The 72,089-nt window shown below is 40.2% G+C and overlaps 2 protein-coding genes and 1 non-coding gene across 3 annotated transcripts; 2 read left to right on the forward strand and 1 right to left on the reverse strand.

Annotated features, from left to right (window-relative positions):
• The first annotated feature begins 2,040 nt into the window (after positions 1 to 2,040).
• LOC134658355 (transcriptional activator protein Pur-alpha) lies at positions 2,041 to 23,231 on the forward strand. Its single transcript, XM_063513983.1, has 9 exons — positions 2,041 to 2,181; positions 10,018 to 10,065; positions 15,248 to 15,360; positions 16,571 to 16,735; positions 17,701 to 17,879; positions 20,010 to 20,115; positions 20,533 to 20,649; positions 23,005 to 23,055; positions 23,199 to 23,231. The coding sequence occupies exons 1-9, from the start codon at positions 2,139 to 2,141 to the stop codon at positions 23,220 to 23,222; spliced, it is 846 nt and encodes a 281-aa protein (XP_063370053.1). The 5' UTR covers positions 2,041 to 2,138; the 3' UTR covers positions 23,223 to 23,231.
• On the reverse strand, positions 12,680 to 12,751 carry Trnat-ggu (transfer RNA threonine (anticodon GGU)). The gene has a single exon. It is a non-coding gene; the product is annotated as a tRNA-Thr (tRNA).
• Positions 23,232 to 43,842: 20,611 nt separating the features above from the next.
• Positions 43,843 to 61,524, forward strand: LOC134658425 (fez family zinc finger protein erm-like). The gene is made up of 2 exons (XM_063514106.1): positions 43,843 to 43,891; positions 60,261 to 61,524. The coding sequence occupies exon 2, from the start codon at positions 60,277 to 60,279 to the stop codon at positions 61,378 to 61,380; it is 1,104 nt and encodes a 367-aa protein (XP_063370176.1). The 5' UTR covers positions 43,843 to 43,891; positions 60,261 to 60,276; the 3' UTR covers positions 61,381 to 61,524.
• Positions 61,525 to 72,089: the final 10,565 nt, after the last annotated feature.

The following is a 72,089-nucleotide window of genomic DNA, read 5'->3' on the forward strand; positions in this document are numbered from 1 at the left end:
AGCGAGCTAGACGGTCGACTGAGGCCTTTTTACACTCGAGTTTCTCACCACCGATACTTCGGGATTTTCTAGAAGAATCGCTGATAACCAAAGTGTAAAAGTACCTTTAGTCGGCGCCTCGTATCCGCATTTTCCTAAGTTGCGATACTTTGTCAATTATCAGGACAATCTCGGTGTCGTAGTAGCAGTATGTAATATGTAGCAGATAGACATGTCGCGGCGCGCGGTCTCGTCCGTCGCAACGTTTCGCTAGGTAACATAAAATACGTTTGTACAGTTTTAACTATACTTCTCGTAGTGAACTAAGCCAGAAATATTTTTAGTATAATAAGATCTAATCGAATTACATTTTAGTGTATCATATGAAGTACTCGAGGTTTTTCAAAATTACTTTTAACTTTGTATGGTCCTTCGTGAGTTTACTTTAAATAAATATTAATGTCTCATCTGAAACTGACTCCGTGGAATTTAAAATTAGAAATTAAACTGAAAGAATTTTAAATAATGTAATACAATATTAATAATGGTTAAGTAATGTATTATAAATAGTGATAAGGTAAAAAGTTATTAACATTGTATGGAAAAATTGTGACAAAATTATAGTCATTTGTAATATTCATTGTTGTTTCATTCCTAACAGTAATGTAAGTGATTTGCTAGCTCTCCTTTCCATTCCTGTAAACTAAAATCATCCTAAAAGGCTTAAAAATTAAGATTCTGGCGAATAATATACCTTCAAGCTTTTATCGCCCATTATAGGTACTTTTTGATAGCGTTATACATCTAATCAAGACGATTCCAACGAGCCCAGGTTGCGTTCTTTTATTACAGAGAAAACATATGTAGCAACCTCCGTCCTGTCTCAAATCAATCATCAAAGGCTCGATAATACATGCATTAAACCTAAACCTATTAAAACGTGTTTGAGGGTCAACTCTCTCTGTAACTAACTGTACATAATTATTAGTTTAGGTATGTAGTTGTGCTCATTCAATCGGAAACAGGGATTTAGGTCAAACAACACAATCATAAAACCAGGTTAAAGATGGGTCATAAATAGCTAGTAATATATAGATTGTCAAGCAGATCTTGTCACTCTTGTCAGTAGAAAAATGTAGGCGCGAAGGGATGTCGTCGCATAGAAAATTTGAATTTCGCGCCTTTTTCTACTGACAAGATTTGCTTGACCATCTAAAGTCTATTTTTTTATTCGATAGACGTAAATGACATTTCATAGTATGAACATCATGTGTCATTTCCTCATTTCATACTATGAAATGTCATTTTAGTCTGCCGAATAAAAAAATAGACTTTATAGTTGATGGATCTGATGCGCAAAATTTTAAACAGAGCGCCTACCGCGAACCACGTTCGACGTGTTGCCTCTCTGTCGCACTTGTAAATTCGTACGTAAGTGTGACAGGGAGGTAACACGTCGAGCGTGGTTCGCGGTAGGCCCTCAGAAGTGACTTTATAGCGTCTACAGACGACCGCACCGGACCGCGAGCTTGGTGCGGTCAAAATAACTCTTTCTCGCTCTCACCTATAGCTGCGTCCTTAACGCACGTGCGGCGGCCACTAAGGTCGCGGTGCGATGCGGTAGTCTGTTACGGCTTAGAAAAAGAAATTGTCTATGGTTTCTTTGTTTCAAAACAAAATTGTATTTAGTTTTTTTTTTTGCTCCGAAATATGTAATTTTGTTCATAAAATGCACAAAAACTACTTTTGGTAGAAATTTATATTTAAAAAATAAACTTTTTAACAAGTAACAACAAAGGATGTCACGACCGCAAAATGTAAATTCAGCTTTTGAATGCATCGTCTAGGTTCTTTATAGAGTCGCAGACACAATATACGAACAAAATCATTTATTCTTCTTTCAAAATTAAACTAAAACTTAAAACAAGTAAATCTGTAGCAATATAAAATTTAATGTAGTATATTTCGGGCATATTTCAAATTATTATTATGAAAGTTTTGATTTCTTTTGTTAAAATATAAAGAGCATCACTTCTTGACGTTAAGTTGCCACTATAAAGAACCTAAGTTTGATGGCTTCGAAAGCATAGACAATTCCAGTTGACCGAGAGCGATCCGAAAAGATCGCGGATTGCCTGTAGAATTCGGTGTGGATTGAGATGTCGGATATCGGCAGCGGCGACGAGGGGCTTTCTAGTCAGAGTACGTATATATTTACAGCGGCGCAGCGTTCGGGACGCGCCCGGTTTCGCGCCGTTTCCGTAATTCGTCCGGGAAGATATTGTTCCCCGTCCCGTCGTTCAAAAGTAAATATTTCATTGTTCCCGTTTCAAAATGGCGAATTCGGGTCTGCAAGTCGTCTGGTACTAAGGGTCTCGGGGGCCGAGCGGGCTGCGGGGCCGCAGAGCCCGCGGGAGGCGCGGGCTCGGCCGGGGACCGGCTGGGCTACCGCCGTCAGAGGTTGACGACCTATCGATTTTTTTGTCTGCGACCTCTCGCCGCCGGGCGGCAGCGGCTGACGGCTGGCGGCCGGGGGGCTCGGTGGCGGCCGCTCGGCTGGCGGGGCGCCCGAGCCGGCCCGGGGGCCCGCGGCGCCGAGCGCTGCCGCGGCCCTTTGTCTGCGCAGCCGAGCGGTCAGCTGACGGCGCGCGCCACGCTAGGTCAGTGCCCGCCGAGCCCCCGTCTCCCGTCTGGAGCCCCATCTGACCATCGTCAACATAGCGCCAGACCCGATCCCACTTTTTTCCAATTAGAATCTGATTAGAACTAAGGTGTATTTTTAAGTGTTGTGAAGTGACATCGTGTGAGTTGCAGCAAGTGTCAAGTGAAGTGAAGTGATAGTGAGATGTGATGCCATCAGTTCTTTGTTCAAAGCATGTTCAAAGTGAGGTAACCTGCCCTACCTGCTGTGACACTGAGGTATTGAGGACACGGTCCATTGTGCAATAGTGAAAGTGTGTTGCTAGGCAGAGCCTCCACGGTCCATCAACTGGAGCAGAGGGAGTGGCCTCTTGGCAACAAGCTGTCCATCCTGTGCGCACCACTAGTTCCACACAGGGAACACCGGGTCCTAGGTGTACTTACATTAACCTAGATGCGTCTGCTTGCTGACTATAACCTAAATTTTAAAGTGATTCTCTAACCTTGATTGACCTACTTTTTTTATTGCAAACTCTGTGGTCAACTAGTGCTCAATGACAGTTCCAATCATTATTAAAGGCAAGTTAACAATGGAGTGCTTTACAAATTATTGCACAACACACGGAAACTAGTATTTGGGGCACAATTCATTTATTACTTATTAGTGGCAGATATCAGAAATCAGAAATTCCAAATCTAACTTAACTAATACAGAGAATTTTAGACAAAAGCAAGTTTCATTAATACAGAAGTGAGAAGATTAATGTTAACAGTCATGGGAAATCTATTTTTTCCTAGTTGTTATATTAGCAATTCAAACTTATCATCATCATCATTTTAGCCTTCAGTCACCCACTGCTGAGCATAAGCCCTCTTCGTGTACACCGCTTGTCCCGGGTCCCAGTTTTGGCGGCTCGGATTGACAAACATTCTATACAAAGTAAGGTGCATTGGAGTAATACAGGCATTTTTTGATAAAATCCCAATATCAACGGAGCTTGGTTTATGCTCAGATATCTAAATGACAAAGTTAATCTATTACCCAATGCACAGAATAAATAATAGTACTAAGTACAGAAGACTCACTCTCTAACAAAACGCGTCTGTTACGATCAGCACAGATATGGCCGCTAGGTGGCGACAGCGCCACGCGCGGCTTATGGCTTTCCCCAAAATTGGGGCCGAACGGATGTACTTTTAGCTACCTGTAGCATGCCTGCCCAATGCAAGTAATCCAACTGCCATTACTTTTTAGCATAAAAGAAGGTAGCTTGGTTACTATATGTAGATTCTGTAATTTTGGATTTGTGGTTGACTGGTAGAGAATGCCTTTTGGCATTAAGTCCTCCATTTGTACATTTTCTTTATTTGTGCAATAAGTAAATAATAATAGAGTTAAAACTGGTTTAAATTAGAAACACTTTGCCAACACAATCAAATGTGCATTATCAGAGTAGAAAGTGCCTCTAACTAAGCATTTGCAATTTTTGAGATTATTCAAGTTATAAAGGTTTCTGAAGATAGTTATCCCATCAAAAACATTACATGTAAAAAGGTGCAAGTCTCGCAACGCTTTTACTACAAAAAAGTTTTGAGATGTAATGTGAAACCAAGTCGGTTATTTTAATCAGTGCCAGGGGGAGTTAAAACCGTATCAATAAGATATCTTTAATTTGTAATACGTATAATGACTTTGGCCATCGCACGGCTGCATAATCACAAAAGGATCATCGTCACCTATTAAAAATAATTCTAATTGAACATAACACTAGCGCTAATTGCAGTTTGAGCATTACACATATTTACGAGTACGGTACGAGTAAAGCATTATGTGCGATTGCCAAGTCATTATATGTATTACAAATTAAAGATATCTTATTGATACGGTTTTAATACCTCCTGGCACTGATTAAAATAACCGACTTGGTTTCACATTACATCTCAAAACTTTTTTGTAGTAAAAGCGTTGCGAGACTTGCACCTTTTTACATGTAATGTTTTTGATGGGATCTCATCTCTTTTTGTAGGCAGTCCTTCTTTTCGGGTACTCATACCCATACTATGTATACACATATCATAACTAAACATATCTTCATTCATACTCACATTGTACACCGTAGTGTACCTTTACTTTACCTACTATTTGTAGGAACTGCAACAGTAACTTTGTAATATCATATATTTATATGGGATTACAAACTTACTTATGCAGTTCTTAGATCTTTAAAACGTGACTGATATTGCAATATTTTTAGGTTTTCCCTTTATGTGGCCATTAAACCCTAACTCTGTACCAAATTTCAGCTCTCTGAGTTTATGGGAAGTACTAGTTCTATTCTGATGATCATGAGTGAGTGAGTGTCATAAATGCGAAACTTTGCTTTCGCTTAACTTTGGAACTAAATGACCTACAGACTTGAAATTTTGGATTTTAAGTGTGTGATTATAGCTTACTGGATGACGAAAATTTCTGCGTTCTGGTCTTATCCAGAGGTTCTCAAATAGGGGCCTGAAAATGCGGCGAAATGGTTCCAGTAAAGGATGGTACGGCAGTGTTTGCTTCGCGCTCGACTTGGCGGGGGCACTGCCGTGCCCCCAGATGTATAGGTGTTACACATACAAATATGTACATACATGAAATGTTAATTCAATGTTTCTATGTATTATTAATTATTATGCAAATGTGAGTAACCAGGTTTCATCAGATCTGTGTCATCACTATAGCACCAACATTCTATCAACACCAATATTTTAACTTATAAATTTTAGGTCTTATTAAAAAAACATTCCATAAGTACTCATGCGTTTTTTTATAAAACTTAAGAAAAGGATAAATAGTCAATTAATTGAAGCTCAATGATTCTAAATTGGCTAGAAACAGTTGGCCAACATGTGTTTCAGTCTACGGTTGAAACTAAAGTCTGCAAAAAACAGGTTTGAGGTTTTTTTGGTGTCTGGCGGCGGTCTGTAATGGGATTGTCTGCTGTCAACGACCCACCTTGAACTACTTACATAACCACATTACTGGCCAGCAAGGCTCTTTTCAGAAACCATTTTCAAATTTTACCTTTTCTACTTTAGTATATTAGGTACTTGGTTAATTTTAGAAAATTTTATTAACAAAGAAATTTTAATTGTTTTTTTTAGGTTGTGTTACAAAACAGGTTATGTTGGTTTTGCATGAGACAACTATTAGAAAATAGTTGTCTCTTTTTATTCTTTTTTTTTATCAATATTTGTTTTTGTTTTCCACACATGTTTTCTCAATCACTCCCTGACTGACTTTTAGAGTAGGTGACTTAACTATCACAAATGTTTATATTATAAAAGGATCTAAACCTGTTCTGTTTGGTTATGATGAGATATTGATTTCTTTTTCATTATTTTGGGGATAGTAAAAGTTGTTCAGTATGACATTGAATTTAATTTAATTTATTTATTTGAAGCTTATAATATAGTAAAAATTGTACAAAAGGTGAACTAAATGCTGGAAGGCATTTATGTATATCTACCTTCTAGTCCCCAGGGAATAGTATATTATGTTTAAAAACACCTTTTATACCTGCCTATAGGTACATGTCTATAGACAACATCAGTGATGGACATATGATCAGAATGAGATTTAGTTCATTAACATATATAAATGTAAATGGTAGCTACAAATAAAATATTGAATCTGTAAAAAGCAGAGAGAGGCAGTATGGCAACAGTTTTTGCTCATATCAGACATAAACTCTAGTTGGCTGCTGTTTTTGGGGTCACCTACTTACATCATTATCTCGATTATAAATTCCTGAAGTCTAAAGTTAGCATTTTTCTAGGTCAGTACATTTTACATTGATGAGACCAATGTCACATCCTACTTGTAGCACATCCCCCATCCTCCTCTTGGATACATAGCAGAATGTGCAAGTCGCAAAATGAGCACTAGTGCAAATCGCAGAAGGTGCAGGTAGTAAAACGTGCAGATCGTAAAACGAGCAGGTCGCAAAATGTGCAAATCGTACAAAGTGCAGGTCGCGAAATGTGCAAATCGTAAAAAGTGCAGGCCGCATAATGTGCAAATCATAAAAAGCGCAGGTCGCCAAATGTGCAAATCGTAAAAAGTGCAGGTCGCGAAAGGTGCATATAGTAATGTCGTTTGCTTTGTGTGTCGTCCCTAGTTAAACTGCATGGTACAAAGTCCAACGGGCATATTTCAAAGCACTGCCTCATAAATTATTTGCTCATAAAACAAGGTCACGATAAGGTATCAAAATAATAAAAAAGATAGCAGGTTTGTTTCAAAATATTTTAACATTCGGTAATCAACAGAAGCCTTATTGGCAACGATTACGCTTTTTGGACCTGTAGAATCTGAGCTCTATTTCAAAATCTACACATTTTGCGACTTGCTCATTATGCGATCTGCTTGCACATTTTGCGATCTGCTCATTATGAGATCTGCACATTTTGCGATCTGCTCATTATGAGATCTGCACATTTTGCGATCTGCTCATTATGAGATCTGTACATTTTGCGATCTTCTCATTATGAGATTTGCACATTTTGCGATTTGCTCATTTTACGTAGCCTGCACATTTTGCGACTTGGACATTCTGCTATGTATCCCACTTGTTTTAATTCTCTATAAATGGGTTGGACTCAATTTTGTTTCTAAGCTTAATAGCATTGTTCGCAGACGTTTCTGCTCAATTTAAACCTTTAAACGAGCAATTCTTGTTTATTAATTATTTATATATATATTTCGGGGATCTGGGAAATAGCTGTAACGATTTCGATGAAATTTTGGGGGTGAAAAATCGATCTAGCTAGGTCTTATCTCTGGGAAAACGCTCATTATTGAGTTATTATGTTTTCCGAGCAAAGCTCGGTCTCCCAGATATTACAACATTAAAAGGAGATATGTCTATGTACTAGACTGTTACAAATACTTTTGAACTAACTAAAAGCACAGAATAAATAATAGTACTAGCTAAAAGCAAACTATAGAGACAGGTATATTTTTATTTAGAAATGTAGTCGAGGGTGGCACGTACTTTTTATGCGTTGTCTATTGATGCTGATTGTACCTGGTTTCATAGTTATTTAATGAACAAATGATTACGTTTGGGCAATGATGCGAGGACGCTCGGTTATTAGTGTTATTACGAGGCGCCTAGCAATTAGTGCGGTGCATTGCGTGCACGAGCACCTGCATAACTTGCTGCATTTTTAGGCTCGGACTTAAATGTGGAGTACGATAGTACCACCAGGCCCCTATTTCACCACGGCGACAGGTGCGACAATTCGACAAATGTTACTGTTGCTGACGTCACAGGCATCCATGGGCTACGGTTACCGCTTACCATCGGGCGGGCCGTATTCCTGTTTGCCACCATCATTGTATTATTTAAAAAAACATCATTATATCGGCAAAAAACAGGTATATCTCTTTCAAGTTTATGATGATGATGATGACAATTGTCACACGATTTAATAGAACTTTCGGTAATTCTTGACACGAAATGAGTTCTGTGTCGGAATTTCGTGACAATTGTCGTGTTTCTTGTGACAATTGTCATTAGCTTCGCAAAATAAGTACTTATTTATTGGCGATATATTGGAGTTTTTTTTTATTAATATGTTGGTGGCAAACAAGCACACCGCCCGTGCGATGGTCACCGTGGTGAAATAGGGGCCAGGGGCGGTTGTCAAACATACTCTTAGAGCTTCAAAAACACAGTCGCAGTGTGTCTAAAGGCCCTAAGGCGAAAGATGTGTAGTTATTTTTGACGTGAACTGTTGGAACATCACAGTATCGCAGCTATATGTGGCACGTGTCATTGAACTTGTTAGATTTGCCTCTCTAGGCCGTTCCGACTTAGTTTACTCAAATCTAGTCCAGTGTGAACTAGTCAAACTAGTGGAAGCAATTCTTGCGTTGATTAGGAAGAACAGTTCAAATACTATACTGGCGATATCATAATCAAATATAATAAATGTTGCTAAATGTTTAGTGCCGTAAAAATACAGAAAAGTTATTAAATATCGACATGGACAAACTGCTAAAAATATGGCTATGTCACCAGACAGACGCTACTAGGTTATTAGTAATAAATAATAGTGTCGCTAAACAAAGCGATTCAGTTTGGAAATGTTACAAAATGTATTGTTATTGACAGTTTATTAAACATGTGCCCTTTACATTTAAGCGTTTTATTTTTTCCCCTTTTGTTTTATTTTTGTCCCTCTGACCCCACATATCAACCATGTGATCTTAGGATTTCCTATTTACTGCCCTAGGTTTGCATAGTATTTTTCTGTTCGACGAAGCCGGAAAACGGCAATTTCGTTTAAAATAGCGGGCCGAAAGTTGACGCTTTCCGGCTCGAGGGCAGAAAAAGTTACTACATGCTTATTCAACGATAAAAGTTTGTTCAATTCATTTTGAGCACCTTGCCCGCTTAGCAACTGTTACCTGACGGTACCTGGGTTACGTTACAAGCCGTAAAGCAATTGCGTGAACATCAAAGTAAAACATCAGCTTATATTTATTACTCGATACGAACACGCTTAACGCTTGTATAACGCTAAAATGACTTCTTTTCTTCAGATAAAGTTCGTTGACCTCGCCAATTGATTACCAATTGGGCCGGCTATTCAGATGTGACCTCAATGGACAACAATGTATGACATGGGCCCCTGCACACGGGTCTTAAATTAAGGATCTGGAATTGTATATGGCCAGTGTCTTTGATACTTTTCATGTTGTGACCCCTTGGCAATTTGAAATATCGCGATTCCTTCCATGTCCTCAAATGTGACACCATTTTTATTTTTTTCTAGCTTCTATTGAAGTGAAAACTTCTTTAGCGGCGCTGGGCACTTTTTGTGGTGGGGAAAAAATGATAAACTCGAGACAGCGTAAGGCGATCACGTGACCATAAGGCGATCACGTGACCGTAAGGTTTAGATGGCCACTCATTTAGATGGTATTTAAATCAATAAAGAAAAACTCAATGACACAATTCAATAAAGCTACATCTTGATGAAATTGCTAATAAAAGTGAACTCTAGTAGGTACTGGTGAATAAAACTCAAAATATCATGACCAAATATATTTAGATGCGAGGTCTGCAAGGTAACTTTACAATTTCTATTCGAATTTTAAACAAGCTCACCAGCAACCTGCGACCAGCAATTTCGGAACTAAAGTTTTTCAATAGAAAGGAGGATGGATCAATTATACATAGTGCTGCAGACATTTTGGACTAGCCATTGAGTTTTCACTTCTGTCGGCACTCCCGGAGTGCAACCAGTTGTTTTTTTTTACCTTGTAATGTTTGTACTTTGTATGTAGGTATGTAAGTTCGGGTAAAACCTTGCAAGCTAAATAAGTATATTATTTCATTTCAGAATATCATGGTCAAGGCATGGACGCGGGAGGGAACAATTTTGACTCCGGTGAGTGTTTTATTTATTCTATTAACACGCCTGATACATGTCACATTAAAACGCGTTAACGCACTGAGCGATATACCTCCGCTCATCGCATCAGATACAGATGTATGTGTGTCACTGTGCAGTGTGCTGCTGTGGTAACCAATTTAAAATACTCCTAGTACGAAATTAGCTGTCATACCTATTTAACCTTTTCGACACCGTGTCAAACACAAAAGCTGTCTCTCAGACGGCACGTCACCGAAGTGTCAAAACTGAAATTGAACTTTATGCATATGCACCTAGGTCTATGTTGCCCTGTGGTCTATGACCGATTAATACGTCTATGGCGTTGGACCTGCGGTGCGTATATATCGGTCATTGGCGTCCAAAAGGTTAAGTTTGCAAGGATTGTGAAGCTTATCAACATTAGTTTTAAATAAATAAGAATGTACTTTTCCCCTTACTCGTGGAAGGCAAAGTAATCAATAACATCTGGTCGCTCCCTTTGGTGGGACAGAGACTACCACTCGCAGACTACACTATATTTTTATTTTATTTATTTAGAATACTTACTCCGTCTAGTAAGGGAGGGATCTGTGTGGATGGGAAAACTCAAGCCGAAGACTTTACCCCTCTATTCTCTATTCTCTCTCATCAATCAATTCTCTTTGATCATAAATAAAACACATTTTTGGCGCTTTGTATGTATAAACATTTTAGACCTTGAGTTAGACCTACGAATTCACATTCCACGTAAAACTAGCACCGAATGCGATGAGCAGTGATGCAAGCTGTAGGCATGTAATCGATCGCGATTTCTAATCGGCCGTTATGCTCATTCCTTGTTACGACCATAGCCCGGTTTTTGGGGGCAAAAACGTACCAGTTCTGGTGATTAATTAAATATTGAGCCATGTGTTATCGATAGCTCGCTCTAGCGGGCCAGCCGCGTAGCCAACGTGCCTATCGCTAAGCGCTAACGCTCCGTAGCGATCGAAATCACTGTCGCACTAATATGGAAGAGTGATATAGAGACAAAGCGATTCGATGGCGAAGCGCAAGCGATTGTCGTGTGGAGGACCATTGGACTGTAATTGATACTTTTGAACGCGAACTGTGGATATTTATCCCTGTTTGGAAAAGTTTTCTAGAGCACCCGATTTTGGCGGATTAATTGGTTCATCCGACCCGAGGTGAACCCGAGTTCACTGACCTTGTCCCATGACCAGCGCTCCCATTGGTCGCTCCGCAATAAGCTGCAGACGGTGCTAACGTTTATTGCTCTCCGCCGTCGGCGTCGTCCAAGCATTGACAATTATTAAACCTTATTGCCAAAATATAAGGTCCACCGATGTTCACTGAATGTTGACTTACCTCCTAAGTCCCGATGTTCTTTATAAAGGGCAAAATCTAATCAAATTTTTAACTATAATGGATGAAAGAAGTTTTCAAATTCCAAACTGCAAATATGACTCTAGCCCCAGGGAGGCTAAGATGTGTAAAGTCTAAAAAGAGAACTGCCCCCGAGTTTAACAGCTGTAGATGGCGCTGTATTGTACCATATACGTCAACTTTTGACAACCAAACATACATATACTACGTGTCCCATTTTTAGGCCCCTCCTACCCCTCGTTGACCGCCGCTATTATGCCCGTGTCTGTAAACCTCGCAAAATCCTGTAATATAAATTGTGCCCCTTATCACATAATAAACGCAAATATAGCAGGCCTCAGTGACGAAATTTGACATATTGAATAATCTCACAGCGGCCGTTGATCCCGTCTAATATTAGCCTGAGTAAGTACGCGTCAGCCGTATGTCATTGCCACAAGGTTTGATTTTGCCTGTAGAACGGTATAAGGTTTCACCGGTACACGCGTACTAAAAGCGCTTAAGGCAGTTCTCACATTCGATGCGGATCCGTGATGCGGAATTTAACTCGTTGTAATAAGGGTTAGAAATGGTTAGTTACAGATTTGACGATGGTTCCTAAGCACAGACCACCTCAACTACCTACTAGACGAAGCACATGCGACAATCGAGGTCCACCATACAATATAAGCGTTCCCGTACTAATTTAGTATGGGAGTGCGACCACTTATTTTAGTAGCGTCCACAATTACGACTAGTTCTCGTGTAAATCAAAAATATTAACAAAAATTTAGCTTTCGGGTTGTAACTGTTCTGTGTATAAGTCACCGTAAAATTGTAAACACTCGTCATATTATAATCTCGCTAGTTACATTATAAACTGACGGTAGGGAGATTATAATCTAACCTAACCTAACCTACGTTAGATTACAAACTAACGGGTTCACAATCTTACGGTGTCATATACAATGGTCTAAAATATACTTAACTTGGTTCTGGAGCTCAAATCGTAGCCTTTTAGAAGTAATATTACTTACACCTATGTGTCGTGACCTCGTTACGGTGTCTCAGGTGTCTGTGTAGCTGTAGTCTGTGTTCCTAACTCCCATGTTTGTTCGGTTTGTAGACGCAGGTGCTATAATTTGGACGGAGTCTGGGTGCGGTGCGGTCGTGTGCTTATTGTCTGGCCGGCCTACAGTCATCATCAATAGCGGATGAGACTGCATCTACCAGTTTTTAGAAATAAAGAAATAGAAAAACTCACTGTCTCGGGCGAGACTCGAACTCGCGACTCCGGGATACCTGCCCGCCGCTCTGCCAATTGAACTACCGAGACTTACCCGTTGACAGCGAATATATCATATCCTTAATATGCGCCTTAGGCGCCTAACTTCATCTACCGTAAGAGTATTACACAATTACACATCTTAAACGGCTACCGGAGTTCCAAGTCGTATTGGGAATTAAACCATTCAGGGTTTACTTTTTACATTGGATATTAATAGTAGTTAGTATTGACAGCCAAATTAACTCGAACCCAGGTAGGTTACTAGCTAACCATAAGTTTCAATACTTTCAATATAACATTATTTCAAGTTTCAGCGACGATAAATTACTTAGTATCAGACTTGAACGTCGCGCCTAGGGCTCATCATAATCAATCATGTCAGCAACGGTTAGGTTGAGGAGATAACAGTTTTAGGGAATTGTATCTACGCCCTGGATGCCTAATCAATAATGCCTGGGCGGTGGGGTTATCTACACTTAAATGACAGTTTTGTAAACCGAATTACAAAGATATACAGGGTGGATTTTCTTTTTGGGTCAGTGAGGGCAGCTACCAGATCCCGTGCTGCTACGAGAAAACGGTCTTAGAAGACCTTCCCTCGATTTCAAATTAATGAAGATTGGCTTTTACAGATTTTGGAAAAAACATACAGGGTGCGAGAAAAAGGTAATTTTTGACAAACTTTTTTTTTTGATGCCAATCGATCCCATTCCTATTGAGGATCAAAAGCTTGTATGGAAGCAAAAAAAATTTTCCGGCTAGAAAAGCCACAAATCGAGGAAAACTTTTCCCATACAATTTGTATGAAAATGAAAACTTTTATTTTTCACATGCTATTTTTGTATGCCAATCGATTCCATTCCTATCCAGTATCAATTGTTTCCTAGGGGTCAACTTACGGTAATGTACTAAAAAGCCACAAATTAATAAAAACTTACTCCATACATTTACTATGGAGAAAATGTGAAATTTTATTCACAATTTCCTACCTCGCCCATCAGTCCTACAGCAATGTCTTCATACAGTATTATGGTTCTTAAATGTAACAGGACCAACTTAGGGATCAACTTACGGTAATGTACTAAAAAGCCACAAATTAATAAAAACTTACTCCATACATTTACTATGGAGAAAATGTGAAATTTTATTCACAATTTTCTACCTCGCCCATCAGTCCTACAGCAGTTGTAGTTGTATTTAATAATTGTTGATGTATAATTATTATTATTTTGCTTGTATGTAAATTCAATGTTGACGTGTAAAAGTGCCCTTGTGGCCTATTTGCTGAATAAATGTTGAAGTTGAAGTTGAAGAAGAAGCAATGTCTTCATACAGTATTATGGTTCTTAAATGTAACAGGACTGATTGGCCAGATAGAAAACTGTGAATTAAATTTCACATTTTCTCCATAGTAAATGTATGGAAAAAGTTTTCTTTAATTTGTGGCTTTTTAGTACATTACCGTAAGTTGACCCCAAAGGAACTATTGATACTGGATAGGAATGGAATCGATTGGCATACAAAAATAGCATGTGAAAAATAAGAGTTTTCATTTTCATACAAATTGTATGGGAAAAGTTTTCCTCGATTTGTGGCTTTTCTAGCCGGAAATTTTATTTTGGTTCCATACAAGCTTTTGATCCTCAATAGGAATGGGATCGATTGGCATAAAAAAAAAAGTTTGTCAAAAATGACCTTTTTCTCGCACCCTGTATGTTTTTTCCAAAATCTGTAAAAGCCAATCTTCATTAATTTGAAATCGAGGGAAGGTCTTCTAAGACCGTTTTCTCGTAGCAGCACGGGATCTCATAGCTGCCCTCACTGACCCAAAAAGAAAATCCACCCTGTATAAGTATAAATGCGAGACCTGATGCCTGCATCAGTCTCCGACCCGGGTGAAATTGTTAAGCGTTTTTAACCGTGACTTCAGGTCCTTCTACGAGATTGCTACTCATATTTTTGGCAACCGTATTATGATCTAAAAAAGCGCTACGATTTTTCAAATCTGCTCTATCTCGAGATAAACATTTGCTCTTTGCTTGTATTGTACAGTCGCCATCAGATATATCGGAGCGGCCAAGGTGCTCTTAAATATCTGAGCACGCCTCTATTGTCAAGGCGTTAGAGTGCTTGTTCAGATATTGTGAACGCCTTGGCCGCTCCGATATGTTTGATGGCGACTGTACCAGAGAGACGGAAAATGCGATCTAGCGCTACTTGCAAGGTGACAACTAGCTTTAGCACATATTTATACACGAGTCTATCGCGATTTTGTTTTGTTACCTTTATTTCAGACGTTTCGACACAGGTTTCATTAGTTTAAGTCGCGGATAACTAATGGATGTCCCAGCAAAATGTCAAAACAGAGATTTGTGTATAAAAATGTTTTCATATGTGTTCAAAACGCGAAAGTTTTAAATGTTATAACTATTAACTTTGGGCTGCGGACTGGACTCACGCGACCGTCGTCCAGTCCGCGGCTTGACTACTCGTAGCCGTAATGTGACGTTGGATAACTGATGAAGTGGTGTCCGTGTGTTGCAGGCCAGCAGCCGCAGGAGCAGGAGTTGGCCACGAAGATGCTCCAGATCCAGTCCAAGCGGTTCTACCTCGACGTGAAGCAGAACCGCCGCGGCCGGTTCATCAAGGTCGCGGAGGTGAGTACATGCCTGGCTCCATCCCTCCTGTCATTCTTCTACTAGGTATACAAATGAAAGTGCCTCACGAGTGAACATTTCAATACAGTCTGGTGACAATGCAATAATATGATACCATCGAGCTGATCTGATGATGGAGGAACTCTGTGATGAAACAACGCGATAAAATCTTGTGCCAAAAATTTCTTTTTTGGTAAAAACTTATTACACAGGCACAGGCACCTGCCGCGATAGCAGAGGACGCTGGGTCGATTCCAGCTTGGCACAGGCACCTGCCGCGATAGCAGAGGACGCTGGTTCGATTCCAGCCTGGGGCACTGGAGGCCTTGGTCACTTTTTCTTAGTATATGACATTTATTTAAAGTTTATAAAACTTATTACAGTGCATCTCTACATTTTAAACTTAATGTTAAAAATTTCTAAGTTCTACCTATAGCGGATTAATTAGGTATCTCAGTAATGGAACTGGTATAGGTGTATATAGCTACCTATTACTATTATTGCTATCAATATAGGTATTCCAGCAACATAATGATTTAGTTCGCCGATATTATGTAAGCTGTGATAGCAGCGGTATCCATAAGAATGATCAGACGTAATATCAGCTTGATAATGAATAAAATAACGTGTTATTACATTACTTAAGTTATATGATTAAGGCGCGTTCAGGGATGTTCGCAAGATAGTGTCAATATCCAGAGAGGAAAATGGGGACTACGTTTGCATGGAGAACCGGTCGTCCCCTTTCCTCTTAAATGCACCAAGCTCGGCCTGCATATAGGTACGCACCCAAAGAGACTCGCACATTGACATTTCTGTTCCACTCCGATCGCCACGATATTTGATACCGAGTCATCGATACTCGACGGAATCGTTTTATAAATACGCGAGAAACGTAGAAATATATACATTTGCGAGTGATTTCCAAGTAAAACGGAGATGTTTTCGAGAAAAGTTAGACAATTGTATAGCTTTAGCTTTTTCTTAGGAATTACGTAGCGTTTTCCAAGAATGATGTGACGTATCAAGGACACGTAGGTGACCAGTCTCCGAAGATATAGTTATGTATGTTATATTGACAGTCACTTTACAAAAAAATAAAATTATTTTAGATGCGTGAAACACATGTCTTTGCAATAGGATTAACGAATCACAACTATAAGAATATGTTTGTTATCGTTCGATGTTATTAATGAATTGTGTTTTCCAGATCGGCGCAGACGGTCGGCGGAGTCAGATCTTCCTGGCGATGTCGACAGCGGCGGAGTTCCGCGACCACCTGTCCGGGTTCAGCGACTTCTACTCGTCGCTCGGACCCCCCAACCCGGACAACGTGCCCGACGACGGCAAGCTCAAGTCCGAGATGATGCTCAAGGTTAGTTTCGCGACCACCTGTCCGGGTTCAGCGACTTCTACTCGTCGCTCGGACCCCCCAACCCGGACAACGTGCTGACGACGGCAAGCTCAAGTCCGAGATGATGCTCAAGGTTAGTTCCGCGACCACCTGTCCGGGTTCAGCGACTTCTACTCGTCGCTCGGACCCCCCAACCCGGACAACGTGCCCGACGACGGCAAGCTCAAGTCCGAGATGATGCTCAAGGTTAGTTTCGCGACCACCTGTCCGGGTTCAGCGACTTCTACTCGTCGCTCGGACCCCCCAACCCGGACAACGTGCCCGACGACGGCAAGCTCAAGTCCGAGATGATGCTCAAGGTTAGTTTCGCGACCACCTGTCCGGGTTCAGCGACTTCTACTCGTCGCTCGGACCCCCCAACCCGGACAACGTGCTGACGACGGCAAGCTCAAGTCCGAGATGATGCTCAAGGTTAGTTCCGCGACCACCTGTCCGGGTTCAGCGACTTCTACTCGTCGCTCGGACCCCCCAACCCGGACAACGTGCTGACGACGGCAAGCTCAAGTCCGAGATGATGCTCAAGGTTAGTTCCGCGACCACCTGTCCGGGTTCAGCGACTTCTACTCGTCGCTCGGACCCCCCAACCCGGACAACGTGCTGACGACGGCAAGCTCAAGTCCGAGATGATGCTCAAGGTTAGTTCCGCGACCACCTGTCCGGGTTCAGCGACTTCTACTCGTCGCTCGGACCCCCCAACCCGGACAACGTGCCCGACGACGGCAAGCTCAAGTCCGAGATGATGCTCAAGGTTAGTTCCGCGACCACCTGTCCGGGTTCAGCGACTTCTACTTGTCGCTCGGACCCCCCAACCCGGACAACGTGCCCGAAGACGGCAAGCTCAAGTACAAATTGTTGCTTAAGGTATCTTATCTTGTCTTGAAGTTGTCTTTTTTCTGGTTATTCATACCAATTGTGATTTGTGGCAGGACAACAGGCGCTACTACCTCGACCTGAAGGAGAACTCGCGCGGGCGCTTCCTGCGCGTGTCGCAGACCATCACCCGCGGCGGGCCGCGCTCGCAGGTGGCGCTCCCCGCGCAGGGCATGATCGAGTTCAGAGACGCGCTCACCGACCTGCTCGACGACTTCGGCACCGACGACGGAGGGTGCGTCACACACACACGCGCGCACACACACGCAACACACACGCAACACACACGCAACACACACGCAACACACACGCAACACACACACACACACACACACACACACACACACACACACACACACACCCCGCCAGACATAATCACCGACACATCACCATTTCAGATACCTACACAAAACACACTATCACTCTAGGCGATACTTTACATTTAAAAAAATTATTTGTCAAAGGTACTGATAGATGGCGCCAGCATAGATTTTACATGTCTCTAGTTTTGTTCTATGAGATTTGACATAAAATTCTAAAAAAATACACTATTCATAGGACTGTCAGGTACACCTATGCTTGCGCCATCTGTAAAATACTTCCACCGGCCAACCCCATTGGTTTCCTACACTAAAGATATGCGTTTTTCATAATTTCTCCATTGGGGCATAGATTTATTTATATACTGATGTGTCAATATTTTATCACCATTTTTGTCGACCGGATTTTGAAAGAAATGAATGCTTATTTTTTTATGATTTTTTTTAAACATTGTCTAAAAAACACTTTTTTCGTATCTAGTTTGCTGTGAAGGATCTTAGATATACAAAATCTACATATTTGGGTTCGTCTTTGACGTCTCGAAAAACGTGTCGGGGATTTTAATTTTAAACTAATTAACATAAAAGTTATGGCCTGATAACCAGTTTTTAGGGTTCCGTAGCCAAATGGCAAAAAACGGAACCCTTATAGATTCGTCATGTCTGTCTGTCTGTCCGTCTGTCTGTCCGTCCGTATGTCACAGCCACTTTTCTCCGAAACTATAAGAACTATACTGTTGAAACTTGGTAAGTAGATGTATTCTGTGAACCGCATTAAGATTTTCACACAAAAATAGAAAAAAAAACAATAAATTTTTGGGGTTCCCCATACTTCGAATTGAAACTCAAAAATTTTTTTTTCATCAAACCCATACGTGTGGGGTATCTATGGATAGGTCTTCAAAAATGATATTGAGGTTTCTAATATCATTTTTTTCTAAACTGAATAGTTTGCGCGAGAGACACTTCCAAAGTGGTAAAATGTGTGTCCCCCCCCCCCCCGTAACTTCTAAAATAAGAGAATGATAAAACTGAAAAAAATATATGATGTACATTACCATGTAAACTTCCACCGAAAATTGGTTTGAACGAGATCTAGTAAGTAGTTTTTAGGGTTCCGTAGCCAAATGGCAAAAAACGGAACCCTTATAGATTCGTCATGTCTGTCTGTCTGTCCGTCTGTCCGTCTGTCCGTCTGTCCGTCTGTCCGTCCGTATGTCACAGCCACTTTTCTCCGAAACTATAAGAACTATACTGTTGAAACTTGGTAAGTAGATGTATTCTGTGAACCGCATTAAGATTTTCACACAAAAATAGAAAAAAAACAATAAATTTTTGGGGTTCCCCATACTTCGAACTGAAACTCAAAAATTTTTTTTTCATCAAACCCATACGTGTGGGGTATCTATGGATAGGTCTTCAAAAATGATATTGAGGTTTCTAATATCATTTTTTTCTAAACTGAATAGTTTGCGCGAGAGACACTTCCAAAGTGGTAAAATGTGTGTCCCCCCCCCCTGTAACTTCTAAAATAAGAGAATGATAAAACTAAAAAAAATATATGATGTACATTACCATGTAAACTTCCACCGAAAATTGGTTTGAACGAGATCTAGTAAGTAGTTTTTTTTTTATACGTCATAAATCGCCTAAATACGGAACCCTTCATGGGCGAGTCCGACTCGCACTTGGCCGCTTTTTTATACGTCTTAAATCGCCTAAATACGGAACCCTTCATGGGCGAGTCCGACTCGCACTTGGCCGCTTTTTGGCCTAAAATTGTTCAACTTTGATGCCAAATATCTCGAAGACTACTTGAAGAGTTTGAAGTAAATATGGGATACTATATTGCTTAAAGCCGTCAGCTACAAAAAACATTAGAAAACTAAGAGATTCAGATCTTGTATCTTGAAGGTCATTGGCGTTCCCCTTAAAGCCAAAAATGTATGACAATAACCAAGGGATATGTTCATGTACCTATGTGCGACCCCCTTGTGCGAAATTAACACAACGTAACGTTGACGTAGATCCGTGTCGGGTTCCAGCTTCAAGGGCGAGCTGCCCGAGGGGCGCCACCTGCGCGTCGACAACAAGAACTTCTACTTCGACATCGGCCAGAACAACCGCGGGGTCTACATGAAAGTCAGCGAGGTAACGCACACGGTTCTAAGTAGCTGTCATGACATTCTTCGTGCTTGGAGTCCTTGCTTTATCTTTGTCTCGGGACAAAAATACGACAAAAATCGGGAAACAGCCGCTAAATCGTGTATCAGATTGATATTACGCGCTCACGCACAAAATGTTGAGGGCTCTATAGAAATTAGACATTTACTTGGATTGCCAAGACAAAGAATTAGCTTGGTCTGACCAAAGATACTTTGATTGAGTTTCGTGCTTCGAATTTGACAGGCAAACGAGATGGCGCTGTACAGCTCCATACATTTTGTGGTCACTCAGTATAACGCCATCTGTTTTGGATGTCAAACTAAGGGCTACGTTTTTGTCTTAGACTTGAACTCTCTATTACAATGAATTCTCTTTGGTCTGACTAATGGCGTGTTTGTTCAGGTGAAGAGCAACTTCCGCACAGCGATCACGGTGCCCGAGAAGTGCTGGGCGCGCTTCCGGGACATACTAGCCGACTACACAGACAAGATGGGCCGCGCGCATCCCGACTCCATGCAGGTGCGTGTGTGTGCGCGTGCGTGCGTGTGTGTGTGTGTGTGTGTGTGTGTGTGTGTGTGTGTGTGTGTGTGTGTGTGTGTGTGTGTGTGTGTGTGGCCGGCGACATCGACACCGACAAGATGGGCCGCGCGCATCCCGACTCCATGCAGGTGCGTGTGCGTGTGTATGATGCGTGCGTGTGTGTGTATGTGTGTGTGTGTGTGTGTGTGTGTGTGTGTGGCCGGCACATACTGGCCAACTACACCGGCAAGATGGGCCGCGCGCATCCCGACTCCATGCAGGTGCGTGTGTGTGTGCGATAGTGTGCGTGTGTGTGTGCGTGTGTGTGCTGCGTGCATGCGTGTGTGTGTGGCCGGCACATATAGGCCGACTACACCGACAGGATGGGCCGCGCGCACCCCGACTCCATGCATGTGTGTGTGTGTGTGTGTGTGTGTGTGTGTGTGTGTGTGTGTGTGATGTGTGTGTGTGGCCGGCACGTATATGCCGACTACACCGAGAAGATGGGCCGACAGTGCCGAAAATATCTTAAAAATGAATATTCCTTAAATAATAAATCATAAATTTATTTCATAGAATATGGTATGTACAATTTTGGTGTCGTTGTTTTTTGGTGTAGAACAGCATATTCTGCCATCACTGGCGTAGAAATATATAAATAAAAAGGTGATGCAATACATTAACTACAAATACTTTGTACACCATTACCGTAACATTAACAAGCAATAACAAAATGTACATTATTCAATAAGACGTGTCAACAATAAAATGCAAAATTACTACGCAAAATTCCAAATTAATGAATGTCAGACTTCATTACAATCTAAAAATTCATGTACTTTATAAAAACATTTCTCCAGGAGCCAATCGGTTAATTTTCTTTTAAATTTTGACAAAGGCATTTCCTTAAACCGAGTCGGCAACTTATTATATATTACTATACACATGTAAAACACATTTCTCTTACAACAATCTAAGCGAAATAATGGGGAGAAAAGTTTGTATTTGTATCTGGTGGGCCGTTGTGAGATCTCTGTCTGCAATCTAAACAGTAGTGGATTATGTCTTACAAACAAACAAATCTCTTTTATATACATACATGCTAGTGGTAATATCTTTAGCGAGTAGAATAGTGGTTTGCAGGTTTCCCGGTAGGGTACCCCGCAAATTGCTCTAATGCATTTTTTCTGTGCCTTAAAATATCATAAATGTCAACTGAATTGCCCCATATAATCAGTCCATAGCTGAGAATGGATTGAATGTATCCATAATAGGCAGTAATAGCTGCTTTTTGGGAAATAACTTGTCTCAATCGTCTTAGGGCAAATACGAAACGATCTATCATATCGCATACATAACTAATGTGAGATTTCCAATTTAAATAAATATCCATTCTTATACCTAAAAATGTGATTGTATCGGCTTCCTCGATTTTATTATTTTCAAAGATAACATTTAGTGGAGTTGAATTAGTTTTGTACGTTCTAAATTGTAAAATTTTAGTCTTGATTACGTTTATCTTAAGACAATTATTTGACAACCATTGATGTATATCCGTTAATGACATTTCAATTTTATTTCTTAAAGATACCATGTCTTCGGCCTCAATGACTATTGTCGTATCATCAGCAAACAATATGTACTTATCATTGGAAACATTGGGTAAATCGTTGATATACATACAATAGGAAAAGGAGCGGGCCAAGAATGCTTCCCTGTGGGACGCCGTTTTTATTTAGTCTGTAAGAAGATGTGTAGGTCTTTTTATCGGATGATTTTGGTTTCGATCAACATTAGATATTTCCACACACTGCTTGCGATTTTGGAGATAGCTTTCGAACCACTCGTACGCTTTTCCCCTTATGCCGTATCTGTCCATCTTATGCAAAAGTATCTTGTGGTTTACTAAGTCAAAAGCTTTTGACATATCAAGAAAAATAGTGGCTATAGGCTTTTTCTTATTAATAGCTTCAGTGACGTGTTTAATGAGATGAAAGCATGCTAAGGTGGTAGAGCAATTTTTCTTAAATCCAAATTGTTCGGGTTTTAGAATATTATGTTTTGTGACGAAGTTATCCAATCTTTTATACATAATTTTTTCAAACACTTTGCTAATGATAGGAATGAGCGTAATCGGTCTGTAGTTGTTTAAATCTTCGGGTTCACCTTTTTTATATAGGGGTTTAACTACAGATATTTTTAAAGCTCGGGGAAACGTGCCTTCCACCGAAGACAAATTAATTAGATCCTTCTCTTCTTTCATGGATAAGCCCTGTAAACTAGATATGGTTTGAATAGTTGAGCCCCTCGCCTAGCGTTTGGTGAGCTCGAGAGTAACGGGCGGCGTGTTCGCAGGGCGGCGGCAGCGCCCGCGCCGGCGGCAGCGGCGCGCCGCATCCCGACACGGTGAGTAGCGCCCTCATTGCACCGTCACAGCCTCACAGCCATTCTACGGACCACTAGTATGGCGAATTGGAAACTATTATTACATTTGTTTATATTGTCTTTACCTACGTGTTGTGTATCTGTACGCGCCTCGACTGTTGCAGGAGTCGTTCGGCGGCCGGACCTGATGCGGCGGCGCGTGAGCCCCCGCGGCGTGTACATAGTGTTATATACGTAGCCCGGCGCACACCCGGCCCGCGCGGGGTACCGACCTGTCTATCCTCCGTTCTGACACAAAACAGATACAGTACAGAAATCAATCTATATACAAAGTGCGCTCGAGCAACGCACACATAGACCCTGCTCACGGACACGATATCTCGGACCGGTTGGGACCGGTGCGAGCGCGAGTATCAACCGCTTGAGAGTCACGCGTCTGTGAACTTTTTTGTGCAATAATGGAGACACAAAAAAAAGTTATTATAGCTGTTCAGTGGACGGTTGTTTAAATTCAACATTAAACGGAATGAATTGTCGTTTTTTAGCTACCAGTGGTTTCAGAGAGGTAAGTAGGTATCTGCTTGTATTTCGATGGTTCGTTTTAACGTTAAACAGAACGGTTAGGTAGGTAGGTAAGCACCCCGCCCCGGCCCCTACTAGATACGAGTGCCACTACCACGATAGTTTTTTGTGCATAAGTCATAGCTGACAACCCTAGAGCGACCGCCGAGCGTAGGTATGAAAAGTGAAGTACATACATGTGATTGACTTCTGTACTGTATCTATTTTGTGGTTCTGAGCGTTCATAGACGCGTTAGCTGTAAGGTATTAATGTGATAAAAACACGTTTTTGAGCTTTATTGTTTTATCTTTTTTTGTATAATTGTAATTAATTTGTCAAGTATTAGGGCGGGAGCGCCCGGGCGAGGCCGGTTCGCGTTCGTGGCCTTATCGTATATCGTCGCCGCTTCCAACTTTCTGTCAATGAATTATGTACTCGAATGAAATGTAACGCCGGCGAGCGGGGCGGCTTTGAAACATCAGGAAACTTTGCGCCGGTCGCGGAGTCCCTTAAAGTTACGAAATATATGCTCCTAAAAATTATGCTCTACGCTGACGCTAGCCAAAGATCATCATACATTTATGTTTGACGCTCGACGCCGCTAGCGTCAGCGTCAAGCGTAACCACCCGGAGCGTTTTTCGTAGTGGAAGTGGTTAGTTGTGATCAAACCCGCCCCGCTCGGCCCGGTCGCTCCCGCGGCGCGTAACATAGGATATAAAAATTGGTAAATCTAAAAAGAGATTTTGAAAAATGTAAAAAAAAATCAAATTTAACAATCGTGCACGCCTGGCCGAAATCCTAACGACATAATAAGGAGTTACGTTGATGTAAAATGCCACTTATCTAGTTCGTAGGGGAATGATTTTTTTATATGGATTATTTAATGATAGTGATTTGACTGAAGACGAGGGAGCTCGCGGTCTGTCGATGAAATCACCAATAGTACTAAAATTTAGAAAAAAAATGCTGATGAATTTTTTTACAACTAAATTTGAAGACATACAAACGTAGCTTCTACTACAATATGTATGTAAGAAATCAGGATGATATAATGATCAATGAATTCAATATGCCTTTATTTTGAACGGAAGTGTACGTCAGTACCGCTGCCGCGGGTTCCCTTTGCGTGCACCGGGTGTTTACAGGGGGCAGGGCCGGAGCTAAGCGGCACTCACGACGTGGTCAATATCACGAGTATCATGACTCAACTTGAATGGGCCTTCGGCGGTCAAACCGTCGGGGCTCATGTGTAAGAATTTAAAAAAGATTAAATCTTTGCCTTTCATAATATGTTAAAACTAAAAGCTGAGAAATACTAGTATAGATAATGACACTGCGGCCAAGATTCGAACATGCAACCACGATTAACCATTTGGACCATCGCGATTAACCATTGAGCTACCGGAGCTGTACATTTTTCCATTTTGCAATTAAAAAAATTGTCATATCGCTCGCTGCTTGATAAAAATTTGTCTATGGTATACTTGCTTTTAATTTTAAAGTGATATTTGACCATCGTTAGTGTCGCCCGCTCGGCTATCTCGAATCATTAGGTAAGCTACGCAGGCTGTGATATGTCGGCTCAGCCGAGGGTTACAACTCTTGTACTGCGCCGGGAGGCTCGGCCGCACACTCGGTACCAATGGGGTTTTATGAAGTGTGGGCATAATGCCGCGGCCACGACACGCTGCCAGGCTAATTACAAGGGAATAAGAAATATGCGCCGCGCGAAACTTGCCGTCGAAGATTAATGTCAAAACAAATGAAATATCAAACTGTTTATACGACAACGGTTTCACTCACTTGAATTTTTAGTCTCTATTGGCGACATGTTTCGGGCCCTTCGGGGGTCCATCCTCGGGCTCGAGTGCTCGCGTGCTGGGCGTCAGTCGATACAACCGCCCTACCAAACCTTCACCTGACAACTCCGGATGCGGAGTGCACCGCGCCCCCCGCCCCCGCCTGAGGAAGGACCCCCGAAGGGCCCGAAACATGTCGCCAATAGCGACTAAAATTCAAGTAGTGAAACCGTTGTCGTATAAACAGTTTGAAAATATGTCTCACGAAAGTTTAATATCGATTAAATGAAATATCATTTATTCTCAGGCAACTAAGACTCTTATAAAATCTAAAAATCATTTTGGCGACACAGTTTTCTGTTGCGTCACCTGTTCCCGTGTAGAATAGGGTTCTTGCGCGAGTTTTAATGTTTTACCTCAATTACTCTGAAAACCTACTTCTGTTTAATATTTTGCCGTTGAAGTAGCTCGGCTGTATCACTAGCCATTTTATACTAAAATTATACGGCTGGTGACATATAAAAGAAAATAAGAATAATGGTGCATACAGGGATAATCGTCGGTACGTAGGTTTGGTGTCACCACTTATATTCATCACTTGAATTATGAATTTGATATTTGAATTATGTAGATGACATGTTTTCTTTTTTTTTTATCTAACTAACATTTTCATGGCATTTGCCCCTGATTGAAACTTGTAACAAATCAGTATAAAACTACAATATGTTCAGTCGGTGTTAGCGTCGAGCGTAGACGCTCGGAGCGTGTTTCGTGGCCCCGGGTTAAAGGCTTAGTCACACAGGCGCGTTTTCCGGGCGCGGCGTGAGCGGGGCGTGAGCATTTTATATGTAAAAGCGGCACGCCCCGCTCACGCCGCGCCCGGAAAACGCTCCTGTGTGACGAAGCCTTAAGGCTTTAAGAGCGAGGGCGGGTTTTGGATTGTTTTTATTGTCCCGCCTGAGCGGGGCAGGTGCGGCCGAGCCGGGTAGGTTAAGGCGTAGGCACCCCGTGTTAGGGCGTGCTTTTATCGTTGTAAGTTCATCTGTACTAAGAATTTCCAGATTTTTTTTTGTTATTTCTACTCAGAATCAAGAATACCATAATTAAATTCTACTAGGAGAAATAAGTGTCTAAATTTAATTCCTACTATTTTGGACTTTCCATGGCGTTACCTCCATAACATTTGTGGCACTTTTTCTTATGATAGAATTAATAGAGCTCGTGATTCTAAGTAGGAATAAGCTATAATTTCTGGGAATCTTAAGAACATGCACGTTACAACAGTAAAAAAGATCGCACTCGATGGGTCCGGTTTTTGGAACGTTTAACGAATCGTGGCGGGTCGCGGGCGGACCCGTCGGGCGCGTGGCGTGTGCGTGTGTATATATGTGTGTGTGTGCGCGGGACGCACGCGGGCGGCGCGGGGCTGGGTTACAGGAGTTCCGATGTGTTACCTGGATGTTACGATGGTCCGCTCCGTGACGGGACGGTTCCGTTCCGTGACGCCGGTTCCGATCCGTGATGCGATGGTTCCGTTCCGTGATCCACCGGTTCCGCTCCGTGACCCAAGCTGCGCCGCTCCGCTGTAGTTTAAGTTCAGCACTACACCGGGCGTCGGACGTGCCTTTATTTACTAATTGACTTATTTTGCATTTTTTTTGTTTTTTCTTTACTATAAGTGCATCACCCGTTTTCACCCTCTAATGGTAGCTCCGCGCCGGCGACGGCCCGCGCGTTACGCGGTTATCACTGATGCGGACCCGCACGCCGCTCCGGTGTGCGAGCGAGACAGCGCTATGCACGTATATATCGTCCCGCTCGCACGCCGGAGCGCCGTGCAGATTTGCGTCAGTGAAGACCGCCTTATCTCGTTATATTTAAATGTAATATTATGTATATCTACGAATTCGAGTCAGGTTAGTAGTAACTCGTTTTTAAAATTTTATTGTGTTACTAAATGATAGGGTAATGTTTTTTTATTAGTGGTACGTTGCCGACAGTTGTGATGTCTCCGATCCTTTTCGTCATCGCTTCGCTCGCCGCCTCCGGACTTAGGAGGGCCTTCGCTAGCCTTTACCTCACAGTAACTAAACTACTAAATAACACCTTTAATATCAACTATGTTTTTCGTCAATGACTAGACTATATTGTGCAAAACGAAGTACATATAAGTGCATAAGTCAGCTTGAAGTCAAATGAAATGTTGGCTTGTCTGGTTGGCTATGGTCTGTGGCTTATTTATGGCCTACGAAGCCGGACGCGGCGAGCGAGCGGCGAGTCCTAGACTAGAGTACTTGACCTACGGAGCTAGAGTAGCCTGTAAGCTATGCAGTCATCTCCTGGAGACCATATACTAATAGTGTGGAATAAGTTCGTGACGTCCGATAAAATGTTACATATAGAAAAAAAAGATAAAATATATAAAAAATAAATCACTTCTCTATAATAAAATAGAAATATATTTGCCGGCGGGGGCGGCGCGGGGCTTCGTGCGGGCCGCGGGGAGGCGCACTTGCCTCCGGGGGGCGCACTTGCCTCCGGGGGGCGCACTTGCCTCCGCAGGGCGCTTGCCTCGCGAGGCGACCGGTGTGCCTTCTCGCGACTAGTGGCTTAATTTTAACAACAATTTATGGTACAAAATGTAATTTTAGTTCCATAGACGTTTAAGATCTACAGAGTTTATATTTAGAGAAAAGTGATTAAAACCGACTTAGCATCGTCGATAAATATAATTAATGTTACATATATGTGTATCCGAGTGAGGAGTGACATAAATTTAATGTTAACATAGATCTATATGTTGTGAGCTAGTTATCGCGTGGTGATTACGTCGGCTGCAGGCCTCGACGCGCCCCTCCAGTGCCCATCTGTAGGTAGTCGTTTGAGTCACCCCTGCCCACCGTTGTTCCGTATAATCCCGCGTAATAATGTTCTTATTAATTAAATCACACATATACTTACTTCAGAATTTAGTAGTATGAAATATCCTTGGAGCCACTAAATCTCCGATATATGAATTGATAACACTTTTTCTAAGAACCTTTTGGTATAATTTAGAACATGCGGTATACTGTCATAGTGGCCCTAGTATACCACCCATTCTCATAACGGCGGGAGTGACCAGAGGGACGAGTCAAGATGACAATCGACTATCGACAAATTACAATCGAAAAGTCTAAATGCATCGGGATGGCAGATGCGAAGAAAAGTCACGCGATCATTTCATACATTATTTAAGTTTCGATTGTCGTTTTCTATATTCGATTGTCACTTAGCTTGGCCCCCAGTAGTATTAGATATGCGACGGCACGTTTATGGCCAGACACCAGTTGTGTAATGGTTGGGGCCCGGCGCGCGGCCTGCGGCGAGTACAGCGCTGCCCTGTGATACCGCCCCCGCACCTCCCACGCAAGCTTTCACTTCTTCTGTATGCGCTGCGGAAACGCCTGCCGAACGAACATTCACTCACCAATTACAATAATTGTTTGGCTATGGTCGAAAAATTCTAGGCTATTTTATTTACGGTCAAATACGCGATTTTCAAAGTGAATTTGAAAAATTAAGAATTTTCTCTCTTGTGTACAACTCATCCACTGAGAAACCCAAGTCGTTTCACTGAGAAACGCCCCGTATCCGTGTTCCCTCGGTGACACGGGTCCGTATGTGTACCGGACGGCAGGCGCTCGCGCAGCGGCGCTCGGCGCCGGATAGTCAATTAATGTAGCGGCCCCGCTCCCCCCGCCCGCACCGGCTCTAGCTACGGGACGACAACACCGCGAAACTATAAAATAAAACAAAAAATCCTAAAAAAACAGAGTTATAATAGTACGTTAGTTTTAATTATATTTCTGACAAGAATCGATGTTTTACTAAAGTTTATTTACGCGTTCGTCCGCGGCGGCCCGCGGGCCGCCATGACCGAGCGGCATCGAACTCACGCAATACACGATTTTAACTACACGTAAGCAATACCACAGTACCTGAAATTAAGGAAAAAAGAGTATAAAATGTAATAGTACGGAAATAGTGGTCGAAGCACGCCGCCCCGCGGCGTCCTGCGGGTTCGATGGACGTTCAGTTTAGTTTCGGGTGGTCGATCGTACTAAGGCTTCTGTAATTGTTAAATATTGTCAAATAAAGTAATTAAAGTAAAGGATCTTGCAACGTTCGTTCGTATTTGTATAGCTGGAGCGCTCACCGTTTTGTTCAGCCACTGCAGTAATCTGGGAGCTGTCTGAATCAGTCGCGAGACAAGTCGGTCGACGAATCGGCAGGTTAGCGGTTAGGGTAAACGGTTGTAGGGAACACGAGCGGCGGCGCGCGCCGGCTCCGTGCCGGCTCAGTGTCGGCGCCGGTGCGCCCCGTCGGGACGAGGGTGAAACAGCTTGACTCTTTCATAATACATATGTACTGAAGAAAGATTAAGGAACCATGACATCAGTTTCCGATGTAGTTTGTCCAAAGACAGACGTGTATGTAGGAGTGGCCGCGCGGGCCGGGACTCGCGTGGCGTTATCAGATGTGGGGAGTGAAGTTGAACAAATACTGCCAATCGACTGTAGGTTTATAATAATAATGGATAATGATTTGTAGAATTAAACGATTTCGAAATATTGTGTCCTGAATATTTCATATTTTACGTATAGTATCCATAACGGTGGCTAAGTGCCGTTCAAATGTTCCACTTCGGATAACGTTCAGTTTCGTTCGTGCCTTCAGACTTCACAAAGTAACTGACAATAGCATTGCAATGGGTTAGCGACACACTGGGAGTTTGGACGGACAGGGCCACCATGTAAATGTTTCCTTAGAGCGAGGATGGATACAAACTGTGTTCTGTAGAGTACCGTGCGACAGGGCGTTGACTAGATAGCAGGCGCCGGGCCGCCGTGCCGGCTCCGGCGCGGATCCGACGCGGGGGCTTGGCGCCGTAAGTAATTTGGTGCGAATGGGGTTCGCAGAAGGAGCTAAGTTGTAAAAAAAACTAGATTGCTATATACATAAAATTGTTAGGTTTAATAGTGTTGGCATATTGGGTGTTGTGTATGGGGAGGTAGTGACGAACGAGTGCTCTTGAATTCTCGATAGTCGTGCCCCGTGTGCGTTAATATTTTACGAACTCTATTCGATTTGGCACCCAATATGCACAGGAAAAGTAGTTGGTAAATTTTGATATCGAGAATTCGGAATTGTGGGACTGATGGGGCTCATATGATGAGGATAAATTTTGTTCGGATTATTCTAAAATTTTTCAATTCGTGTGTGACACGGCTCGCTTCTCTCTGAGACTGGTTCGGTGTGTGCCGGGCGGGGCCGCGGCGCGACTGCCGGCCGACTGTCGCACGACTGTCGCGCGACTAACGCACAGTCGCCGCGTCGCGCCGCGGCCGCCGACCCGGATGAGATTTTGTATCCAAAGATTGTATAGTGTGATGTATAACTTCCTATAGGTTGATTATTATTATACTAGTATTTTATACTTGTTATTTTTCTATTGTTTGACACTAGTTCGTATCGGAAATGTTTGGAACATTGTCAGATCTCCAGATCGATTTAAAATTTAGCTGTTATAATATAAGTTGTGTACCGAAATTGTCGAGGCGGTCGCGACGCGATGCGATCGTGTCGCGGCGCGTCATATTATATCACTATGTATTTTTTGGGATGAAGGAAGTTATGTGAGCGCGCGCTATGGCATAAAATGTCACCGCGCTGTCGTCTGTCCGTTGGATAAAAGGCAAGGAAAGGTAAACAAGCAAGGCAAGCTATGGTAATGGGCTAATGGGTAAAAAAGTATGTAGTTAAGGCCTTCAATTCGTTTTATTCCACTGATCTACGAAAATTAGTCATACATTTATATGGGCAACTAGTTTCTCAGTGGAACAATTTTAATTGTAAACGATTATTGCCTTATTTACCCCCTGCCGGGCAGTAAACATTTTAATAAAAAAAATTAAGTGAAATTGAGGCGTGATGTGCGCGCAGTGTGCGAGCGCCTTTATAAGGGCTCTGACAGACGGCGGCGCGGCGCGCTCGAGCGAGGAGCAGTCAAACTGCATGGTGCTTGTGTACTTACGATGGATATCATTATATTTTCTTATACTAAAAGTGTGACGCCTATTTATTTTGTATACGATTCGAATCGATGGAACGCCGCAAGAGAATGTCCATGTTTCTAATTTTAGTATTTGTTTCTTTGTAACTTCATGCCCTTTTGTGAGCGACACGTCGACGCTGGCAAAGCCAGACGTGACGCAGGATGGAAATGTGACGGCTCAGCGCGGCGTGACGCACGTGACGCAATGACGCATGCGACGAATAAAGCTTTGACGATTAAATCAAACATGTGTTAATTAACTCTTCAATGACGCATTGTGACAAACCCGAACATATATTATGTAACTTGACAGTAAATATGACTTGTTATTCGTGTGACTTGTGACGCAGGATTTGTAACATTCAGAACAAAACGGACGTGTAACATAAACATAGACGAAGACGTTACATAAACGAAGACGGAAAGTACGATAATGCAGCTCTTTGACCTATAAAAAACCTAATGAATTGTGCAATCACTAACTTTTGCGATATCTCATAATAATATGTAAGGTCAGCCAAGGCAATTGCGACTATGGGGCAATTGCAACTACTTACAGTAAAAATACAATAAGTGCTTGAGTTAGAGCCACATATACCATGGGTGAACTCTCTTTTATGGCGAAGCTTTAGAGTCACTTCTTGTATGTTTAGAGTAGTTGCAATTGTCCCATAGTTGCAATTGACCTGGCTGACCTTACGAGTATATTTTACGATGAAAATGACTCCCAGTAAATGAATGAACACATCAAACAAGATGGCTTACCCTCCTTCATGAAAAATAACAGATACTGAATAAAGTACGATGAAATGAAAATAACGCAAAATGATACGAGAGTCCGTTTATGTTAACTTTGCACCGACTTGAATAGAACAGAACTAAGTGAGGGTATCTTCATAGACATTTGACATTAATGATCATATTGACACACTTTGTCATTTCAAATAGCATGCAGAGCCCGACTCTTAGTAGTTTATTGAATTGAGTCATGTAAAGATTTAACTCTGACGATTAAATAAAACGTTTTTTTAGTTAGTAACACTGTGACGCACGCGTCACATGAAACTTGTGCGTCATATGAGGCAGGTGCGTCACGTCGCGCTGGCCGAGTCTCGACTCGACATACACTCGTGTATCGGAGCGCGGCTGCGACGCGCGGTGTGCCGTAGGAAAGTTTTACGATAAATGGTGAAAAAATAAATAAATTACAAAAACGGTTGGTTTTGTTATTTATTGCCCCGTAGACTGATCATAATCAAGTAGACTCTGCCTTTGCATCGACTTGAATAGAACAAAATGAGGGAATGTGTGTGGGTAGGTACTTAATTAAAGTAGGTATGTGGTTTATCCGTTTTACTACAAGAACTATTATTGTATACTTATAACAGAAAATTAATGAATAGCAAATATTTTTTTTATCTTACGCCCATGATTGAAGTATTATTCATGTGACGGTAGCGAAACGGTGGCCAAGCCACATATTTTGACTAAGGTGTAGAGTTTGTGAACTTAGGCCGTGTACTTATAAGGCTAGAAGCTTGGCTCTACACAAGATCTGATAACAATTTGACAGTGCAAGCCATTATAACTTCATAACTTGTATAAGGTTTTATCCTGCATTTAGTGCATTATTTACGCCATTTCATTGTTTGTGCATTTTTAGGGTTCCGTAGCCAAATGGAAAAAACGGAACCCTTATAGATTCGTCATGTCTGTCTGTCTGTCCGTCTGTCCGTCCGTATGTCACAGCCACTTTTTTCCGAAACTATAAGAACTATACTGTTGAAACTTGGTAAGTAGATGTATTCTGTGAACCGCATTAAGATTTTCACCCATACTGAGAACTGAAACTCAAAAATTTTTTTTTCATCAAACCCATACGTGTGGGGTATCTATGGATAGGTCTTCAAAAATGATATTGAGGTTTCTAATATCATTTTTTTCTAAACTGAATAGTTTGCGCGAGAGACACTTCCAAAGTGGTAAAATGTGTCCCCCCCCCCCTGTAACTTCTAAAATAAGAAAATGATAAAACTAAAAAAAATATATGATGTACATTACCATGCAAACTTCCACCGAAAATTGGTTTGAACAAGATCTAGTAAGTAGTTTTTTTTAATACGTCATAAATCCCCTAAATACGGAACCCTTCATGGGCGAGTCCGACTCGCACTTGGCCGCTTTTTTATGGTCTCGTCTTGGCAAAATTTTACATGTAAATGTTTTCGGTGGGATCTGATTCAAAGTGGATTCATACCTGTTTCCATTCGCGGCGGTAGCGACCTCATGCGTGAAAAAAATGAATTTCCTTAACGCGCACTGCCACCGTAAGAATTTAGCCAGGGCACTGAGGAGTTATGGTTTCCTATGTGCCACAGATGGCGCCATTAGGCACCTGAATGTGATAACATTTTAACCAAGGGGCGGATGCACCTTTTGATTTGTTTTTCAATTAGGTACTTATGATATATTAAACATCGCTTTACAACTTTAAAGCGTTTATTACATCTAATAGGGTCGCCGGGCACCTTTTGTAGGGAGGAAAATCGGTCCAGTACCTAGATTGACGCCATGCACAGGGGCGTATTTACCCTATATAGGGCCATCCACAACCTTTTTTGAGGGCTGGATCCGCGCCTGAAATGGAGTGTGACCTCGTACAGAAACAGGAAAATGGAAATTCTAAAATTGTCTATCGGAGAATTGATCCGTGCCGAATTGCAGCTTTCTAGCTCTAATAACGATGACGGAGCAAAGCCTCGGACGGACATCTATCCATCTGGATATACAGACGGACGGGCCATAGCGAAACTATAGGTAAGGGTTGTTGACTACAGAACCCGAAAAATCATGATAGATATAAAGTGCACTTAAAACAACTGACGTACCAACATATAACCAGTGTGACAAGTGTTTGTTTTTAATTGAAATCAAAACCGAACATCAAAAGTCAGTACGAGTAGGTCAGAAGTGGTCACAAATCAAAGATTCGCCGACATCGTTAGACCTTTATTACTGATCAGAAAATATTCATGCAGCAAAGTCTTTATGACGTTGTTTCAGGGTTTAAATTCGCTTGGAGTTTGTAGTTTTTCCCCTACCTACTTATTGGGGCAGGCATCAATATGCTAAAAGGAAGTCCCGCGTTTGGGGTTGCGAGGTGTAGAATTTTCTCGACATGGTAGAACTTTTGGTGATTTTTTCAAGATTTTATCGTACTAAGGTACAGTCCGACAAGAAATTGTAGAAATTTAAAGTGGCAACATTGTAGTGTCGTCGCTTTCAAATCAATCTAAGAAAACGGGACGCCACTTGTTAATTTCTACAATTTCTTGTCAGGCTATATACCTACACGTTATACGTAGCATGATGGTGGCATTGGTGGCAAAGTGGACGATTCATTAGAAGGTGAGCTAAAGTCGAATCAATCTAAAACGGCTGGACAGGCGTTTACGGGAGAAGGGTCGTAAGTAGGTAATGATCCCCGCTTTGGGTGTTGGCTGGTCCAACAAATTTCCATCGCCATACAGCGTGCAGTCCCACCATAATGGGAAGTTGGGAACTTTCGGCCGGCGTTAGTTTATAGATATTTTTGACGAAACTTGTTGCAGAAATTATGGTTTGAGTACCTACCTATTACGTAAGTATAATAAGTTCTGACGATACTTGTGCGGATTACATCTGTGTTTTAACGAAGCATAATTATTTATGTGGCGGAATAAACTACCTATTTTGATTATGGATAACGTTTAACTAGTAAAGTTAAATCGTAACACTAATGTTCACGATGACACTTAAATCAAATTTCATATGCGTATGTAGGTAACTATATATAATAAAGTAGTCAGGTGAAATGGGGGAATGAAAAATCAGGCTTTTCCCAAATGGCAACTGGCAACTCCTGGCACGCACGCTCGGAGAGGGAGAGGGCGGCGGTCTTTGATCTCGCTTTCGCTTCTGCTTATTTGCCTATTAAAGGATTTGCTTAATTGAATTGACTCTTGGCGATCCACTTTTGTCCCCGGTGCTGCAGTGAGGCGTCTTCAACTAGCGGCTTTCTTTCATTTCCTTAAGTAATAGGTACTTAATGACAATGCGGTGTGTTTTTTTTTTGTTTTAACTCTTAGTCCAACGACGAGTCAACGAGTAGGTACGACGTAAGAAGAAGAATACGCAAGTTCAATATTTTACTAATAAGAATATGCGTCGTTGTTGACTTTGCCGGCAAAAGAATTGAGATCTACTTAATATGGGGTGCCAAGTTCTCTAGTTCACTTGGGATGTAATTAAAGTTGAGAATCTGATTTGGCTAGCTTTTACGTGCAGACTTTATTATACTTTATTATGGCTGCAAAACGATTATGATTCGTATGATTATGATTACCTATTTGTCTTATGTTGTTACTAGTTACTAATGTTACCTACTTTACTAAAATTTAGTTTGTTACATACTTTTTTAATACTGCGTCGGTGGCAAACAAGCATACGGCCCGCCTAGCTGTTACTATACCACAGTTGACACGGATCGTAGTGGTGCCTCATCCTCATTCCCGCTCGTCGGTGTCGGGCTGGGCTGTGGCGGACACGGAGCCTTTGACTTTGATTTGATTGCGGCTCGATCGGGGCGGAGGCGGAGCGAAGCGCCTCTTTCATTAATGACTGCGCTGCACGCTCGCAATCACAAAGCCTACAGTGAAAGAGCGACTCGAAAGAGTGTAAAAAGCGTGTCATACTACTATAAACTCTATATACTTATAGCACCGCGCGGCCCTCTCCTAACACAAACATTTTGCTTAACGGGAGACACCCTCCCTTAAATAACTTAAATTATAAACATCTACAGTTTTATGAAATAAACTAATTTTGTAATTTTGCCCGCGACTTCGCGCAGTAGGAATATGGAACTAACGATAGTAAGTAGGTATTTAGTATGTACATCACTCTCGCACTTAGGTAACTATTATTACCTACCTCTATGTATTTAGGTATGTACCTAAACTTTATTTTTATTATAGGTACCTATCCCAATTACCTAGGTACTAAACAGCAACAGTTTCGATTAGGTATACCCAACGTACCCAACTTAGGTAGTATAGATAGTTAGGTACCCCCTGCCCAACCAAACAATTTATTGTACCTATAAATACAAAACAGCTTGCATTGTAAAAGATTGTATTACCTAATCTGTCATTCTGGTATTTTGGATTTAAAAAAACCGGCCAAGTGCGAGTCGGACTCGCGCACGGAGGGTTCCACACCATCAACAAAAAGCGGCCAAGTGCGAGTCGGACTCGCCCATGAAGGGTTCCGTATTTAGGCGATTTAAGACGTATAAAAAAAAAACTACTTACTAGATCTCGTTCAAACCAATTTTCGGTGACTGTGACATACGGACGGACAGACAGACGGACAGACAGACAGACATGACGAATCTATAAGGGTTCCGTTTTTTGCCATTTGGCTACGGAACCCTAAAAAAGAGCTTAAAAATCGTGTTTGTTGTATGGGAGCCCCCCTTAAATATTTATTTTATTTTATTTTTAGTATTTGTTGTTATAGCGGCAACAGAGATATCGCGGTTCATGAGATACAGCCTGGTGACAGACGGACGGACGGACGGACGGACAGCGAAGTCTTAGTACCTACCTAATAGGGTCCCGTTTTTTACCCTTTGGGTACGGAACCCTAAAAATTAGTAAGTATCTACATAAACATAATGCCTAGGTACTTTTATTTCTATTAGGTGTAATGTAAGTATTCAAAAGTACCTCCGCAAGTATACAGATAACAGCCATGACTTTCATAAAACAAAGTGAATGAAAATGCGGCTTGAAGAGATTTATGCGGAGGGGCGTTGTGCTAACGCGCGTTTATTATAATCAGAGGAGACGCGATTCACCAACATAAAGCCTTCTGGGCTGGTAGTCAAACCAGGATACGCCTACTCGTAGATTATTTTTTGAATACTAAGTAAATTTTTGTCGACCTAGGTATAGCTAACCCTACCTATTACCTAGGGGCTATTCATTAATTACGTCATTTCAAATTAAGGGGGGGGGGGGGTCTAGACATCGGATGATGGTAGCATGACGTAGGAGGAAACGGGGCCATTCGAAGCATGATTTTTGGATGATTTTAGGGGCGGAGGGGGGGTCAAAAATCGTCTAAAATAAATGACGTAATTTATGAACAGCCCCCTATATCTGCCTACAGTCAATTAAGGTTGACTATAATACGATTAATACGATTAGGGTTGGCACGACGGATCTGAAATGTATGCGAAGATCCGCGGATCCGGATCCAGATCCGGACAATTTCATACATTTCGGATCCGGATTGCAAACCCTAACTCACGATAGAACGGTCCGGATCGTTTCGTTTTCCATAGGCATCACGTGCGTGACCACCCAGGCTCGGAAGTGGCTGTCTATTATACAAATTGATAAAAAAATACTCAAGCTGTCATCATATTGTTAACGACGAAGTCCCTAAACCAGTGGTTCCTAACCTTTTCAGTCCGGTCACCCCTATGACTAATAACTAGGGTTACTAGGGAACCTGATTTTACACCTCCTCCCAATGGTAATAAACAATAAAACGTGTACGTTTGTTGTATTGTTATATTAGGTTAGCTTTTTACCCCCGTAAAATACCAGTTTTACCCCCACGGGGGTAATTACCCCCAGGTTAGGAACCACTGCCCTAAACAGTAAGTACTTAGGTACCTACCTAATACAGCTGGACGTCGACCCGACCGTGGGGCGACGTGTTCTACGAGACGTGATCTTTTCTGGGGTCTAAGGCTTAGCACGCACTGCGGTTTTTAAAAAGCGGTTCCGCTACCGCAAAAAATGTAACGTACGACATTCTTTATATGCGCACGCACTTGCGATTTAAGAATGTGTGACTGGTCGTATGCCTATTACATACCTAGTATTAACCTAATGTGTTCATTACAAAACACACAAACTAGAAAGAAATACCTTGAATACTAAAATCCCTTTCAGTCGCATATTTCATACATGATTCCAATGGATAGTGTAACAATTACAACTTGAAGCACACTTTTTCATATTTTGCCACTTGTGGTCTCGTTAAATATATAACACACTATAAAATTTTCGCTATTTAAATCAATAAATTGCGTAAAGTAATCATCTCAAGTTTTGGCATTGAGAATGACAGTGACATTGACAGCGTGACGTTCGGTCGTATTGTAGTCTGAACTCCTAGTACAGAGTTAATACAAACAGTCCAAAACGTCTAAGATTTTAAACTTCCCGCTATGTTTTGAGTATGTTTGCTACTAATAAACGTAAAATACTTCCACACAGGAGTGTTTTTCGGAAAGAGACTAAAAGTATCCCAAAGTAAAATAATGCTTGCAGGTTCGTGCGTGTAGAGGGGCCATAAAGCGATCCCTTTTATTATAATTTAGTCTACTCAAACTGACTACCCGATTATTGCCTGTGAATGTGTGCGTAGACGTCATTGAGAATTCTCCGTCTTTCTCTAAGACGCAAGCGTGAAAGGGATAGATCTTGGTAGCATCGAACTTTACGACTTTTGACCTCTTCCTCGGTTATGGTAGCCTGGTACTTTTGGTAAACATTTGTCTTAATAAATCACTGGTCGTCGGTAGCATATCGCTAATAGGTACGGGGCAAATGACCTCTTCCTCGGTTATGGTAGCCTGGTACTTTTGGTCTGGTCGTCGGTTGCATATCGCTAATAGGTACGGGGCAAATGACCTCTTCCTCGGTTATGGTAGCCTGGTACTTTTGGTAAACATTTGTCTTAATAAATCACTGGTCGTCGGTTGCATATCGCTAATAGGTACGGGACAAATGACCTCTTCCTCAGTCATGGTATCCTGGTACTTTCTGATTAATGTTTGTCTTGTTATGTCGCCGTTATGTCGCCAGTATGTCGCCAGTATGTCGCCGTTATGTCGCCGTTATGTCGCCAGTATGTCGCCGTTATGTCGTCAGTATGTCGCCGTTATGTCGCCAATAGGTCGCCAGTAAGGGGTATAAAAGGCAGGTGCGCGCCGCGAGCATTCATTCATTCTTCAACCATCGGCTAGCAGTGACTCTGGTTCTCGGGCGTTTAATATTCGGTAAGCAAAGTTCCTCTACTACTGTTACTATGTTTGTTTTCGCTTGGAATTATCCTGGTGAATTTAAACGTGGAAATGGTGTCTGTGTTTGGTTTTACGGGGACAATATCGTCGTAAAGCTGATCTTAGACTTTTGTGGAGATTCTTTGTTACCGAGTACGGGATTTAAATATAGTGAAGTTTCCTACGCAGTGTTTTCTAAGTGCCGCCACGTTATGCAGGGACAATATCGTTGCATAGCAGGGGCTTGGAAAGCGTGTTTGTGTTTGGTTTTGCGGGGACAGTATCGTCGTGAAACTGAACTCAGGCTATTGCGGGGATTCTTTGCTGCTTTGTGTAGTTATAGTGAAGTTTTCTACACTGTGGTTTTCTGAGTGCCGTCACGTTATGCAGGGACAATATCGTTGCATAACAGGGGCTTGGAAGGCGTGTCTGTGTTTGGTTTTATGGGGAAAATATCGTCATAAAACTGAACTTAGATAAAGGTGTCTAAGGAAATTTCATTTCTGTGTTTAGTTCGTTGATTTTGTGAGTAGTTTGGTTCATAAAATAGAACCTAGTTATTTTAGTGTTTTACTATGGGGTCTTTTGCTATATATTTTAAAACCAGATCATTGTTTGGACTGACTGTTTGTCCGGCTGGGCAGCTCACCCCTTGCGGTGTTAAATGTGAGCTGTCTAGGAGTCTTTTTGCTCCAAGATGAGGGTTATCTTGGCACCTTCTCTTTACCAACATAGAAGGTGAAAAACGTCTCCCTCCTTAGCTCTCCAATGTCCAGCTGTTAGATGAATAGTGGGGGTGTCACATGCGCACCATCCGGAGTAATCTGGGCCCATTTGAAATCTACAGTATTTGGAGGCTTCGTATATTAAATATATTTATTTATACCACTTATATACATAATAGGGACCTGTCTTACCCATGTTGCCACCCTGCCTCTGTGCAACCCGCCATGGGGGGAGACAAGCCCACGAGCTGTTAGGTTGCATTCTCGGAATCGCTCGCCGAACTCTTACAGCTTCTTAGTAGGGACACACTTGCGTATATTCCAAAGTACCAGGTCGATGGTAAGTACGAACTGTGCTTTGGTTATACTAGAGTAGGGACTAAGGGTAGGTTTAGGGTAAATTCACACACAATTATTCGGAATTTAGGGTTCATTTTAGTCTTGGTCTGTAAAATTGATATATTTCTCCTTTTAAAGAACTTCAACTACGGTCTCGCTATACTAAAATTGTGCGTAAATGGGTATAGGGTTTCAGTTGCTTAAATCTTCCAATATTTTAATTTATTTGGGGAAAATAATTAATGTAAAATCTTATCTCTATTTTTATTTATGAAATTCTGGTTTTCTGGTGTAAAGACGAGGTACTGAGTATTACAATCATGTTTCTAAGGTATTTACACAATTAAATCTTAAATATCAAGTTGGGATTAGGAACACAGTCTATTCGGAGATAGAAAATCGACGTCTAGCTGTTTTAGGGAACCTTTGGCAGGCAAGAGTAATCCAAAGGAAGATTTGAGTGAAATAATGCTCATCTTGATATTTCAGTCTCATAAAATTTAGTATATAGTTTAACAAATAAACTTAGTACTTCGTTTATACTTCTAAAAGACTAGAAATACAGTTTATATTTTAGTTCTGGGCAATGGAAATGGGATTCGCATCCCTAGCTTTTGAAATAAAAAAGAATAGTAATTTTGATGACTGATGGATACTTTGACACTTCTCTTCATTGTCATCTAGGCACGCATAGGTTCCGAAGTGTTGGTCATAGCCCGTCTGGCTAAAGAGTAGGGTAGGAGTTCCAATTGACCTTGCTGATTGGACTAGGAGCCCCCAATCCTGCATCGAGCGTATGGGTAGCATATTTCGAATAGAAGCTGGTAGATAATAATATTAAATGCTAGGGTGTAAATGGGCTTACCCCAGGAGTGCTACTCATATGTTATCCCGGAGGCTTAATAGATTGTAGCAGGCTTCTACCAACCCCATTTTTAAACTCATTTTACCAAACATATTTCTTTTATATTCATATTATCATATATGCTGCATTTACCTAAATAACATTATTTGAAGTAAAATATAACAACATTTACATTACAATAATAAATTCTGGTAACTTTCAGTACTATTTCTGTATTTTAATAAATTATTCTAGTAAGTTACTCGTTAGCGTCATAATAAATGTGCTTCCAATATCTTAAAATATTTATCCTAAAGTCCAGGTAATTGTAAATAAAATCAGAGTCCAAAATTTAGCTGATACTCATTAAAGAACTTAGGGTACCGCGGTTCACATCGAGGGGTCCTAACGCTAGACTAGACGATCACGACAAAATCACATGGCCAAATTTCAGGGGTAAATCTAAAGGGGGGTTCATATTGTGGTTAGTTAAGTAAGTAAGTAAGTAGGTAGTGGGAGGTGACAAATGCCGTACGTTACATTTATTGCGGTAGCGGAACCGCTTTTTAAAAACCGCAGTGCGTGCTAAACCTAACCGATAGACAAACGTATTTACGCTTTTTTGTTACAGTAGAACCTCGATTATCCGAACTAATTGGGACCGAGACTAATATACATAGTTCGAATAATCGAAATTTGGGTTTATCAGGACGATATCCAACAAAAGCAACAACTTTTTACATTAGAACAGTACCTACATTACCTACATACATACATACAATGCAATTTCATGTATGAAATAGGTTAGTAGGTATACTATTACCTATATACCTACATACTTACTCGGATAATTGAGGGTTTAGATAATGTATGTTCTACTGTACTTTAATAGCCTAAAACAAAACAAAGGTCTAATTATATTAGAGTTACCCAACAGACAGACACAGTAGACCACAAGGTTTACGAATAGCAGAGGCGCAGTAACGACGGGAGATATTTGCATCGTAAAGGCGCTCTTCACTCGTCTATCGGTTTGTCAGCCGTTTGTTTTACTCAACTTTTGATTTGATAGAAGAATAAATTAATAACTATAATGAGTTATGCTTGAGATATCTTTGTTGTTTCTTAACACTGAAGAATAATTTAGTTTTTTCTATTTAAATGTTTTATTAGGTACATACATTTTACACGTAGAATTTATAACAAGCAACATATTATGTATAGTTAAATACCTAATTAAGTAAGTAAAAGCAATATTTAAAATGGATGCCTCTCCATTAGGTAATAAATAGAGTTTGCAAACCGCATATAGGTACAACAATGTCAGTTAAGCTAACTACAAAAACATAGATACCCACTTAATATTTACTAAGTATTTATAACCAATACCTAGACGCCATCTAACGGTTATACTTATAGGAAACTTTTTTATTTTATTTCGCCACTATGTAAGACCTCTTTATTTAAGAAAATCTGTTATGTGATGAGTATTCTTGTGTATAATACGTTGCCGTATGAGATAAGACAATTACCCGACAAATTATTTACTACCAGATTACACAAATGGTTAAAAGATAAATGCTTTTATTCTTTAAACGATTTTGTGGATTACTCTATTAACTAAATGTATATTATAGCAACTTCAAATTAATTAATAATATCCTTATAATGTATGTAACAATTAAACTCTACTTGACTTGCATGTTATGTTAATGATTTTGTATTGTACCTTTACAATGTCAACCTATACCTAGTAAGGTAAAGGTTGACATTGTAATAAAGGGTTTTTTTTTAGCTTTAAGTTTGCATGCCATATTTTGGCTAAACATGTGATACTAAATTAATTTACTTTTGTCATCTGTATGCAATTACTATGTCATCTGTATGCAAATAAATATTTCTATTTCTATTTTTATTTCGCCCACACAGGCAGCCTCTGCCCGCCGCTACTCTGCGCGCGCTGCGCAAACCTCATGAAGCGCTCGCCAAACACGATGCATAATGCACCCGCAGACACGCCTAATGAGAGCGAGCGAGACGACCGCGCACGCCCCTCACTCGCCAGACGGAGCACAAAGATATGCGCACACAAATGCGCAACAGGAGGGACAAAGACGGAGATATTTTGATCGTGAGCACACGAGAGGGAGGGGCGAGCTGATCTATTATTGAGGCGGCTGCATGTGGCTGGGCTGCAGGGGGGGGGGGGGGAGTGGGGGGTTGTTTGCCACGGGCCACTTTGCTCGGCACACCAATTCCGGTCGCCATCTTCCGCGGGTTGCGCATTTACCGCCGTTGACCATAAAACCTACCATAGATTGACCTTAGTGATAAGTGATGGGAAGTGAATGAGTGTTTTGTGATTAAGGTGGGTGGATTTTTTATTTAATTTTTAATGAAAAAAAAATACAGATATCTAACTCTACCTATATCTAGGTATAGGTAAATCTGATTGGTAGGTATATACCAGCAGTTATATTCCCGATATAAGTGAAATGCCTAATATTTTTTTAAGCTGCGGAAAGTCAGGCATATAGCATAGAACCCATTTACTAGCCAGCTATTTTTTACAGTTTAAAGTACGGAACAAAATTATATAATATAGAAGGTCCGCCGGATAGTTCCATATAGATAGATCCGGATTGCAAATCCCTTGATATTATATAACTAACATTATTGGGTAATAAGTACGTAACAAGAAACGCTGCTCTCGTAGCCCGTGCGCTACGCCGTAGGGCCGTAGCAGACGTCTACGAGTAGGCTCGGCGGGAAATTGTCAAAAGCCAGTTTTTAGAAATCGATGGAGCAAACGAATTCGCTGGCACTATTTTTGACTGTCTATATATATTTTCCGAATGTTAGTCGGTCAAGACCTTCCTAAGTACCTAACATAATTATTTAAACCAAGCGCTCAAATTACACTTTTTAAGAAATGTTTTAAGAAGAAGAAAAAGAAGAAATACATTTATTCCATAAAGCACACATACACAGGACAATAAGATGAAAGAAATAAGATAAACAGAAAATAATTAGAACAGCAAAACAAAGACAAAGAAATTATGTACACAATACACATTAAAAAACAAAACAGAGAAAAAATACACACTTGGTTCCAGCAATGTGTGCCGTAGGGAAAAGGCCCTGTCTCAGCATATTGTTGCAATATGCAAACGAGGCAAATTCTAACGCTGTTATTCTGCCAAGGCCTTAGAGTGACATTAAATATTAGTAAAATATAACTAGGTATATAGAAAAAAAAAACAAAGAAAATAAATAAAGAAAATAAACATAATAATAAAGTAGGTAAGTGAAAAATGTTTTGTCACTCAAGCATACATATTAAATATTTACGAGTAGGTACCTATATATAGCGCATTTGTGTACTTAACATTAATGTTGATGTCAGTTCGATCTCGAGACCGAAGATCAAGAGCATATTTAGGGTTCCGTAGCCAAATGGCAAAAAACGGAACCCTTATGGATTCGTCATGTCTGTCTGTCTGTCCGTCCGTATGTCACAGCCACTTTTTTCCGAAACTATAAGAACTATACTGTTGAAACTTGGTAAGTAGATGTATTCTGTGAACCGCATTAAGATTTTCACACAAAAAAAAAAGAATAAATTTTGGGGGTTCCCCATACTTAGAACTGAAACTCAAAAAATTTTTTTTATCAAATCCATTACGTGTGGGGTATCTATGGATAGGTCTTCAAAAATGATATTGGGTTTCTAATATCATTTTTTTCTAAACTGAATAGTTTGCGCGAGAGACACTTCCAAAGTCGTAAAACGTGTGTCCCCCCCCGTGTAACTTCTAAAATAAGAGAATGATAAAACATAAAAATATATATGATGTACATTACCATGCAAACTTCCACTTCCAAGTAGTTTTTTTTAATACGTCATAAATCGTAAACCGCAATTTACCTTTCATTCAATCAACTGAAATATAAAAATAAAAAATACAAACATTTAATTTTAATTTATATTATATTACTTGCTTGTTACTTGCTGCTACGGAACCCTTCATGGGCGAGTCCGACTCGCACTTGGCTGCTTTTTCCAACTCCAAATCCCCTAAAATGTAGTCTTACTTCTGTACCTACCAAAACGACCCTACATTTAAGTACTAAGCTATGGGCACTACACTTCTTAGATTAAACCATTCCACGGCATCATTCTAAAGATAACGTATCCGCGCCCCATTCATCGCACATACACCAGGCACGTACATACAACACACATGCAGCAGGCCTACCGCTATAATCGAAATTTCATTATCTGCCTCTCTATCACTATTGGATATTCGAGTGATAGAGAAGCAAATAGAAAAAAAGCGCTGGTGGCCTAGAGGTAAGAGCGTGCGACTTGCAATCCGGAGGTCGCGGGTTCAAACCCCGGCTCGTACCAATGAGTTTTTCGGAACTTATATACGAAATATCATTTGATATTTACCAGTCGCTTTTCGGTGAAGGAAAACATCGTGAGGAAACCGGACTAATCCCAATAAGGCCTAGTTTACCCTCTGGGTTGGAAGGTCAGATGGCAGTCGCTTTCGTAAAAACTAGTGCCTACGCGAATTCCCGGGATTAGTTGCCAAGCGGACCCCAGGCTCCCATGAGCCGTGGCCAAAAGGCCGGGACAACGTGAGGAAGAAGAAGAGAAGCAAATAGACAAACGAAGTGGTCGGCAGTAGAACAGTCCCGGGTTCCGCCGCCAACCGAAGATTAGCGTAATGCCGCGATAATGACCGGTAATCCTTCCGCAAACACCATTGTCCCCGACAAACCGACAAACTGACCAACCGGCATACTATTTGCCACTCTATCAATATAGCTGTCATGAACAAACTTACCTACAGGATGAATTTATACAAATTTATTTTTAATTTTTGTTCTGTATCTGCAATTTGCGTTTTCCACAAAATCAATTATCTATATATATATAAACGTGAAAGACCTGACTGACTGACTTAAATCAACGCACAGCCCAAACCGCTGGAACTAGAAAGTTCAAATTTGGCAAGTATAGGTTCCTTATAAGGTCTAGGGGTCCACTAAGAAAGAATTTTTCAAAATTCATCCCCTAAAGGGGTGAAATGGAGGTCCTAAGTTTGTATGGGGTTAAATATACTAATCCACGGGTACGAAGTCGCGGGCAAAAGCTTACATATAAGTAGGTACATAAATTGTAAATGTGGTACCTACGTCCCACAATAAACAAGGAAAAATATATTAACATATTACATTTATAATACTTATTTATTTAACCTCTTATGAATGCAATTTATTGATTAACTTTGTCAAACTATGTATGTTGTTATACTAGCACATTCAATATATGCAATTCATAATACTTATTATGTATAGGTATAGGTACCTATGTCACACAGTATATTAAGATCATGACCAATCTATTATTTTAATGCTAATTTATTCTGTTTTCTTAACGACACATTAAAACACATACTTACACATTTTATAGACAACTCGTTCGCGTTTCTCCTGTACCTAAAATGAATCACTTTATCTTTAACCATTATTATAATTGCCGACCAAAGTCATACAATCTTTAATTTTTTTTACGGGTTTGCGAATCAACATAAGTAGCTTATTAATAACTGACATATTTATCTTATAATTTTATTACCTATAGGTAGCCTTATTATTAATTAGGTACTTAATTTTACAGCGCATTGGCGCCCCTTAGGTGTAATGCTGTAAAATTTTATTTTAATAAATATTAAATAATTATTACAATTTGTGTTCTGTTAAAATTTCATCCTGTATTATCATGTCAGGTATTTTACGTAAGTAGCGGCAATGCTTGAGAACGTTTAAGATCCCACAAAAAAAGAAGATTATCGTCCGGATATTCACACCAACCTTAAAGGGTTGTTTGTATTGTCACTGATATGTTTGCAAAGGAAAGATCACGGGGATTTGTGAGTAGGTAGCTAGTATTAGGTATTATGAAGATGAGTATTTATAAGAAGTCTCATTAATAGTCGTAAAGCTGATGATTTTTCGAGCAAAAGGGTGGAGTATATAAATACTTAAATAAAATGAATATTTAATTAGGTACCCACCTAATCGCTTTATTCCATTTTAGTTTATAATTGCGAGAAGATGGTTTTGCTTTGTTCTAAAATATCAAATCCTGTTAAGTAGGTAGTTAAGTGAAGAATATAAATTTCTTTTTTCTTTCGCTCTTGTTTAATTCGAGCCATATTATTTATTTTTGTAGAAAGTAGTGTAGGTTAAATTCCGGAAATAAATATGTACCATAAAATATACCTAATAAATTTGGCTGAAGTTATACTTAATAATAATAAATACATTTATTTTCCTGAAAATCAATAAATATAAAAAACTGCAGAATTGTAGTTGTTTGTAGCTATACTAGCTATCGACAATCTTCTTAACTTTCGGGAACAGAACATACAATACTAAGTTGTAACTTGTAACATTATATCTGTACTGCATCGTAACACTGTGTTTATTGTGCCATCAATGTTATAATCAACATAGTTAATGCTGTCCAACCGTCGAACCTAACATTTACTTATTAGCTGTAGAATAGAATAGATTTATTTGTATTAATTGTACATACTTAAATTATTAAATGACAATAATTGCTACTTCGATGCCGACGTGCAAGACGGCGTCGGATAGGTACATCATTACCAAACTTAAATGGAGCTGGGCGGGTCGTGTTGCCAGGCAGAGTGATGGCAGGTGGGCCAAAATGATCGGAGTGGTGGCCGCTTTATAAAACGAAAGGAGTGTCTGGCGTCCGTTGGCTCGTTGGGTGGACGATAATGATAAGATAAAAGATAGTTTATTCAAGTAGGCATAATTACAATGCGCTAATGAACGTCAAATAAAGCTACACCGGCTCCAACCCTACACCTCTGCCTCGAGAAGATTTAAATCCCCCCTCAATTGGAGGAGGGATATTCGGAATAATGCGAGTGATTCTGGATAAGATTGGCTCAGGACCAGGATAAGTGGCGTACTCGAAGAGAGACTTATGCTCAGCAGTGGGCGATTAGGGGCTGATATGATGATGATGATTTTTAGGGTTCCGTAGCCAAATGGCAAAAAACGGAACCCTTATAGATTCGTCATGTCTGTCTGTCTGTCCGTCTGTCCGTCTGTCCGTCTGTCCGTCTGTCTGTCCGTCCGTATGTCACAGCCACTTTTCTCCGAAACTATAAGAACTATACTGTTGAAACTTGGTAAGTAGATGTATTCTGTGAACCGCATTAAGATTTTCACACAAAAATAGAAAAAAAACAATAAATTTTTGGGGTTCCCCATACTTCGAACTGAAACTCAAAAATTTTTTTTTCATCAAACCCATACGTGTGGGGTATCTATGGATAGGTCTTCAAAAATGATATTGAGGTTTCTAATATCATTTTTTTCTAAACTGAATAGTTTGCGCGAGAGACACTTCCAAAGTGGTAAAATGTGTGTCCCCCCCCCTGTAACTTCTAAAATAAGAGAATGATAAAACTAAAAAAAATATATAATGTACATTACCATGTAAACTTTCACCGAAAATTGGTTTGAACGAGATCTAGTAAGTAGTTTTTTTTTATACGTCATAAATCGCCTAAATACGGAACCCTTCATGGGCGAGTCCGACTCGCACTTGGCCGCTTTTTTAATTTATTTATAAATTTTTCGATCAAAATTAGCTACCCTATCAACCCTTACGGCTTAACCCACCCAAAGCTCAAACACGATCCAGTATACTCATTAGCCATCAACAAACCCTACACAGGTGATTACCTCCGCGCTGTCGCCTCGCACCTGGGGCGGCGTGTCACCCTGTCACCACTGTCTGTCACCCACGCCACGCCACGTCACGTGCGAGGGCGGACTGAAAGGTTACCTTCACGATGGGTTACATTTTAGGGGTGTGCAAATTAGCAAGTTTGTCTTTGATGGGTGTTGATATTTTTTATTGGCGTAAAAGGATTTTCTCACCCTCCTGTGTATGGGGTCAAATACATGATTTAAATGTATTTGGATGTAGCAGTAGGTCCCGGTTCTAATCCTGGTAATGGCATTTATTTGTGTGTTAATCACAATAATATTAAATACAATACAATAAAAATACAAATACTCTTTATGCACACCTCATTTCAGAAAACAATACAAAGAATACAAAAAAGAAGAGGAGAAACAACAGGCGGTCTTATCGCTAAAAGCGATCTCTTCCAGACAACCTTTAGGTAGCGGAAATTAAGTATGGATGTTTTCTACTATGTATGTCACATTACGAGTAGGTACATTACTTACATGTTTTCTATTATTTATGTTGTAAGTATTTGAGTAATATTTAATATTTATCTATTAGGTACATATATATGTATGTCCACGCAATATGTAGTTACAACGGCCTCATGTTGTGTGTACTAACACACAACACGAGGCCGTTATAAGTTATAACTGCTAGGTCTAGGTATATCCCTCGTGATTGCGGTGGCAAATATTAGACATACGCCGCGTGACGTCACCGTGCGCGCGCGCCGCCGCCGCCGCCGCCCATTGTTCGGGGGAAACTGCGGAAAATGCAATTACTGACAGTGAGAGGGCGCGGCTACCGCGACATTCGGATATTGACTATCTGCGTCTTTGTCACTCGAATAGTGTCTACATATAGCCAGTATCACCCCACCCCACTTTTGAAAAATATTTGTTTTTATATTTTATATGTAAATAGTGTAAAAATCATCATAAGAAGATATATTAATAATGTTTCTTAACAAGCGACCCGTCCCGGCTTCGCACATGTAACTAAGCCTTAAAAAATTATATAAGTACCTATAATTAATACATACATCTAATTAAACCTTTCTCTAGAATCAACCGTTGAAAATTCGTTAGTTGTTTTCGAGTTTATCGCGAACATACAGACAGACGCGGCGACTTTTGTTTTATAATGTGTAGGTAGTAATTTGTAATTAAGGTAACGGATACTAACATACGGCTACAACTAGAAACTACAAACCATATAAACTAAACTTGATAACTGAGTTACTAAATAAACTATACGTAGCGAGAGCGAGGAACAACTAAGTACCTACTTATATTGTCTCAATAAACAAGTACCTACAACAGTACCTACTATAGTATTTTCAGAGCTGGGCACCGTTAATCAAAAAGTTAACTTCGTTAATTCCTTAATCCGTTAAATAAAAAGTTAACTTCGTTAAACGTTAAAACGTTACTTTTCAAAAGTTTTAACGGAAGTTAAAGTTAATCGTTAATAGTTAACTCGAAATCGTAAATATACGCAATAGGAAATAAAACTAGCAGAAAGAATCATAAATTTTGACGCTCGGTCTCGAATAGTAAGTAAGTTGTTATATTTGTCTCGCTCGCACCCGTGTATCTTATATGGCAACATTGGCAACTGCTCAGGTTGCCGCGATCGACTCTGCCATACTTTCGTAATAACAAAATTAATACGGCGCACGGGGTAAGCAATATCCCAACAAAAACATAAATCTGAAATGAGAGCCAAGTTCAATATTAAGAATATGTGTCGTTGTTGACTCGCCGACAAAATAATTGAGATCTATATGGGTGCCAAGTTCTGTGCTGTGTAGTGAGTCAGGCGAGTCAACAACGACACATATTCTTAATATTGAACTTGGCTCTCATTTCACATTTATGTTTTTGTTGGGATATCATTACTTTTTGTACAGAAATTACTATAGTATTCATCATGAAAGCAGTTTGCCTAAGCTGAAAAGGAGACCCTCGCTAGCGCGCGGTTAATTGACAAAAAGTTTCAGTTTTCAGATTTTTTCTTTTGTATACACTTAATAGTCTACCTTCATGCCAAATATCAAGTTTGTAAGTGATCTAGAAGTGGATTAGGTTTTTGGTCTATAAGTATTAATTATTTTTTTTCCATCGAAATATCAATAATTTCCAGTTTTCAGATTTTTTCCTCTATATTCACCTAATAGTCTAGCTTCGTGCCAAATATCAAGTTTCTAAGTCATCTAGAAGTGGGTTAGGTTTTTGGTCTATAAATATTATTATTATATTATTATTATTATGTAATTATAGGCGAGCAGCTATTGAGCTGATGAGCCTATGTCACACAGTGTCCAGTGTTATATAGTTCAAAGTTTGTATAGTCATATCACTTCACTAGTAATCATCAGTAGTATTAATTATTATTTTTCCATCGAAATATCAATAATTTCCAGTTTTCAGATTTTTCCCTCTATATGCACCTAATAGTCTACCTTGATGCCAAATATCAAGTTTCTAAGTCATCTAGAAGTGGGTTAGGTTTTTGGTCTACAAGTATTAATTTTTTTTTCCATCGAAATATCAATAATTTCCAGTTTTCAGATTTTTCCCTCTATATGCACGTAATAGTCTACCTTGATGCCAAATATCAAGTTTCTAGGTCATCTGGAAGTGGGTTAGGTTTTTGATCTATATCAGTCAGTCACAAAAATGCCGGTTTTTAAACGGTAATTTATCAATAACTGATTGAGCTATATTTATGAAATTTTGTATTTTGTACAAGCTAAGGGACTTGAATACATGTGCCAAATTTCATGTGTGTAGGTTAAGTAGGTTTCAAGTTGTAAAGGGGTCAAAAGTAGCTCGAAATGGTTCGTGTAATATTACACACGGTTGCTGCGTCGCCAGTTCCTTTTTCTTTGAACTTGGCTGGACACGCTACCGCGTGTCTAGATTAGACTCTTAGTCAGTAGTACAAGCGCGCGACGATTCGCGCTATGTAAAATTGCACTGCATACAAACCTAACGCAAACTAGTCGGAACGTGATCGGCGCGGCGCGGCAGCGCGCGGCCTTGGTGTGAGTAGGTACTTAGGTATTAACGATTAACGGACTTAAGGAAAGTTAACGGAAGTTAACAATTCCGTTACAGGTTTTTAAAGTTAACTTAAAAGTTAATCCGTTACTCGAAAACTTAACTTCGTTAATCAACGATTAACGGATTAACGGACTTCTGCCCAGCTATGAGTATTTTATGCAACCGTTGTTTGAGGCGAAGCCGAAAATTGTTAATAAAGACGCCACGAGTATTTTTTGACTCAGTTAAACAGCGTTGCATACAATACTTTTTTCTACGACCAAGCACTTTGAAATAAAATTGTAAATTTAACAAATATTTTTCATGTCATGAATTGGACTTCTACCTACGGTATCTACCTATTTTTAGTCACTTCTTTGGCTATCACTGATATTTCTTCAGGCGTAGACACTAAGTTTTCGTCTTTATACATTTTAACTTGAAAGATAACTTACATTGTTTTTTAACACAAAAGTTAAGATTTTACACGACAACCACGATACTTAACCACATTCAAGAAGTAGCAAAGACCCTACATGGTACACGCTGGAAAACAATGAATGAAATAAAAAAAAACATGTCAATGGTTCACTTATTTGTCAGAGATGACATTTAAAATAAGGTTGACAACACTGTATTTCATACAATATTTTTTAAGTGGTCATTACACGAAGTATCGAAAAAGTGTCAAAAAGATACTGCGTATATGCACGTATGCTTTTTTGGGGAATATAGAATATACTACAGACTTGTCTGGACAACTATAAAGTAGGGTTTTTAAGATGTGTGCACGACCCTATAAATGACAAATAAAAGTAGAAAAAAGGTATAAGTAAATGAAATTTAAGTTACTAGTATTTGCTAGTACGTAAGGTAGTAAATGATTTAGGTTTTATATTCAGCCTTACTTAAATTCATTCAAATTACGATTGCATAAAAGCCAGAGTCTAAAAAAAGTGATCACAAAAAAACTAAGACACACTTCCACACCACCAGCGAAAGTGTCGTAAGCTTCTTTTATTCGATTCCAAGTTTGCAAAAAAGCTTCCGTCGGAAGTGTCAAACGTAAAAGTTACCGATGCGATCATCATTGTCCATAGATCATAGACCAAACGTAGTAGGCGCGGGCAACGCAGCGGCAAGGCTTTGTCCACTGGAGTACAATATTGACTGGACTATAATGCGGTTTGCGTTCGCGCAATCCTAATACCGGAAGCCTTTTTAAAGGGTTTATTATTTGCAATCACAATATCAATAACGCTAATGTGAGCAGATTTTTTTTGTGACGACTGTGGACTGTGGGTTCGAATCCCGGTAAGGGCGTTTGTTTGAGTGATGAATACCTACGAATATTTTGTTCCTTAGTTTTCGCGTATTTGCTATGACTATTTAGTATCCACAACAGAAGCCTTATTAGCATATAGTACAGCAGAACTAGGTTTATTAGAGAAGATTCGAGAATACCTATTACTAAGATTGGCACAAAATAAGTTGTTTTTTTTTTCTACGGCAATTTTAGCAAACGTTTGCGTTTGTATTTCAAAAATTAAGGAAAATTATATTTAGAAGATAAAACGATTTGTTTTAGTTTAAACAATTGTAGTTTTGTAATTTTAATTACATTTAGTAAAAAACCTATGTAAGGTAGAAAAATATTCCTAAAAATTGTTTGTAGGTACGTTATTGAATAAACATATTTTTGGGCCACTTTATCATTTAGGTTTCTTGATTGTATTTAACATAACATAGGTAGGTATTTAAAATAAAAAGTGGTAAGTATCCGAAAATAATTTTTGTGTCAAAAAGGACTGAACTGATCCAGGATTTTATATATTATTTATATGCGTTTTATCCAGTTTATAAGTAATCAAAAAGGTAACGCTGCCAGCCTTCTGGGCACCATATCGCATGAAGGTGACCTGGGGAGCATTTTTTACTACGTTTTGTTTAAGATTTGTTTTATTTTAGTTTTAATTTTAACGTATAGTTCCTATAAGTAATTATTGTTGTTCAAAGTTCAAAGTGTTTTTATTTGTATGTATAGGTCAAACTGATTACAGTGGCGGTAAATAAATATTTGTAGCACTATACCCTGCCTGATGGCGTACAAAAACTTGATTCATTTCCTTACATACTAACATAAGCCTAAGAACTGCTGGACTGCTGCTGCTGTTGCTGTTGCCTAAGAAATCTTATTTAAATTGAATTCCGTTCAAATGAAGCTAGGGATGTCCTAAAAAAGACCGCACAGTGGAAGGCCTCTCTTAATAAATAATACAGCTGCACTGTATATGTCCAGGTATAAAACCTATAAGCATCAAACATAAGTACCTTATTACATTTTTAACAAATCCAACCGATCCTTTCAAATCAATTCCATCAATGCCCATTTTGATCAAAAGCCCATTTATCATAATTTTTGTCAATCAATAAAATCATGGCCGTAAACTGGAATTGAAATGATTTGTCAACATTCGGATAATTTCCTCTCCACGTCACCATAATCCCGTCAGCTGACAAACACAGCAATAAACAATTTCGGGATCCCAATAATGGCCGTCGAATTACTAGCGCCCCCAATCTTATACCAAACAATTGACTCTCGACTAACAAAAAAGATCTGCATTCGTTTTGGAAACACACCCTCGCGTGGGTCTCCTCAAACTGGTCTGTAGTAATGACCTCTACCGACAACACAGGATTATCGGATTGAGAGCGAGATAGCTACACACCCTAGCATAAGTAGGAGAGGGACGGCGTGTCGCGCTTCTAATGAGAGTCTTGCCTTGACAGATGTCACGGCGTTGTTATTCAAATTTTTGGGTTGTGAGCGTTTTGCTTTTGGCGGCGCTTCGGAAAGCGAACAATTAGTTTATTTTATTTGCCAAGGAATGGTGTTGACGTGTAAGTAATTTGTTAAGGATTTGTGGTAATGGGATATTATTTGAGCTGCGCCTCAAAGGCAATGTTACGGTTTCAGTCGTAACATCTTTTCAAATTGCGACTGCGACAATGTCTTGTTATGATACAATACTCATCATCTGGCAGTCATAGTCATCTTAGGTAGTACTTGAAGCCTTAAATCGTATCGTTAGCGTTAGAGAATATCGCTACAAGTGGCCTATCTAGCCGCTCGCTATACGTATAAAGGTGTACACTGACAAGATACAGATCTAGTTCGTCCCGTAGCGCTACGCCGGCGCCGCGCCGTAGCAGCCGTAGTCCGTAGCAACAGTCATGTTGGCGTGTACGAGTAGAGTCGGACTATCGGCCCGATTCGAACGATACGACATGGATCGGATATGTCAGTGTCAAAAGTAACGTTTTTGTTTGAAGAAAAACGTCACTTTTGACAGGTTCGAATCAAGCCGTATGCTAACCCAACATGCCATTTGCAATAAACAAAGTGTGGCAATGTCATCATTATTGTCAATTTTCTATGAAATATCATTATTTTCTTCAAATCGGTGCAAAGTTAGCTTAGACCCACTCTGGAGAACATCTTCGTAGTGTTTTCCAAATGTTTTATATGACTGTCTTTTAAACTAGTAATATTTTTTTAAGGGTTTTTATGAGTACGAGATGAAAGTAAACTCCAAGTCAACGACACAACTGCTTTATTTTGGGCTTACCCTCAAAGTCCTAATAATAACTTTACCCCACATTTCTTACATAGGTATATGTATAACAAAACTATTTTATTTTTTAAATGACGATAAATCTGTCACCTTGACATTTATTATATAAAAATAAATTCAAATTTCGTCTATTTTTGAGTAGGTACTTACCTAAATAACTAACTTTAGGTTTTGTTAACACACATACCCTTAACATTTTTTTTTCGTACATCACATAAGTACTTACACATTGTGTAAGACAGCCATGACAGAGACACACTCGCATTTATTTTCGGATTAAAACGAGTCAATCACGTTAATTTGAAGTCATGTTTCGCTCCATAACGGGGAGTACCAACGTTAGGGGACCGACGCGACGCCGACGGAGACCCCTAGTGTCCCGACCAGTGACCCGTTTTATAATATATTTAATATGCCAGAGATAGAGGTTGATAGACACCCCGATAGATGCACCCCGTATCTCAAAGCTGCAGTTATCTCACATCTTATTCATGCACCTATCAATGCATCTACAAGTGCCTTCCGTAACTCTAACGTGTCAATTAGTTAAGTGATTACCTAAATACTCCAAAGTGAATCGAAAAGACACCTTACAATTTAGACTGTTAAGCTCAAAATGCTTCGACAGCGAACCGCGATTGTTGCAAGTTTTGTTTCATTAAAAATCAATCTTAATCCAACTGGATAAAGTACCTTTTGGTTTGTGTTCGCCTAGTGAAGAGTCTCGTCAAAGAATAATTTGATATCGGCCCGTGATCATCTCATTTTGTGCTTTGTGGGTGTTATCTCAAGGTGCAGATTGCGTTGTGGGTGTGAAGTGGTGGGGCCTGCCTAATCTGCGCATTATCTAGAGAGGATTAGGGAGCTTATCTGCTGGTCGGCACAGCTCCTAGTACCTACTGCCGAGAAAACTGCTTACACACGTGTTACGTATGCCCTAGATATTTAAAATGTTGTACTTAATTTTCTTTTCTCGTTTTCCTGAATCGTTGGCCGGATGCAGACAATAAAAAAATGTCAGTGTCATATTTGAGCAGAATACCGATACCACGCAGGGAATAAAAATATTACATCACTCAGTATGTAATTAGCTCGATTTGAATAAAAGAAATATAACAACAAATATTATTAAGTCTGAGATTATCTAATGAGACAAAAATTGTAAAGATTTTGGAAATCGTTCATTCTGAAAATTGCCGGAGTAAGTCACTGCAAAACTACAAAGAAGTTTGAAAAATAGATGGACTGAAAGTGTTACAACACACAATAAAACTCCAGATTAAAAAGACAATAAGCAAGTTTTAGACTATTAAAATAATTAATAGTTAAATGTGTGATTATTATAATTCTCGCAAAACCTCAAAAATTCATCACGCAAGTGAGAAGGTAATCGAGGGAACGACGGAAGGTGTATAATGGCTAATAGGTGGTAGATAGATGGCCAAGATACTGAGGCCTCTGAGAGAGTAATTAGGGTATTAACAGATAAGAGATTAGGGAAGCGAGTTATGAGGCCCTTCTTAATATGAAAACCTTTTCGTGTATACCTACACCCCAGGCCAAATGTTAGGAAATGTCACCGTAAAATTGTAAACACTCGTCATATTATAATCTCGCTAGTTACATTATAAACTGACGGTAGGGAGATTATAATCTAACCTAACCTAACCTACGTTAGATTATAAACTAACGGGTTCACAATCTTACGGTGTCAGAAACAAGCGTAGGTATATGACAATAAAAAACTGTGATTTTGATGCGTTGGATTCTATATTAGTCATAGACAATTAGAAAACAAAAAACGTGGGAATCGAACATTTTAAAAGTAAGTAAGTCAAATTCTGATGACGGTCTCGCTTTCAGCTCGTTTCATAAACCCACACTCGTATTTTAATGCCTTTCATTATGTGGCAGTCACATAAAGACATAAACGACTAAAATGAACTACTTAATATGCAATGGCTGTTATGCGCGTGGGCGGTAACTTCAATCACTTTAATTACACCACAAATATTGACAGCCCACTTCATTCATTTAGCATTTGATTGACAATACAGACTCCACAAAAACGCGCAAAATTAGAAGTCACACAAAACTGACACCTGCCATTGCAAATTGACTCTTCTCCTTTAAACATTTGGGTGTGTACTAGAACGTAGTAGAGTACAATAGGAGTAAGTGCGCCTCCTTCAGTGCACAATGGCAGAGCGGTAGTATTGTTGGTGCAACAGCGACACCTGGCGGGGGAACGTGGAAACAATGCGGTGTTGGCAGCCGTTCAGATTATTATAATGTTTAATTGCATTTTAGCAAACATAACATTATACGCGGTCAATTTACAACTGTACGAGAACAGAAGAATGCAGGTTAAAGGACAGGAAAGTGGACAACCGCGCGAAACCGCCTTTCAACGTTTGTACCTTTCATTTTCCTCATTGATTAATTGATTGATTGGTTGATCATAGAAAATATTTTTTACACTATTTGCTATATTTACCACTGCTATGCCCCTTCGTTTGTTCTTTTCCGATTCTTCAATATTGTAGGAGCTTTAGGACCTTTTAATGTAGTATGTAAGTTTTTTCTCGCTCCTAATTCTTATAAATAATCAAAAAACTAAAAACGTCACAACAAAGGTGCAGTTCCGTTGCAAACGTTATATTAAAACACTATAGTGGGAACTTAACAGCAAATAACTATTAATGAAATAAAACAAAAGCGAAACGCACAAACAAAACCACACGTCTGCGCTAACCCGTTCCATACGCTTAACCCTTACACGCCCAATCTAGAGCATACCTACCTATTCGCTCGAGCTAACCCTTCGCTGCTTTGTGCGCTCGAGTGGCGCTCGAAACGATTGAGATTTCACTGCAAATTAAAATTATTATTTGCGTTGTTTTAAGTGACGTGTGGAGGATTTTTTTGCTGTTTTTATGTAGAAAAGTGCTTCATTCTTTTGGAGTGAAAGCTGTTATAAGTAGAGGTAATATACAACTATTCAATTCAATTTGAATACAACTACATAATTATAATGATACGTCGGGAAACATAATTTAGTTTAAAAGTTAATTTAATTTACAATATAATTATGATAATAATGAGCCTTTGTTTCCTTAACTCACAAAAATATTTACAGTTGTTTTTTAGGGTTCCGTACCCAAAGGGTAAAAACGGGACCCTAATATTACTAAGACTCCGCTGTCTGTCCGTCCGTCCGTCCGTCCGTCCGTCCGTCCGTCCGTCTGTCACCAGGCTGTATCTCACGAACCGTGATAGCTATACAGTGGAAATTTTCACAGATGATGTATTTCTGTTGCCGCTATAACAACAAATACTAAAAACAGAATAAAATAAAGATTTAAGTGGGGCTCCAATACAACAAACGTGATTTTTGACCGAAGTTAAGCAACGTCGGGCTGGGTCAGTACTTGGATAGGTGACCGTTTTTTTGCTTGTTTTGCTCTATTTTTTGTTGATGGTGCGGAACCCACCGAGCGCGAGTCCGACTCGCACTTGGCCGGTTTTTTTTATTATATGGTCTGGTGGTTTGGTATGGTTTGGTCCTTAAAGCCAAATCTAGAACAGCTAAAACCTCTGCTGGCGCCACCCATCAAAACCTTTGGCAGTTGCCAACCCCATTGACAACATCCTTCTTTCTGAAATCATTTCAAAAGAGAATTGTGGTCCAGACCGTTAGAAGCTCGCCCTAATTCAGCATCCGCGATCGTCACACAATGGAGTCTGTTTACTCGTACCTACCATCAACTCCCCGAGGCGCTTTCCAATTTACTTAAAACAAGCACAATGATACGGAGCACTTCCGACGCCGTTGACGGGGAGCAATTGAAAGGGTTTGAAGGCAAAGGGAGGGAAAGTTGGCGCATATAATATGTCATGTCTAATTATAATTATGTTACGGTACGATCCTGATTGTGATAAATCGATATGCATAATTATTAGTTCGTGACTTTATGACCTCTAGAGGGTGCCGTGCTCAACTTGGTGTGAATTTAAGTCATAAAGCCTATTTATAACTAGCGGACAATCAAGACGATTCGAAACACACCCTCATTTCTCAAATTACAATGAGGACTTTAGAAGTTATGAGGGAACAGCTGAACATACATACCTACATACATTAATACTATGTATATGTAAAAAAAGACTCTACTTAAAATAATGACTTTATTATCTACGATGTCCCAGATTACCTAACAAGATTTCATTTGTCCTCAGATCCAGCACCAGCAACATGCAGCCGTTCCAGACGTCGGCGCGCGAGCCGCGCGAGCCCTCCCCCGACCGCGCCTCGTGCCCCGACACCCCCGCCGCCCCGCACACCGCCGCCGCCCCCGCGCCCGTCCTCAACTTCTCCATCGCCCGCCTCATGGAGCCCGACCGCAAGAAGTCCGTCTCACCGGACCCGCCACCGCCTTTCTTGTCCTACGGAGCGCAGCTTCTCGACTCTGCTTTTAAGCAGTACATCCCGGCGGCGAGGAGACAACTGGTCTCGCATTATCCTCTACTCTACTACGGACCAGACTTAGTTTCTTTGACGTACGCTCATCAGCTGCAGCTGCCGCGGCCACCGCCAGCTTCGCCGCCCCGAGCACCCAGCCCTAGACCCGCCACTGATGTCGTCTCTTCAACTACCGGTCCTACACCTTCCCCGGCTAAGAACAAAAGTTTCGCCTGCGGAGACTGCGGAAAAGTCTTTAATGCGCATTATAACCTAACCAGACACATGCCCGTCCACACGGGAGCGAGGCCGTTTGTGTGCAAAATCTGCGGCAAAGGCTTCCGACAGGCCTCAACTCTGTGTCGCCACAAAATCATCCACACCTCAGAAAAGCCACACAAGTGCCTGACGTGCGGCAAGGCCTTCAATCGCTCCTCGACACTCAATACGCATGCGCGCATCCACGCCGGCTACAAGCCCTTCGTCTGCGAGTTCTGCGGGAAAGGTTTCCATCAGAAAGGAAACTATAAGAACCACAGATTGACACACAGCGGGGAGAAAGCATACAAGTGCAGTATCTGCAACAAGGCGTTTCATCAGATCTATAACCTTACCTTTCACATGCATACTCACAATGAGCGAAAGCCGTTTACATGCAGTATTTGCGCTAAAGGATTCTGCAGGAATTTCGACTTGAAGAAACACACTAGAAAATTACATTTGGGGGCTAGTTCGTCTAATAACGACTCGTCACTGGACACGCAAGACGAGTCGACGCAGGAGGCGAGTCCGGAGGAGGCCCGCGCGGCCTTTAGGCCTTTCCTCGGGTCCCCGTACCCTCGACTTTTAGATGCACGACTTCCAGCGCCGAATACTTTCTTCTCAAAGCTGTTGTGACCCGGGGCTTACTTCAACAACTTCGGAGAGAACAACGATTGAGTTGGAGATAAAGTGCAAACATTCTGTAAATATGTTTTGTTAAGTGATAAGTTCAATACGGTGATTCTTGTGCTCCGGTGTTGTATAAATTTACGAACGTTGAAATCTCTCATTACGCGTAACATCCGTAACAGCGATTGAAAAACACATTCAACTAAAAGGCATGCGATTTTAGATAATTGCTGACCAGGTAGGAGCAACGTTTTCGAGCAACGAATTCAACCAAAATGTATCGCCAAAGGCATCTGATTATCGTGACGTTTGAAGAGACCATTAGTACCATTACTGCCATTAGTGTGGCTACCACCAGTTTGGCACTGAACGCTATCGAGAACGTAATTAATTATAGGTAAGTCCCGCGCAAATAATTCAAAATTCGAAGTAGTTTTTCGATAGGTGTTGACGGCAGTTATGCATGGTGGGCTAGAAATGTAATTGAGTGCAAAAAAAATAAAACGAAAGTGTAAACAAGTGTCATAAATTAAATAAAAATTAAAAAAACACGACTCCAAAAAGCGAACTGAAAAGCTAAATGTTTTTTCTAAAGGTTGCGTAATATGGCGTATTAAGTCCGCCATATTGTTTTTATAATGACGTCACATAGCCTATGTTACTCGGGATGATATAAGGATTCTAATGATATATCATACATGTAAATCGGTTAAGGCATTTAGCTGCTAGAGTGGAACAAAGAAACTTACATACCCACCCACCCACAAACATGAACCCTGAAAACAATACACTCCTTTTTTGGGGCAGTCGTGTAATATGTTGTCCGGTCCATTCAAATTGGAATCTAAATGCTACTAGCTGTTAGTGGTGAATTCATTGTGTGATAAAGTCATAATTTGTAGGTACATGCGTACTCATCGATAGAAAGAGATACAGCTGAAAAATATATCATTCATATCAAGCTGTAAAAAAGCGTTCAAAATACGCGTTCTGAAGTACTTAGGTACGTATTCACTAATAGGTACGTACCTATACACATATAGGTAGTATAGGTACACTTATTTGAATTTGAAGTGTACGGTGGCGGTAATCTTTTGGAAACGAAGAGAATGAACTTGAGAATATAATCCATACCTAATATGCAACTGAGTACCTAATAGTTTGCAGTTTTTGATATTATGTATATATTGAGTGACATGAGGAGAAAAAATTTACACTAAAGAGTAAAGATTTAACAGTTGGGTAACAAATAAATAAGGTAAGTTTATAAAATATTCTTTGCTCCAATAACGGCAATAACAATACAATTAACATGTAAAAATTAAATTTAATTTAATAGAAAATTATAAATAGGTCGGAAAATTATAGGCGGTTTTATCGCTAATAAGCGATATCTTCCAGACAACCTTTGAGTAGCGGGAAATAAAGAACTCGTATCAAAAGTCAACAGGTACAAGGAGCTAAAATATAAAAGAATATTAATACGCAAGCATATACTCGTACACTAATACCTACATACTTATAAAACAAATAAACTAAACAAATAAGTAAGTTTTAAATATTTATATCAACACCGGAAATGTAAATGTGCTTAAATGGACACGCCCGCCCGCTCGCTATGTAAAACTAAAAGCTTCTATTTAAATTGATTTATCCAATGAAAATAAGTATTAACTCAAAAATTTGTCCACTCCGATAGTGTACAATTTACGTACATACTATGGCTGTAAAGGAATAGTCCACAGCCATTTTTATTAGGTAATTACTTACATATAAAGCGAGATGTATAAATAAAATGTATTGATAGTAAACTCATAAATATATAGGTAGGTATTAATTAAGCTCTACCTATTTCATCAAGATATAAGTCAATCTATCTAAATGGTTTACATGAATGTTGGTTATATAGTATGATTGTGATGTAGTTGTACATATTTACTAGATATAGTCGAGCTGCAATATTGAATGTAATTAAATATATTATACGTACTGTTTATGGCTTTCATTTAATTTATGGTATACCTAAATATAAACACCTCAGAACATTACTAATTTACTACCCTCCAAATTATTTATTCTGCAAATCATGGATTTTAATTTAAGAGATCTCTTTATATTTCTACTGTATCTATATACCTAAAGTACCTAGGTAGTTTGTAGTAAAAATTGTCTACGCTTCTACGTTTTAAAATTCGATACTCAGAACTCAAACTGTGTAGGCACCTAAAGTAGGTACCATTATTTTTCTCGTCCTTTATTATATTCGGGCAAGAAAGTGCACAGCAGAACTATTGTCGCCCGAACTATAATTATCGCCTAAACCACTGCGATGTGGGAACTTTAATATTACACACATTAAGTTTGGCAAATGGCTCTCGGCTCGCACTCTATAATTTGCTAACTGCCGAGTAAGATGAAGCCGTTATATTCTAAACCAAAACGTTGTATGTGCACAGGGTGTTAATATACATTTATAGAATATGCGATTACTCTATCAATAAAATAGAATACTTTTCTATAGAAACTTAAAGTTTCACAGCAGTCATAGAATTGTAAATTACGGAAAAAGACAAACAAAACAAGAGTTGTATTTCAATCAAGCGTATTAAATTCCGATTTTCATACATTTATTTTTTTCGTTAGAGTCAAATCGATCACAAAATAAAAATCAGCCCTGAATGTTTATCCATTGTGACGCAATGCGGTTTTCTTTTATAAGTACCTACCTAATCGAAAATCTCCGTCCAGCGTCTGTCGAGCGAGATCTTGTATCGTGGAAGTGCCTTGGATTTTTAATTTTTGAATTTGAACTTGTACTTATAGTTATAATGTATCTCGGAGTTCCATAACGTCCACAGTGAGATGCGACCTTTCGGCGGCGTGCTGTGGCTCGCGGCGCGGTAATTGTCGCGCGAGGACGCCGCGGACCCGCTGCGCATTGTGCGCGCGCGCCGCCTCCGCTGCGATTCCACTGACTCGCAAACTTTCAAGCATAATCCACGTGTAAGGTAGTTCTATGCACATTTCGCAAGAACAATACCTACTTGTTTATTGTATCAGATACTAATACCTAAAATTTGCCAGATACTATAAAACATCGATTGCCCAAATTTGTAAAATTGATCCGTCATTTTATGTTGACTGTACTGTATATTTAAAATAAAATTATTCCACACCGTGCACGAAATCACCAGAAAATTATTAGAAACAATTGATATAAGTAATTATTGATTCGCCGTTTTCCCAGATTTTCGAGTGACGAAATCGAGCGCTCGAAGTTCAAAAATCGGTTCCTGTCATTTTAATCTCCTAAAAACACGCTTTTGTGTTAGTTTTGAATACGAGTACATATTTCCATATATATTGCCCAATTTCATGAATTTACCTATGTACCATCAAGCTCATCACGCAATGCAGTTGACTAAAACTGAAACTGACTGTTTTACATATTAAATGAGCCGTAGTAAAAACATCGCAAGTCATTTTCTAAGCAATTTGTGCATTTATTAGCCGAGAACCGTTAACAAATACTTTGAGAACCACAACTGTAACTCGAGAGTCCCGCAATCTCAATTATCGGCGCTATTTAGTGAAAATAATAGGGAATATCGCCCTTAATAATACAAAATAGCACAAGTCCTTATGAGTCTGTAGAAACATAAGTCTTTATAGAACTGAGAATACGAAAAAGAATAGCGAACATTACCCTCGACTGAGAAATGTCGAAATTGTTATACAGGGTGAGTTTCAGATGGGTCACGATTAACGAAATTCGATAACCATGAAGGATAACAGATTAAGTTCAGATGTTTTAAAGTTTGAATAAGCCTTCACAAAATAAATCGATAAATTAAAATTAAAACTGAGATTGGGTATAATGTGTTGTGGGTACCTACATACTTATGGCTTTAAGTAGGTAATCGATCTTCCTGTTATATCGTCACTTAGCCTGTCTGAGACATTATTCCATTCCCAATAGGTATGGCGTAGGAACTATAAAGCAATAAGCGACTACCGACCCAAGTCCAACCTGCACAGATTTGCAGTAACAAAGTGTTAAAGCGACTACATATACATTTCTTCTTCATAGGAACTTGACAACAATAAGGTTGTAGATATGGATAGATAGATTAAACACTTTGTTCATTTTAACAACATACATGGTAGGTATTTACAAAAGAAAACATATTGAGACGTCGCACGTGGCTTAGAATAAAAGAAAAAAATATTTAGCATATTAATGCAATAAGCTACATCGCTGATATTCTGCCAAGACCGGAACGTACTTTAATTAACTATCTTTGTAGCAACAATTATCTTGCACTTAGCTTAAATGGACTCCATCGTTTTTTATCCTCAACCTGTATAGTGTATGCTTGTCTCGCGCTGCGCTTTTGAGCCGGAAGCAAGCTGCGCGGTGCGCGCGCGCCGCACAGCTCACAAAGGCTCTCATTACTACCGTTTATAAATACGCATTGTTGGCCGCTGGCTTTTTGATTCGTGGGACTTTTGTTTTTCAATGAGAGCATACGGTTTCATTTGGTCATAGCTCTTTTGACTTCTACAAACGGTTACTAAGGTAAGACTCTGATTGCGACTGCAGCAGCGTTGCAGCAACGGGAAACGAGTGGTGTCACCGTCAATTTCCTTTTTAAACTGCGTTATGAATGTTATCGTTGCCGTATCGTCACGACTAGATTCAATCCGTTATTTATTTTATGAAGGATCATTTATTTTATGAAGGATCATTTATTTTATGAAGATATCTGACTATAAGTTAAATCTCGCGTTACAGCAATGGCAGCTGGCAGCAGCATTGTTGATACAGCAATAACGCTGCATCAATTATTATCTGCTGCTGCCACAACCAGAATTTGACCTTTATGCTGTTGGTCGGTTTGTTCGCTCCAAACTGTAAAAAATCCGTAATATCAACGGTTGGAAAAAAATCAAGGTATGTAGTTATGTGAGAATGTTTTTTATCAAATTAGGTTGAAAATAGTTTTGCTTACGTAGCGGACCATCGGGGCTACGCCATTTTACCAGATCCTGAATAGAGGAAAAAATCCATGGACTAGTTTAACTATGGAGACTGCTCAAGCGCCCACAATATTATACGAGAATCGGTAGAAAAATATATGAGACATATCTGTAGTGCTTACACACACACAGGGAGACAAGTATATGGCTCGTTACGTCACCAGTAGCTGGGATCGACACGTCCGCTCTCACCAACGGCTCTCACGTGACTGTCGCCCCACCACGTCTACGTCATCCCTCTATAGCTCAATAACACAAACACTACAATATCTATTTAGGTAGAGGAGAACAGCCGGAAGAAATGTTTTATTTTATTAAAATACATACTTTAAACACAAAAGAAGCCACTTGCTTCTTGAATATGGCTTGATGATGACAATAACAATACGTACAGTAGGGGCTGAATGCCTTGCGGATGCGGACCGCAAGTTGCGGTATTTTTCCGATTTTCGTAACCTAAAGAGAGAGGAGAGTCAGGAGAGCCCTCGAGTTGAGGGCACGATGATTTCATTTTTATTTGAATTGACTCGTTAAGTAATAAAGGTTTTTATTATTCTCTTGAAGAAATTCTAGTCAAGTTGACAAAATTACACCAGTCGCTCTGTGAGCTGTACACCTCAGGAACCTCCCGTTCCCGTGGCTCCGCCATTTTGGAAGAGAATCTTAGAAAAATGGGAACGTACACAAATTGGACAAAGGAGGCAAAGGACTGGAGCTAATGGAAAAGCACTGTAGAGGAAGCCATGACCCACACCGGGCTGCAGCGCCACAGGAAGTGAGAAGTAAGTCAGCGGCGTGTGGGCCGCATCAGAGTGATACATACATAACATAAATAATAAATATTATGGGAAAATATTGCACGAATAGACTTAGTCCCACAGTAAGCTCAATGTAGCTTGTTGTGGGACTTCTGAACGACGATATATATATTAAATTATATTATAAATGCTTATATACGTCGAAAACATCCATCCTGCTGAAAGTGAGTGGCATATCTCTATTTTCTCGAAGGCGTGTCTTCCGCGCGGATTACCTGTCAGACAGTGTTGACAGTTGACATCTGTCATTGTCATCGGTCATCCCCAAATTGGCTCGCTCGTTACAACACTACGGGATACGACATAGATTATACAATAGGTACTACTAGTAGCAGATACGCTACTACTTACTCGCATGTCAAAACAGAGTCCCTACCGCAAAAAAAAAAGTTTTTTAGGGTTCCGTACCTCAAAAGGAAAAAACGGAACCCTTATAGGATCACTCGTGTTTCTGTCTATCCGTCTGTCACAGCCTATTTTCTCCGAAACTACTGGACCAACTAAGTTAAAAATTGGCACACATATGTAAGTTTATGACCGAAAGATGGACGTGTAATGTAAATAAATGAATTTTAAATATGGAAGCCATTTTTTGGGGGATAATTGAGGAAATTAAAAAATAAAGGTTTTCAAACTACTTATATATATCGTGTTACATATCAAATGAAAAAGCTAGGCCATTGTAAAAATCTGAAATATTTTTTTTTATAATTTTAGGATAAATAATTTAGCACAGTTTTTCAAGAAAATAGGCAAAAAATTACCATCCCCTCCCCCTTATCTCCGAAATTACTGGGTCTAAAATTTTGAAATAAATACACAAAATAGTTCTTTACCTATATACAAATGTTAGGAAAACCCATTAGAAATGTGCAGTCAAGCGTGAGTCGGACTTAATGTACGGAACCCTTGGAACGCAAGTCCGACTCGCACTTGGCCGGTTTTTTTAATTGCCATGAGCTAAAGAGGGACAGAACACAATTTCGATTTTCGTTTTTCGCGGTAGATTTTCAAGCCTCTTCGACGCGCTGGCCCCGAGTGCCCGAGGCCCGGTCCTACCCACGTAGGAAGTGTAATTTGGTCATAATTGTCCCTTCCTATTGAGCGTAGAATAATTAATTTAAAAAAGATCCATAAAGAGCATATCTATTTTACATACCGTATTTCATCAAAAGTGTGTTCAGAAGTTTGGACGAGAAATAGCACGCAGATGGAGTCATTATCTCATTTTACATATAAATTAATCTATATACTTTGAATATTTCGAATATGTTACTAGTTCGTTCTTTGTTTACATGTAAAAATCAATAATAATATAATTATTAGCGCATACTGACGAATCAACATTCGATTATTATGTACACTGTTCCCGCGGAGAAAAGTACGCTTGTTTGTACTGCTGAAATGGACACAACATTATTAATTTAAGTAAATGTTAGATCCGAATCCATATATGTGAATTGTGCGCCGAATTGGCAAAAGCAGGCGTGGCTCACTTCGCGATTTCATCGCTTGCTACAGGTACTTAGCTAAAAGTACATCCATTCCACGTTCCACACCAATTTTGGTGGCTAACCATAAAAGCCGCGCGTGTCGCTGTCGCCACCTAGCGGCCATATCTGTGCTGATCGTAACAGACGCGTTTTGTTAGAGAGTGAGTCTTCTGTACCTAGTATTATTATTTATTCTGTGGCAAAAGTCAGAATTTGGAAGTTCCACGATAGACAAACGTACTACGTGACGATCCTTACCTAAAACCAAAAACTGTTGTAGGCTGTACTTTAGAGTGGTGTATCTGAAAGATATGACGTTGAGTATAATCCACGTCACGTGATGTACCTAGTGGCAACATGTCACGCCGGACAACTAACGCCACGCGCCGCTGTGTTGTTTTGTAGACACTAATACTAAATGGTCTCTGCCTACCCCTCCGGGAAATATGTATCGGAATAAAAAAAGTTCTGAACGAAAAATTAAGTTGATGAACGCCTGTTCCACCTATCCCTACCGCCTTATCCCCCACTTAAATATCAATTGTCGCTTTCTAATCTATAAATGATTCTCATTGGTTAGCTTCCAGAAGCCTAACTTTAGGCTTCTTTAGAAGTGATACAAAGTTCCTGTAGTCTTTGAACGAACCTTAATTGATTCCACGTTTGCAAATATCAAAATCAAGATCATGTTTTAAAAAATTGGATGCTCCTCCTTGACGCGATTATCCAGCCCGGCAGGTGAGCCGAGGCGAGAGGGCTCGGAGCATATTGCCGGGCAACCCCCGCAACCCCGCGTAACCCCGCAACCCCGCGGCAACCCCCGACCCTCTGAGGGGCGCGGACAATAAAACAAATCTGCGAACTCTTAACGCGCCGCGCGAAAGAGTAAAGAGGTAGAGGGTGATATCATAGAATGCGACCTTTAATGCCTAACGGAACTAGCGTAAGTACGTTTGTTTCTTGTGACCCGTGCATGACAGCACGCTGGGCCCATAACCACTAAATGAAGAAGGAAAATCCACTGGATGTAGTTGGGTGACAACCAAAATTTACTAATTACAAAAAAAACAACCTTGTTTTTTTCTTTTAAAGAGCATAAGTTTTATTAAAGATTAAAACAAGTAACAAACAACAAAAACCCTTAAAATAAAAATTATAACTAAAATTAAAAACTAAGCCTAAACTATAAATAAAAAATTTGGCCTAAATCGCCGCCTATTGGCAGCGTGCCCAGAAGGCTGGCAGCATTGCCACGTTTGTATGGCAAAATCTGACGAAACGACAGCTAGGTATCTTTATGTTAATTACTTACAACAAATACAGACCCACGCAGTTTCGAACTCTGACACTCGGTTTAGATTCTCGCGCGAGCCACGAGACGAGCCGCGAGCCGCGCCACGAGACGCGAGTGTAAGCGGTGGACTCGCGGCTCGTCTCGTGGCTCGCAAGCTCGTCGAGCTAATATAATTTAAACACTAACGGCACGGCATAAGGTTTATAACTGAATGACAAGCCGAACTCGAGTGTAAGCGGTGGACTCGCGTCTCGTGGCGCGGCTCGCGGCTCGTCTCGTGGCTCGCGCGAGTGTCTAATAGCCGGTTGAGATGTGTACATTCTGTACTATATATAGGTTACAGGTATTCGCGGGCTTGGTTTCCGCAACTCGACGTCATATTATTGCGCCTATTTTGCGTGATGGGTTGGCGGCACTATTCCTGCCAACCCAGCTCTACCAAGAAGCCTATCAGACCCTTAGTGATGTTGCCGACGACTTCTGGGAGCGACCCCGGTGAGCCGAGGTGTTGTGCCCGGTATTCTGCCACTATATCTACATATGTCTACTCTTTGCCGCTATTATGATCCGCGCACTGGAGTGTGGTTAACATAATGTTTATTGCATCCCTCGTGTTTGCGATGTTAATTGTTTGTTATTAACTGTTTATTTATTAACTCCGAGAGTGCGGGCGCACTATCGCGGCCGATACGTCGAGGGCCCTTAAACTTTATTGAACTATTTTGATTGATTTGATTTTTTTATTAATTATTTCTCCTGTGGTTCAACAACCAACGTTTTGAATTAAACTAAAGTAATTATTGAGTTACAACGACTGTAGGTAAGTACTAACTAATTTCCTCATTTCCTGTGTTTGAAGTGGCTATATAATCAGTTGACTTTCAAGTTAATATTTCCTTTATGCTTTTTAGAAACTAATAGCGGTAGCTGTTAGCTTTTTGTAGTCAAGCTGAAGGTCCTGAAAATTAATTTATTTGTGTGATGGGCCTGGATATTTATATCCCTGATTACACGTTTTACAAATACCTAGTAAAACTTGCGAACAATAGTTTCGCATATTCCTAAATAATAAACAAAATACGTAAAGCACGTTTACGTAGAGAACAATTAAGAGTAGTAACCTATTGCATGACCGCCCACCGCTGGGCGTGGGACCGGCCATGTGGCGAGATTCCGCAATCCTGAGCTTAAGGTGTCGGGCCCACTTAACTATAGCCATGTCATGAATTTATTGACCTCACGAGCTTGGGGACGGAAAAATGGTAGGTACCTACGTTTTCTTCTTTTCAGTACCTATGTGTAAAACATTTCAGAAATTATTAACTTTTGAACATTTATAAACACTTGGCCGTCTCTACACATGTGAAGTTTGTGGAAAGTTTCCTAAAAGTTAAAAAAAATGTCAAAATAAGGGAAGTTTTCCAGGGTGCACCAGAATGTAGGTACGCAACTACGCACATCAGCTGAGATGGCGGGACGAGGACATTGTACGGTAAGCCACATCCGCACCTGACACAGTATGAACAGTTGACCATTATTCATGACCACTCTGTAAGGAGGGTTACCACTTAGAAGAACACACCTTTATTACTGTATAGGTAGTATTTTTCTTCGATTTCAACAAAAAATATCTAATTCGAATTGCTGTCTTCCCAAATTCACCCTCGCGAGGTAAACGCAGCAAAACTTGTGATTCCGCGGTAAGTCCAGCTTAGGGCACAAAGACCATGCCCCCGTACAATAAGAACTGTACGACTACTTATATCTCGTGTCCTCGTAAGCCTATTAGTGCTCCACACACGCGTGTTACTCGACTACCTATATAATACTTATGATGTGTGGATGGTTTCGCGACTATTCATTTGTCTACGTCTACCTAATGACGTTATAGGGACATGTTACAGTTATTAGTTACACCTAACTAACTAGTACGATATCGCGGCGCCGCCATGTCCCTATACAAAACCTACAACGTGAAAAAAATTTGAGAGGCAAATTAATTTCATGCAAAATTTGTGTGGTTTTCTCGTGTTGGCTGGTAGAACTAGTAGACTTTTAAGTGCCCCTTGT

The sequence above is a fragment of the Cydia amplana genome, chromosome 22 (genome assembly GCF_948474715.1).
Source record: "Cydia amplana chromosome 22, ilCydAmpl1.1, whole genome shotgun sequence".
Classification (NCBI taxonomy): domain Eukaryota; kingdom Metazoa; phylum Arthropoda; class Insecta; order Lepidoptera; family Tortricidae; genus Cydia; species Cydia amplana.

Bases quoted from the DNA above. Each gene is read 5' to 3' on its own strand.
- LOC134658425 (XM_063514106.1), top strand. From the start codon at position 60,277: ATGCAGCCGTTCCAGACGTCGGCGCGCGAGCCGCGCGAGCCCTCCCCC.
- LOC134658355 (XM_063513983.1), top strand. From the start codon at position 2,139: ATGTCGGATATCGGCAGCGGCGACGAGGGGCTTTCTAGTCAGA. The intron at 2,182-10,017 runs GTACGTATATAT...ATTTCATTTCAG, and splicing joins CGAGGGGCTTTCTAGTCAGA to AATATCATGGTCAAGGCATG. The intron at 16,736-17,700 runs GTTAGTTTCGCG...GATTTGTGGCAG, and splicing joins AGTCCGAGATGATGCTCAAG to GACAACAGGCGCTACTACCT.